Below are 71,688 nucleotides of genomic sequence, written 5' to 3'. Positions count from 1 at the left end.
GATTTCTCACTATGCAACCGTGTGAGAGAGCGCTTCTCACCACGGTGCTTCGCTCGCTCAGTCGCGCCAGATCGGTTCGATGTGGTTGATCGTTACAAGATTTTACACGATTTCTTAAGACCGGCGCTCGTCCCGTCCGATCGTGTTACCAGTTCGTAAAAAAAGAGTAAGAGCCAGCGCACGTGATCTGACAGCTCCGCTGAAGCGTGCTTCGATTCTGACGCTGCTTGGACTCTAGATACCTAAAACCATATTTACACGACATAGTTCAAAACTCGAATTCAAAACGCTCGTTAATCTAAATTGACGAGGCCGCCACATGTAATTCCCTACACCAGCCTTGATTACTGTTTTGTGCACAAACGCAATCGAAATGCATTGCACCGTTATTGGCGGTGTTTTAACATATGCCTTTTGCATTTTCGTTTGGGAATGTCCTAGCTGGGACCTTGGTACTTTGTCATCGGCGTCGTTTGCTGAAGAGTTGACTAGTAGTGCGTATTTGTTGGGCGACGCAATGGTATTCACGATACTGCTTGAAACAGGTTGGTTTATTACCTGCTTCTTGGTGGCTTTTTTCCTCTTAGGTGCTATTCTGCGTCGAGTCCCTTTTTTCTTTTTAGTGCCATTTCAGCCAGGCACCGGGCTAGTTCCTTGTTTCACTCACACGTATTATACTGTAGAAGTCGCGCATTCTCCACTGCCTCACTCGTAGGCTATCGTTCTCTCCTCGCGCACGCCTTCTCTCATATCCTACGTAACACTTCCCCAATTATTAGCCAACCAGTTAGAACATTCATTCGAAAATGATAAAAACTTTATGCTTGAAAATGCTTTGGAAAAGCAGCGATCTAAGGGCTGTAATTTGTGGCTGCTATGTGGGGGGATCGATAGCATTTGAATCCCATTTTCGCGGCAAAATAGCACTGCTTCTAGATTTAAATGCGAACTGTGGTTGTTCAAAATTAATAGCACTGGATCATTCTGTGATGCTTTGATAAACTTTTCGACTAAACTGCTTAATCCATTCCTTTAATATTCTTTTGGATAAACTGCTTAATCCATTCGAAAAACAATGCCCTGTTCATATAGCCACTGTCGGATACCACCATAATTGAATTTTTAGGAACACCGTCTTGAACTAGCATAGCTTGTTCAACTAACTAACATCCTTGCTATACATGGGACTGGAAGCAGTGCGATTTTGGTGACAGGAAGCAAAACGTTATCTGCTCTCGCCGTCTTGAAAGTTACGACTCGAACGACTCCATCCTTCCCGGAATGCGTAGCAATGATTTTCGCCAATATCCAAATTGCTGGTGTGGCATTATCTTCCCTAAGGAGGATGGAAGGAACTCTGGCTTGACGTCTTTCCGGTCTCTAGGCCTTCACGATCGAGATAGTGTCTTCGGTGATATCGTCGAGGAACGCGGCGAGGGTTTGTAGACTGCTAGAAGCTCCGCCACGGACCAGTCGCTCCCATTGCATGCGGTATTCCGCTGGTAGCTTCTCGATCAGCTCTGCGATCAGCATGGGATTCCGCAGGTGGTCCTCCATCCCTGTCGCCTGGACGTGAGCGCACAGTGTCTGAGCGAGCTACGCGATTACGCTACGAGCAGAATACGCGATTAAGCAGTCGAGGTTGCCCGAGCAAGGCGTTGGTGCTTTCCTTACCCGCTCCATCAGCACATCCAGCAGCAGCTCCGGCCTCCCAAAGCGTCTGCATTTATTATACTCGGCACTGACGGGGGGAGGAATAGGCGTGCTTCCAATGCCTCTCTAGCTGCTCCTTTAAGGCAACGCTAGAGTCGTATCAGATTGTCCCCCGGCTGGGTATCCACATGCTGTTGTGGTAAAGTGGAAGCTGCTTATGAATGTTGGCCACTCGGAAGGATCTCCGCTAAACACCGGCAGATCTCTCGGATGTGACTGCCAAGTCGCTTTTTCTTCCTTGGTCAGCGCCCATGTTGGTAATTGGTCGCCATATCCTGCGGGTAACTCATGCATACCCTACAAACCAGCCGAGACACTTTTTGCTTAAACGAAAGGCCCTATAACTCAATCGAGATTGAGTGACTCGCATGGGTTATGGGGCCTTTTTGACGCCCCTTCGGACTCCTTACAGGGCCTTTCTCGTATGGGTTACAGGGCCTTGCCCACATCTAGGCGCATTCATCGTTTTGAGCAACATTCATGCATGGAATCAAAAAAAAAGGAAGCTTCATTTTACCACTCTCTGCTCGCCCCCCCCCCTCGTGATGTATGTTTGCCTGAGTTGCGTGTATGTGGATGAAGGAGTGTGAATGATGGGGATTTGATGTGAAGGAGATGATATGATTTGGGAAGGGAAAGACGAACCCGCTACGCACTGAACTAAATGATTTATTGAAAATCACTTGATCACAAACGCTAGATCAATACGGCTAACCGTGACCGTGCGTTTTGACAAAAAATGCAGGTATTTTCTAATGTTCATAACATCACCGATGCGCCTTCGACGTGTTTGTAATGATGATCACTGATTTTAATTGAAAGCAAACTATATGCAGATCAAAAAGTTGTCACGAAAGGCAAATTAAAGCATATATGACACCGCGATTTGATTCGCCTTTTTTCGCATAGTTTTCGTGTTTTACAGGCACAATAATGCTTCTAATTTTCGTACGACTATGGCAGACCTTGCCGCAAATTGATTTGTTTTAAATTTTCCCTCAACTTTGGCCGTTTTTCCTGTTGCACTACTGCTAAGAAACAGACGCAGAATTTGCATTATTCTGTATATCAAGCCTCATGCTTCCGTAAACAAGTTTGCACGATGTACGCGAACAAATCATATACGTTTTGCTTGATTATTCAATTCAATATTTGACTACATTTCTGCCAGGAAACGAAGAGGACATGCAGTGGTAAAACGCAGCGCGATCTCCACCCACGACACGATCCATTTGCGATCCCTTCCTTGTGGTTCTGGTTGCAACGAATACCTCCATTTTCGGTGCTTATCACCTCCGCGTAGATCACATCCTTATGCTGGCGAACACGCCCTCTTCACTGCCAACCCCACCCCCTTCAATGTTGGAACATTCTGCGCAGTTTGTGTTGGCTTCGTACTGGCCACCGGATGCTGTTGCCAATTGTTCTGCTATTGTAATGCTGTTCCTTTCTGATTAGGCAATTGCGCTAGCAAAAGTATCCATTTGTTTTAGTCGGCTCCACTTTAACCCTTTCGTTTCTTGTGATCTCGAGAGGCTTGGCAGCGATCGCCCTCGCAAGGGACACGCGCGTCCTTCCTTGCTGGCGTGGGAGGAGATCGCGCTGCATTTTTATCATAGCTTAGCTCGGCCGATGATACCCTTTTCTTCCACGGTTTTCGTATCTGGATGTGTGTGCTTCATCGTAACACCTGCGGCACCTTTGTAGAGAAGGTGGGATGATCATTCTGCTTCGTTACAACCGTGGAAAACGGTACGGAAAAGCGATCATGATTCCCGTTTATTTTATGTTGAGAAAGACAGTACTGTCCTTCGACGTTTCGGGGCATTAATGTAGGTAAATGCACTCGCATAATCAAGCAAAAAGTGCATCATTTGTGCATGCACATCTTCCACACTTGTTTGACAAAGGGACGAGGATAAAAACGTGGGAAAATGTATGTTCTACCGGCTGTTCCCGTTGAATAGGAACAGCTGCGGTGCAACAGGAAAAACGGCCAAAGTTGAGAGAAAATTGGATCAAATTAATTTTTGAGACGTTGTACCATTATCGTACGACAATTAGATGCATTTATTTATTCGAAAAGAGCGAGAATTATGCGAAAAAAAATGCATCAAATCGCGGTGCCGAGTCCGGATTCGATCAAAGTCCGGCGCGCTCTCAGGCGGCGACGATGAACGCGGCTCAAAGTATTTCCGTCTCATCAGCCATCTCATTCGCGCTTCAACGCGAGATGCGCTCACAGCCGCTCGATTGAGTGCCCGTATATCGCTGTTTCATCGGAAGTCGCGCTCACTCCTACACACGGCATACGAAAAGGTGTCTCGGCTGGTTTGTAGGGTATCGACTCTCATTAGCCGGATCTCTCTTGCCATGTCGCCTTATACATTACCCCACTGCTAGCCGCATTGCCATGCTAGCAAAAACGGGCGGGGAAATGCACTCGTCGCCCGGACCTGGTTTGCGGCGATATCGTTCCTTGCTCTGACGTCTGCGAAAGTAGCGATGATGAGACTTGATGAGCTGGGGAAGATGCTGGCCGGCCCCGCGATGGTTTGCTAGACCGCGTCTAAGTAGTCGCTGGAACCGGTCGATGGAAATGGATCCACCGGTCGATGGACGAACACGTGTGTCGCCTTGGTCAGGTCCTTATGCTGGAATACTCGCTGCGTCCCATGCCGTGCGATGTTGGTACCTAGCACATGCTGCATAGCATTGCGAAGGCTGACTAGAAGCTCTAGTGGCGCTTTCTATTTCATCTGTACGTATTTCATCACTACTCTCATACATCTCTAGCTCAAAACGCCAGAGATCTTCTATAAACAGGCACACCCTTTGCGTAGACAGCAGTACCTGAGTGAGCGCCAGTCCGCTCGTTTTGGAGCCAGCATTTTTTCCAGTGTAGTTTAATAGATCGAATGAGTAGTTCTGTTGAAGCTGCTCCAGCAGCCACAGATACCACTTCCGGCTATCAACAATAAATGCAATTAGGAAGTCGCGCCATCTTTGTTGCTTATTCACGTTTTTGGACGTTGACATACTGTTGCGGTAGCGCTCCGCTCCGTGCGATGTTGGTACCTCGCACATGCTGCATAGCATTGCGAAGGCTGACTAGAAGCTCTAGTGGCGCTTTCTATTTCATCTGTACGTATTTCATCACTACTCTCATACATCTCTAGCTCAAAACGCCAGAGATCTTCTATAAACAGGCACACCCTTTGCGTAGACAGCAGTACCTGAGTGAGCGCCAGTCCGCTCGTTTTGGAGCCAGCATTTTTTCCAGTGTAGTTTAATAGATCGAATGAGTAGTTCTGTTGAAGCTGCTCCAGCAACCACAGATACCACTTCCGGCTATCAACAATAAATGCAATTAGGAAGTCGCGCCATCTTTGTTGCTTATTCACGTTTTTGGACGTTGACATACTGTTGCGGTAGCGCTCCGCTCCGTTCGATGTTGGTACCTCGCACATGCTGCATAGCATTGCGAAGGCTGACTAGAAGCTCTAGTGGCGCTTTCTATTTCATCTGTACGTATTTCATCACTACTCTCATACATCTCTAGCTCAAAACGCCAGAGATCTCCTACGAACAGGCACACCCTTTGCGTAGACAGCAGTACCTGAGTGAGCGCCAGTCCGCTCGTTTTGGAGCCAGCATTTTTTCCAGTGTAGTTTAATAGATCGAATGAGTAGTTCTGTTGAAGCTGCTCCAGCAACCACAGATACCACTTCCGGCTATCAACAATAAATGCAATTAGGAAGTCGCGCCATCTTTGTTGCTTATTCACGTTTTTGGACGTTGACATACTGTTGCGGTAGCGCTCCGCTCCGTGCGATGTTGGTACCTCGCACATGCTGCATAGCATTGCGAAGGCTGACTAGAAGCTCTGGCTCCGATGCTGCCAAGTGGGCAGGAGGCTCGCTGACGAAATTGGATGGGATGCGCAGAGTGGTACCTTAAACCAACTCTGCAGGGGCAGCTTGAAGATCGTCTTTGATGGCCGTACGCATTTCAAGCAGTATTAGTGGAAGCTTTTCTGCCCAATGGGGTGGTATCGTGGCAGAGGATTGCGGCTTTTAAAGTACGGTGCCATCTCTCGATGAGTTCATTTGCCGGGGGTGGTAAGAAGTGGTCCTTAGATGATTGACCCCCAGGAGCTTCATTAGCTCTGCAAACAGGTGAGACTCGAACTGGCGTCCTCTGTCGGTTGTAATACGGTGAGGCACGCCGAATCGCGCAATCCAATGAGTGACGAGGGCCTGCGCTACAACCGGTGCTGTGGTATCCGGGTGCGGGATTGCTTCTGGCCATCTCGTGACTCTGTCGATGATCGTCAAGAGGTTTCGTTGGTCGTTGTTGGCCGGTAGAGGACCTACGAGGTCAATGTTGAGGTCAGCGAACCATCCTTTGGTAGTAGGGTAGTGCTCTAGAGGTGACTTGAAGTGTCGACCTATCTTTGCCCGTTGACACCTCATGCAGCTGTGTGCGTACCGGATACTGTCTCGTCGAATGCATGGCCAGACGAATCGTTCTGCCATCAGTTTGTCCGTTGCAAGCGTCCCCGGGTGCTGCAAGTCATGTGTGGCCTTCCGGAAGCGTTCCCGAAAGACCGTGGTGATTTAAGGTCGAATTCTTCCATGCTGCTCGTCGCAGTAGACTTGTGCGCTGGTTCCCGGTAGGATGCACTTCTTCAGGCGCAGGCTCGTGGTGTTTTCGTTGTGAAGGATGTTCTGATGCTCGGGGTCCGTAAGCTGATCCTCTGCAAGCGGCTGGTAGTCGATATCCGTCGACCGCTCCACGGCGTTGATACGTGAAAGCAGGTGTGCTACCATGTCGTCCTGACCGGCTACGTGGCGTATATCGGTCGTGTACTGCCCAATGAAATCAAGCTGGCGTACTTGGCGTGGAGAAGCTTTTGCAGGGTTCTGCTGGAAGGCAAAGGTTATGGGCTTGTGATCCGTATACACGTGGTGCGATCGCCCTTCTAACCAATGCCTTGTAAGATCCTTGTAACGTGGTTAGACAGGTAATCTGCCAGTCTCGATTTATTTACAGGTCTTGCTGGTTGAACTGATAACAGAGGAGAAGGGACCCGAGTGCCTCCACTGGCGGCTTATAACCCTCGCCGCTCGCGAGGGCCGGTTCGGTTCCTACGCACACCAGCGTACGTGAGCCCAAGCGCGTCAGGGTTGCATCCTTTTTCTGCCTCGACAGCAGCAGTGAGATTATTTCAGCCGCTACAGCCTAAAGTGCTTGATCGCCAGGAAGATAGCAGTAAGCTCCCGATCATAGGTGCTATACTTTTGCTGCGCTTTGTCGAACTTATTTGAATAGAATCCGAGTGACTCCAACTTGCCGTCAATCACCTGGTGCAGGGCTGCACCGGCGGCAAGGACAGATGCATTATTGACTTTCGTACCGTTGTACGCACGTATGCTGCTTTATTTTCACAATTACTGAGCAACATTACACAACCAACTGAGTTACGCTACGTAAAGACGCTTGTCATTCGTGCTCCGAGTCAATCGTTTTGTTTCTTGTGTTTTTTGTCAGTGGAGTCTTGGTAAATCGTCCGTACGACTTGTCCAGGTTTAGAGGTGTCCACGTATCGTGATAAATTCAGTGTTCTGTCTGCCGATTCACGCACAAATCGGGTTTTAAAATCCGGCCGTTTCAGTCTTGGCGTCCCGTGTTCCATACTGTCCCAAGTTGGCGCACATTTTTGTTTACGTTATCGCATCACCACTACTTGTTGCGTAGTCTCCCAGTGCCACATCACTCGCTGTACTGCCAATACCACCAAGTTTGAGTTCCTGCCAGCGCATCCGGCCACTCTCACCGGCACAGTCACCAGCGACAGCGATAGTATTTGCTGTAACCACCAGTACTACCAGCAATACGATCGTGATGTCGGATAAAACCACCACTTCGACGGATTCCTGCTCGGCGTGCCGTGGACCACTCGACGAGGACGACTGTGCCTATTGCTGTGATGGTTTTTGCAACGATTCGTATCATGGGAAATGCCTGGGCTTATCGCTGACTAGCCGTAAGGAGCTGTTTCGCAACCCCCAGCTATTGTGGGTTTGCCCCAGCTGCTCGGTCATGATGGGGGACGGTGCGAGGAAGATTAAGAATGATATCTTGAGTGGATTGGAGCCGTTGATTGATCGGATGAAGAGCGAAATTCTTGGAGAGTTTGATCGTCGCTTCGCTCGCCTCCGTGAGCTATCTCGCTCATCGGTCACCATTCAAGGTCATCCTCCTGGCGCAGCACGTGAAGGTGAGACGTCCGTCACGTATGCCGAGGCCGCTAGCGAGCCCTCGTTACCGGTTCAACGCCAACAGGCCACATCGAATCCACGGAACGCACCGCTGGTGATCGGTACTGCGCCTAGAGGTTTTGTCAACACCGTCCCGGTTCGCCAGCCTAGATTTTGGCTCTTCTTCTCGAACTTGAAAACGGAGACCACCGATGAGCAAATCGCGCACATGGTGCACCAACATGGTGTCTTGGTGTTACCGATGTAATCGACAGGAGACTGCTAGCGCGGGACAGGGACATCACGTCGGTGCCGTTTCTGTCATTCAAGGTTGGCGTGCCGTCGATGTTGTAGGAGAGAGCAATGGACCCAGCGACTTGGCCGCTTGGTGTCAGCTTCCGGGAGTTTGAGAACAGACCTCGTCAGGCTAAATCAATTAGACTTACCTCTCTTGCGACTGAGCTCGTGATGTCCCCGAATGCTTTGTCTGGGCTGCCGACACCATCTCCGCCTCACTGTTCAGCGCGACGCGATGATCTCTCGTTCGACTCGCCAAACCAACTGCGGAAGAGACCACGAGCTGATAACGGTTCAGCAAAGGAGGACTGACTAGATGGTAGATCCCACGACGATAACGTTATCTCCGTATACTATCAAAATGTCCGTGGTATTCGTACGAAGCTCGACGACTTACGGTTGGCCATATCAGAGAAGGACTTTGACGTCATCGTTTTGACCGAAACCTGGCTTGATGCGGTCATACCGACTGGCCTCTTCATTTCCAATGCTTACAATGTGTTTCGCTACGACCGCAACTCACTCAATAGCGCCCGTGTGCGTGGTGGTGGTGTTCTTATTGCTATCGCATCGTCGTTTACTGCTCGCCAACTGCGCACACGCATCAATTCTCTTGAACAGGTGTCATGGGCTCACGGACCAGTTCGAGATCGTCGAGAAATACGCTAAAACGCTTGTCGCGTTGCCGTAACACTGGCGATTCTTTTTCTCCTCCTGTTCCGCTGAGCCTCCAAAATTCCCTCGAACTCTTGTAGCGATGCCTTAACATTCTCTCTCTAACCTATCTCTGGCCCTGCTCTCTTAAGCCTCCCGAGCTCTCTCTCGATTACCGACTCGGTCGTCGGCGGTGGACTGTACGTCCTTTTCTAACATGCATCGACCCATAGCGATAACTCCGCGTTGGGTACCGGATGGGCCAACATGGCTGCGTTAGCCAGTTGCTCTTTGCACTGGTTGAAGGCTTTGCATGACGCCTTGTTCCAGGCCACTGGTGAACGGTCATTCCGCTTGTTCCCCGGTATCAGCTCCAGTAATGGTGCTTGTGCCACTATTGCCCGCGGGGTGAAACGACGGTAGAAGTTCAGCATTGCAAGGAACCCCTTGAGTTCCCTAACCGTCGCTGGTGCCTCGTAGTTTCGCACAGCTTCCACTCGCTCCGGTAGGGGGCTGATACCACGCTCATTGACCAAATGCCAGAGAAACTGGATTTCGCGCCTTCCTTCGACGCAATGATGATGTCGTCGATATACACGAAGACGAAATCCAGGCCGCGCATGACTTCATCAATCAGACTTTGGAATGTCTGGGCGGCATTCCTAAGCCCAAACGTCATGAACATGAATTCGAACAGTCCGAAGGGCGTGATGACGGGAATGTCGTCCGGATTGATGGCTACCTGGTGGAAGGCCTTGCGTAGGTCCACCTTGGCGAAGACCTTCTTTCCCGCGAGGAAGGATGTAAAATCCTGCAGGAAGGGCACTGGGTACCGATCTGGTACTGACTGCGCGTTTAGTGCCCTGTAATCTCCACAGGGCCTCCAGGTCCGCCTTCGGAACCATTCGGAGCTAATTCGGAGCGGGCTAGCCCAGTTGGACCTTGACGGTCAGCAGATCCCCAAACGTTGGAGAAGCTCGAACTCTGCCTTGGCTGCGGCTAGCTTCGCGGGCGGCAGGCGTCGTGGCCTAGCGCTTACCGGTTGTCCGGTGGTGGTGATGAAATGCGTAGTTGTGACTTTGTACGCGAACTCGGGTGGCGCGGTTGCCGTAAGTGCCGGAAACTGGGCTAGCACTTCCGCACAATGGTCCTCGCGTGAAAACGCCCTGATGCAGCTAAACTCAGCTTCCTTTACAGTTTCGAGTGTGACAGGAAGTCGGCTTCTAGAATTGCGGTGGCTACGTCAGCAACGATGAATTTCCAGACGAACGACCGGCAAAGCCCTAGGTTGACTTCCAACACGGCCTCTCCATAGGCTGGAATCCGGGTACCGTTGGCGGCAATGAGGATGGCGTCTGTTGGAGTAATGTTGTTCACATACACGCCCCTCTTCCTCGGATATAGGGAAACTTCTGCGCCGCTGTCTATGAGGTATTCTGTGCCTGATGTACGATCCGTGATGCACAGTCGGGGTGCGGCATTGGAACGAGAGTGTTCTGTAGTCTCTAGAGTTCCAGGCCCCGACTGGCTAACCTAGCGCTCGGCGTTCGGCGTTGGGGCTGCTCGGGAGCACGGTGGTTGGCACCGTGCTGCAGTATTACCATGTTTAGTGTGGTACCAACACATACAGCTGCCTTTGGGTTCGGCGGCGGTTTGTGTCGGCTCGCTCTCCCGCGGAGGGGTACGGCTCACCTGACGAGGCTGGCTCCTTGATCGGGTTCGCGACCGGCCATGCTGTTGATTCCGGACAGTTCGCTTCAGCTCCCGCATGTCGGCCTGAAGCGCTTTGATGTCATTAGAGAACTGCCGGAGGAGCGTTGCAGTGGAACCTCCGTCACTACTGGCGTCGATGGCGATGGGTGCAGCCCTGGCTGATACTGTGCCGGCGAGGGGATTGAGGTGTACTTCGTTCACTGACGCGCCAGGTCGCCAACGTTGGGCCTCGACGACTGCGTCGGCTACTGCCAGTTTCTCCGAAAAATTGCCGCGGTTGGCGATTACGATGGGCTGGACTGCGGCTGGAAGGCGTGCAGCCCACAGCTCCAGCAGAAGGGTATCGTTCATAGATCCCTGAGCGACGTGCTTCATTTTTCCGAACAACTGGGATGGTTAGTTAAAGAGCCGACCCGGCAGAGTATCTTTTAAAAAAGGTCTTTATTTCACTCTAGCCAGGAACAGACTGAAGTTATAAAGGATTGTCAACGATCAGCCGAGTTGAAACGCTGCTCGTCGGCCGTCATCCGAGATCTGCATTCGTGCTGCATTCTCTGGAAACCGCTGATGTGGGAACGCCGAGACCGCCCGCGTCGTTGGAATGTGCTGACGCGCATCTCTGGTGACTTCTCGCGCTGCATTATCTCGTTCTTGATGCGCTGCATTATCTCGTTCTTGATGACTGTGTTAACTCTTCCCCTCTTGGTGACTTTGTCCTCAAAGTTCTCGAAGTGGTGTTGGCGTGCCCAAGTATGCCTCGAGTTCCCTTCTTCGGTCGTCAGTAAGTACTGGTGCCGTTGCTTGCATTGGAATTTCAGTGGCGGTATCCATTGTGATTGCAATGCTTCTACGGTGCCAGATTACGAGTGCAAAGATGATCACGATAATCATGGGCGTAACTGCAATTCCAAAGATCGTTAGATGCGGCCACTGGATCCCATTGTTTTGCAAATTAATCATATCTAACTCTTTTCTAGTCTCCAAATGTGCTTGGTGTAGATAATCCAAACTAACGTTAAGCAGTCCCCTATTTTGTTTTATGGCGATCCCATCTAACTGTAGGGTAATTGGCTTTACGGGGAGATGTTGTACTTCATTGGATATTATGGATTTGTTCACCAATAGCTGACAGTTTTCATAAGTGAAAAGAAATGATCCTGTCAGATTTCTATCTGTTATTCCGCAAGTGGAGGACAATTCGAAATTGCTCGCGGTGTTCATGAGGATATGATTATTGTCGATGTTCACAATTTCTTCAGCTATAGGGTTGCTGATGTAATCGCAATCTGCGGTTAGACCTTTGAGGAGATTTGGGGCACATGTAGAATTATCTCTCTTTACAGCGTCTTTCTTGTAGATAGTGATATCTAATGTCTTCACAATATAACATTCGGCGTCGTTTACTAAAAACATTCTTTCAGGCAGGTGCAGAATTGTATGGTTGCGCTGAACAATCGGGAACACTAGCGTTTTTGTAAAGTTGCAAGGGTCTACTTTTGGCATCTTGAATAGCAGGGCGAGTTCACGCGCGTTTGATGATATGGTGACAGTAGCGAAGGATAGAGCTTCAGCGATTGAGTTGGTTTTAATATGTTCCTGATCTAGATCATGCAACAATATTGCCAGCTCTTCTTGACTTAATATATTCTTGTTAAAAATGCCTAATTTGCTTAGTTCTACCGTATCGACTATACTCTCTAGATATTTAGCAAAATGATTAATATGCAGGTATACATTCACTGCACTTAATTCTATCGAATGCTTATTGGAGATATTTAAGGCTTCCGTGGTTTTATGCAAAGCCTCTTGAATTTTTTCATTAAGGTCAAAATTAAACTTTACCTGAATGTTGTTATTATTCACAAGTTCGTTTAGGGAACTGTTGATTAATCTTAGATCATTAGCGTCTGGATTTCCTGCTATGAATTTCCAAACTGTCCCTACTGTATCCCAACGTTTCGATCTTCTGTTCTGCAGGTAATTTATGGATCGATGGATTTCCTCTATTCGCTCACTTATGATAGCCGTGAACTGGTTGTTTGGTAATTCTGCGAAATCTTCTTCTATCTCTTGCATGGATTGTCTCCATCGTGAAATGTTGAAATGATGGATGTAATATTTAGTGCCGATCTGGATTCTTCCTATACCTTTGCTTACTGCTAAGATTGGCTGGTCAAGGTTATCTATCTTGATGGTTTGTGCGGCCACAACTGGCAGCAAAACAAGGAGCCTGTAACATAGAAAAATTAATTGTAATTAATTATTTGCCATTTGCATTTTCTCTTAAATTTGTTTTATGAATTTTTCTGTTACCGTAGTCAATGACATACGTGTCATGATCCTCTTTGATTTTTATTATGTTATACCTGCTTTTCCTTTTGCTGGTGGATTTGGTTTTTTCATACGGGTAGGTGTCTACATCATATTTTAAGTACTTCTGGGGTTCTACTTTATCATTTTTTTCTTTATATAATTCAAGTATTTTCTTATTGTTTTTCTCCTTGCTTTCTGATATCTCTGCAAAGGTCGCATTGAACTGAGCACATTGTCGTTTGATGGAATGGCGTGCGCAACTTGTGCCGATATTGGAATTGGCAATTCTTCAGACGCAGGCATCACTCCACCACCTTGTTGAAGTATGATATCACTTGGCAGTGAATCGAATATACTTCCGAATAGAGCGCGTAGCTCTATGGCTGCCTGAATACCCGCGTTTGCCATGTTTCGACGTGAATGTTATATTATGCAACTCGGTTTCTAAATTAATTTCATCGATTTCACTGCTTACTTGTTGTTGAGTAGTGTTAGTATCATTTAGCACTGAGATTCTGTAATCATGTGGATGAGTACGTTTCTCTGTGAGTATTTTCGTCTCTACGCACCAGTCCTTAAACGATTGATCATAGTTTAAGGAATCATAGTTTAACGACTCCGTATCGAATGGAACCGTGTAACTCTGTAGATGCTTTGGTAACGCTGAATTATAAAAGTGTTTCGAATAATTTGGAATTAAAGTCATTGATTAAAGCAAATGCAATAAGTTTTTGTCGTAACGACGACGTTTCGATATCTATTTGCTACGTTAATATATTGGTTTTCTTACCGGTCACTGTTGTACCTTGCGTTTACTTACAGAATATTCGTGGACATTACGGTGAGAACCATAATTTGCTGGAGGGGCGTTGTCCTGGTATCTCCGGTTGCCTGGGGACCCTGGGTGAAGATTTCGCTGTCGCTCCCGGTGTGGTGGCGGTGTTCCTTTTTTCAGCTTCTCCTCTGACGGTTGCTAATACTTAGGGGCTCGTCCACACGGCTGCAGTTAAGCGGTCACGAACAGTCTTTCACTGTATTTTCACTAGACGGCGTGAATCACTCTAACGTGTCACTTGCACTTACTAGATCACACACAGTAACTCTTCATTCGGTTAGGGGTCCCTATTCGGGCGCCAGTTAAAGAGCCGACCCGGCAGAGTATCTTTTAAAAAAGGTCTTTATTTCACTCTAGCCAGGAACAGACTGAAGTTATAAACGATTGTCAACGATCAGCCGAGTTGAAACGCTGCTCGTCGGCCGTCATCCGAGATCTGCATTCGTGCTGCATTCTCTGGAAACCGCTGATGTGGGAACGCCGAGACCGCCCGCGTCGTTGGAATGTGCTGACGCGCATCTCTGGTGACTTCTCGCGCTGCATTATCTCGTTCTTGATGCGCTGCATTATCTCGTTCTTGATGACTGTGTTAACTGGTTTCATGTCGCCTAGTTCCAGGCCTTTCATCATCCCCTGCATCCGGCTGCGCTGGCTCTCGTTGAAATGCGCCAGCAGCGTTGTCTTCGCGAATTCATACTGTCCGGTGGTAGGAATGTCGCGGAACTGATCCCTGACCTCGAGGAGGGTGCTCTGCGGGACTTGCGCCATGATATAATTGAAGCGCGTCGCATCGTGGGTTGCCGTGATGTTGTTGGCGGCAAACCAATATTCCATCGACATGAAGAACCTGTAGAGGTTGGCGGTGTCCATGGTCGGTGGGTGCAGGCATCGATGGAGCCCTGGCATCGATGGAGCCCTGGTTCCGCGATGGTAAGGGTTGGTCGTCGTGCGTGACTCCCAACCGCAGACCTTGTAGCTGAGCAGCTGGCGGCGCTGGTACAGCCGACGGTGTTGGCCTGTTTACGAGTTTTGACCTTGTCGGGTGGACTGTAGGTCATCATGTCGATGATGGTTGATTAAGGTCTCGCCCGCGTACACGTGTACGTACAGCCGCGCGCGATGCTGTGGAGGATATAATCGGAGGATTTAGCCGTGAAAATGTTCGTTCTGGCTGCACGCGCGACGATATTTCGGTGCGAAAAAAAACCCGTGGAAAACACGTGGTACGCGTAGCGGTTGCGCACGAAAAACTAGCGCTCTAGAATGTTCGAAGAGCGCGCACGCGGTAAGCGTTGTCACAAACACTTTTTTCTCTCCAGAGCACGTAAGCGCGTTGCTGGGATAGCGCGCGAAAAAACGGTTTTCACCGCGATGACGTCACACGGCTCTCTGGGGAGAGATGCGAGAGCGTGAGCGCGTTGCTCGAGTGACGCGCGAAAAACCGTTGGCGTGCGCCGATGAAGCCACTAACACACAGCCGTTTGGTGAGAATGTTCTCTCTCGCTTCAGAGCGGCGGGAGGTTACTTCGACTGCTCGCGAAAAACCGTTGGTCGCAGATGACGTCACGAGTCCGGCTTATCGTTCGCTCTCTCGCTCGCGTACGGTAATTCCCGGAACGTGAAAATTCCGGTGGCGTCGTTCGCCAAGCACGCGGATTGAACTGTTTACGAGGGGTTTTCTGGGAAACCGGACTTGGCGACCACTGCGTCCCAGAAAACAACGTTCCTGTTATGAAGGGGATTTACCTCGAGCGAGCGATTGCTCCACTTGTCTTCAGCCTGCGTAGGCCGGCACTGAGAGCTCTTGTACAACACCCGCAGCCCGATCACGTCGGGGTCACCAATTTGTGGGGACTTGTGCCCGCACGATTTAACTTTAACAAGAATCGGAACACGTGGTGTAGATTTGTTGGTTTTCGATTTGAGAGCGTTTATTTCAGCACTTCGTGTAAAAGTGACACGTCTGCTCGTGTCAGGAGTCACAAGAAAAGAGAGTGAGCCAGCGCGCGCTGTCAGCTAGGGTGACAGGCTATGTTCAGTTTAAAGCGCGCGGCTTGACTACTCGAATCTTCTATGTTTACATGCTCCCGAGTTGAGGTCGCTACATATCTATCTGCAGAGCTCGCACCACTCGCCTGTTACTAGCACCATCAGTTGGTCGGTCGGTACGCGCGGGCTTTCCTTCTGTGGGCGATATTGCGCACGTGCCTCCGTCTTAATCGCAAGCAAGTTCTCAAAATCGTAGCCTGCACACTTCCTTCATAAACGGATTCTTCAAACGCACTGCTGATGTTGCTAATTCCCTTCTTGTGATCCTTAAAGATCAAAATTTTAATCAATTTACCTGTTTCTAATCATAGTTATAACTCACCTCAAACAAACCGCCAGTCTCTCGCGGGGGCCAATGGGCTCCCTGAAATTTGTTGTCTGTCCCCTAATTTTATCCTTGAGAAGGCCCAGCAACGTCTCAAACTGCCCCCGGGTCATCCTGAAGTACGAATAAAATCGGTCTTCGTAGCAGTTTAGTTCCCGACACAGTCGGTGATATTCGCCAAATTGTTTCCTTTTGGCGTTGGTGGGATGAACCCAGATCCTTTTTGGGACCAAAAGAACTGTCGCAATTACACAGGCAGTAGTGTTGTCGATACGATTCATTATTTCTTTCTTTCTTTTAGCAAAACACCGCGAAACTGACGACTCAATTAAATTTTGCTATCGCGACTTTGATATTTTATTTTCGCCGAGATAGATTTTTGGTGATACCATCCACTTTTCTTTTGTTTTTAGTTTTCTCTTTCTTCTCCTTTCGCTGTTGTTTCGGCCTCCGGTCCCAAACCGAGTTGCTCAATCCGCCTTCACAGTCATCCAGATGGAGGCTACGCTCGTTCGCGAAGCGAGGGTACTCGAACACCACATGCTCAGCAGTCTCCGGCACGCCATGGCAGTTCGTGCAGTCCGGGGAGTCTATCAACCCCATCCTGCTCAGGTACGCCCGGAAGAATCCGTGCCCGGTCAGCACCTGAGTCAGGTGGAAGTCGACCTTGCCATGTTCCCGGTTGCACCAGCTGTGGACATCGGGGATAAGCGGGTGCGTCCAGCGGATGTAGCTGCTCGCACTTGGCTCCTCCTCTCGTCGATCCCACAGATCCTGCCACTCCGTGTATGTCACGATTCGCTCGTTTGCCCTGACCGAGCCAGCCTGGTCCGGAGGTTCATCGCGTCTGGCCCATCGAGGTTTATCGCGTCGGGGGGTTTCAACGCCACTGCCGCGCAGCATCGGAAGTCGGCGACACCGTTGCAGTTTGGTGTGAGGGCATCTCTGCCATCATTGATGGCCCGCTGTACCGCATCCATCGTCGAACGACCACGACGAAATCCAAACTGCCGGTCCGACAGCAATGGGCCTTTCGGACCATCCTCGAGGTACTCGTTGAGACGATCCAGGAGCAGACGCTCGAAAACCTTGGCGACTCCATTCAGCATGCATAGCGGCCGGTACGACGATGCCTTCCCTAGTGCCTTTCCCGGTTTCGCAACTAGAACAAGTCGCTGCTCTTTCCATTCCTCCGGGAAGATCCGCTGATCCATGCAGCTTTGCAGCAGTCTTTGGAACGTCGATCCGTGTTCCAGAAGTGCCGCTCGGACTGCCATGTTCGGTATGCCATCACAGCCTGGTGCTTTCTTCGGGCTCGTGCGGGCGGCGATGTGCTGTAGCTCCATCTGACTTATCGGGCGTAGCGTATTCTCTGCTGTCGGGTCCGGTTCAGGCCACTCCTTCGGAGGGTGACGTGGAAAGAGCTCGTCGACGTACCCTTCCAGGGCATCCGCGTCCACCTCCGGCGGCCTTCTGCCCCCTCGGAACCAGCCCAGGCGATCTTGAACGAATCCCCAAACGGATTCCCGTCTAGCGCCTGTGCCAGTGCCTCGAGACATCGCTTCTTGCTACGACGGATAGCATGAGTGAGCACCCGCTTGACTTCGCGTTTCTCGTGGCCCAGATAGGTGGGCTTTCTCCCGCTGTTCTGCAGTACCAGACCAAGATCCTCTAGCGCCGTTGATAGCATTCGACCTCTAAGGTTATCCTTTCTGCTGCTCCAAGTCTTTGACCACGCATTGAAGTCGCTTCCCACAACGACTCGGGGTGCGTCTCGCAGTGTAGCCCTAAGCAGGTCGAGCATCGTCTGGTATTGCCGCAGCGTCCACCTAGGAGGGGCGTAGCAGCTGGCGAACGTGATACCGGCCACGTCCGCAACAACCACTCCGGGAGCTCTGCATCTGATCCGCTGTACTGGATTGGCGCCCGATGCAACGATTGCACAGGTGCCATCGGTATCTCCTCCTTCCCAGCTACCATTTGATGGAATGCGGTGTGGGTGTGACACCAACAGCACCTCCGCTCTCGCCGTCCTTGCAGCCTGATTCAGGAGATCCTGGGCTGCGCTACATCCGTTGCAATTCATCTGCAGCACTATGAAGGGGGGGGGGGGCCGGGGTTTCACCGCACTCCTTGGCACCAATCCGGTGGCCTTTGCGGCAAATGATGCACTTGGTGGTAATCGTGCATTTAGTGCTTTCGTGTCCTTTTTGGCCGCAATTGAGGCACAACATCGTACGATCTGGCCCTTTGCACTCGTGTCTTGAATGTCCGCGCTCTAGACAGCGATAGCAGCGATTGAGGCTTGGAGGAATCGGCCGCATTTCCTTGACGGAGCATCGTTGGTGGTCTACTGCGATTTTATCCCTCTTCAACACCGGGACCAGACGTTTTGGTACCGTGAACCGCGTCGTTTGAAGCCCATTTGCCATCCGCTTCATGGTGGGGGGGGCGGATGTTGGCTTGCGTCCGTTCTTTGACCGCTTCCACCACATCTTCCGGTGTGGCCAGCATGTCGATGTCGTAGATCACCACCGTCGTCATCTCTGTCATGACGCTGGTGGTCTCGGCGGTTTCTCCGACAATCGCGCTTATTGCCGACTGCACCTCCAGTGGATTAGCCGTCGGCTTCAGCTCAACAAGCGCGTGCTTCTTCGCGTTCCACTTGATGCTTGAAACGACAGCATTCATACCCTCGTCCTTCCGGATAGCCGCAGCAATCTGCTCGCAGTTTTTACCGCCGGCCGGTACTACCCTTATGACGTTCTTGCGCGCTCGTCCACGCGTCGCTTTCGCCGCTTCATGTTGCTGCTGCTGTGTTCCCTGCTTGCGAGATCGTGTCCCCTCTCTTCTGGCGTGTTGCTTCTGCTGTGCAGCACCGCTTTCTGTTCCTTGGTGATCCGCCATGCTACGGTTTCTGCGCCGTTGGTTTCTGCGGGTAGAGCTTCCAAGTCGGTCCTCATCTGCCGGATCTTCCGCGTTACATTGCCCTCTTCAGCGGCGACAGACGCATTACTTTTTGTCAGCCAGCTGACAACCCTTCCTGTTATGCTGCCCTGGCTACATACGCTATCGTCACCCTCCGTGACTTGGTCATCCATCAGCTGGAACCTCTTCCTGACGAAGTCCTCCTTGATCTGCAACCGTTCCAGCCGAAATGCTTCCTCCTCTTCAAGCCTCTGCAAGTGTAGCGCTGCTCGCCTTCCGCGAGAGGACGAAGCTGTTGTTGCAGAACTCGGCCTGCGCCGTTCGCTGTCTGCTTTCACTCCACTCACTTTCTTTTCGTCCTCTGAAACTGGCACCTCATCCGATGTATCCCGTGCCAATATCCGAGAGGTAGTTTACCATCGGATCCAATTTTTCCCTTAGATAGGAACGGTTGTCAGCGCAAGTTTGGCTGATTTTCGGAATGAATACCAACCTTCCTTGCCCATGTCCCCACCTACTTTCGTCGGACCTGTTCATCGCAACTGATTGTGTTGAGCAACTTGCGTCAACATGCCTAACCATGGTCGAAATTGGTAGCTTCTCACTACTGGTCCCCTTCTTTTTAACCACGTAATTTCATACTTCCTTATCTTGAATCGTCTTGTGAGATATGTTTTCGTCGTTTAAGTTAGGCGCAGGTACCTCACAGTCCATATCCCGACTATCCACGGTGAGCGAGTCGTCAAAACAGATTTTATCCAGCAAAACAGACTCAATGGTCTGTCGCTTGTCACCGCTTTCGTTTGTCAACATTGTCCGCGTCACGCGTGCCATCCCGAAATGACTGTATGCCCGCTTCTAACTTTTCACACATAGTTGCCTCAACAATCATGAACCTTTCGTTCAACATATCTAACGTAATACAATCCCCATTGCAGTGGGATTTCTTTACCGGTTCTTTGGTGACGTTGCAACCATCGCACCTAAAAAATAAATTGGGGTTTTCTTTTTGCGTCCGACAAACCGAAACTTTGAGGGAAGTGCATCGTCGGTGGAAAACATCTGCACACTCTCCTTTGCAAAATACTAGCTCCTCACTCTCCACCACGACTTTTGAACATTTCGAGCAGATCATGGTAGTAAAACAAATCCGGGCTAAGGCTGTTCTCGTAAGGAACTCACCCGTGCCCTCGCACACCGAACGGCCAATAATGGCACTCGAATTAGCAGCAAATCATGCAATAAATACTCTTCAACCAAATCAACTACTTGACCATACCACTACACTCCTACAAAGCGGAACGTCAACAGCTTGAATTTCGAGTAAACAGAAACTACATGAATTTCATGCTACTATGTGAAACAGCACAAATACACTTATCAATTTTTGGAAGTGACGCTCCTACTCCCGCCAAATCTCGATCACATAAATCACGAAAACTTAACAGGCACATCCGCAATCACCCGACATCTACCCATCACCGCACCACAGTACACTTATGCACCACTGCACCAGCCACTGTGACGGCAATCAACACCCTTCGTCTGTGAAAACTACAAATTCACGGAGCGCAACACAACACAACTGCACTTGTCACCACTACTGTGCCAATTTTTTTTTTCGATCATACTCACTCATTTGACTCCTTCGCATGTCGAAATTTATCACTTCTCTATCACTATCACAGTCGCAATTAGTACGTCCGTGCGGCCCTCTTCGAATCTTTGATTGCCCTTTGACGCTTGCGTTGGGAAGAATCGCCGTGGATGTACGTTGCGGAAATATACCAGTCGCTCAAATATAACTCGAGGCATTCCGCGTCAATTCTTTCATCAACGAATACAAACGTTTCGCGGGGGTTTTTTTATTCAAGAATCACCAGCAGCTTTTGGCGCTTCATGTCGTGTCCCTGCACCTCACTGATCTTATGCTCGACGTTACCGCGGAATTCACCTTCCATGTCTGCGGAATATTCTAACAGTTCGGCGTTATTCATTTCGGTTATGTTGCTCTAACAGCCTAAGCCGCCGCCTTGCACGAGGTTACGGTTAATCAGTTTGCGAAACAGCCAAAACCGATAGATCACCACAACACGACCGAATCCCAGAGAGCGCCGAGGAGGAAAGGGCTCCTGATTAATTTGTCATTTGTATCGGTTTGCATTTTATTTTCCATTGCTTTGGGATTAAATCTGGTGAAATGAAGTTTTTATTAGCTCCGCTATTGATTAGTACCTTTGCAATTTTCTTGTTTTGTTTCGATGTATGGGAGACCATTAATATCATTTATCTCGGTGGGTTTACTTGTGTGGTTATCTGAAAATTTTACTTTAAAAAATCTTGTTCATGGGTGTCCTCGCACTCGTTATCTTCATCTGATGTGTATTCTTGTTCATTTTCTGAAGGTGTTGTTTCTTGGACCTCATGATTATAAAATTTAGATTGGCGGGACCGCATGGAAGCGTCCACTTCCATTGGAACGACTTTCTGTCTATCGGAAGTGTGTGGTTTGTTAAGGTTTCGGTTTACTTTGGGGTTTGATTTGGTTGATAATTTTGTTGTGTATTTTGATATGGTTTTCCAGTATTCTTGTTATATGAATATTTTGGATTGTGATTGTTACTGCCTGATCTAACACATTCTGTGTTAGTACGACGCTTCGTAGTTTCAGCATTTTGAAACTTGCACAAGAAAGCATAAGCACTTTCGAAATCTGTAGGCTTGAATGCTTGAGAGTGTCCAAAATATTGTTTGTTTTGACCATTTATGAAAGCTGCCAAAGCTTATTGCTCTAATTCCACATTGATTCCTTCCCATGTTCGAACAAATAGTTCGTTTTGTCTGCACAGGGTTTTCATGTTCTGAAGGATCTCTATCATTTTTCTGCAGTACAGGTGTATTTAGTCCTCCATTCGTGTGGACGGTCCACTGGACCACAATCGTGTTTGATACGTTGCTATGTCGGATTTGTCACCATGATTTGCTTTAAGGATTTCAGCATCCTCCTCTAGTTTAGTTGGATTGCCATTGGTACAAATAGTATCTCGAGCTTTTCCTTCTATTTTGTTACTAATCGCTCGTACATTGCCATTGTCTTTTGAGTGACTCTATGTCTGAAGAGAACATAAGGGTGTTTGTAGCTGTTGTTAGCCATGCATTTAGCTGTCTTTTGTTTCCATCATAAGTTGGAAGTTGTTTAATTGGATCAGGAATCCTAAAGATATCGGTTCCTGTTTATACGGGTGCTATGTTTTGCATCAGAAGGTTCGAATTTTCGATTTGTAGAACTTCAAGTTGGTGTTCCACGTTGAGAACCTTTTCATAGAACGCTTGGAAATTCATAGTTTGTTCGTCATGCGACATTTTCTTACCAGGGATTAGTTTCCTCGCTTTAAACTCAAGGTAGGGAGTGATTTCTGGAATGCTTTAACGTTTACTACGTTGATTATTTGTTGAGTCTACTCCAATGAAAAACTTTGTCACGGGTAGGACACGTATTTTTCACGCTACGGGTTGAGCAGCTTCTTTCGATTGTTCAGAGTTCGTACTGTTTGTAGAGTGAAGGTGAAGACTTCTCGAACTTGAAAGTTCACGGGAACCGTTTTTTTATCACAAGTCACACACGAATTGGTGGATGGTGAATACACACGTGGTGGTGGAAAATAAATTAGGTGGAATTTTATTTTATTCACTACTATCGGAACACTTCTTTCTCGCCTCTGGCGGCGCACTGTGACTTTCCTAGAGGTTTACACGCGGGTCTTCCAGCTGAAAAACGGCGTCACTGCACTTTTTTCGGTCGATGTACGGCGTCGTATGAGGGTGGTCCGGCAGCCTTTTTTATCTGAGATCCACCAGTAGATCGTAGTGCGCAAGGAAATCTGCTCATATGATGGCTGTCGTGACGTCTGCGATGATAAACATCCATACAAATGCTCGGCGTAGGCCCAAATCCACATTTATGGTCACCTGCTGGTTTGGGGATAGACGGGGAGAATCCGGGTCCTCTAGATGGTCATTGAGGCGGTCCAGGATAAGCCTTTCCAGGATTTTACCCGGACCATCAAGCAGTCCTAATGGCCGGAAGGATGATGACTCTCCGGGTGGCTTACCTGGCTTCGGCAGCAGCACCAGGCGTTGGATCTTCAACGGAGTGGGGAATATCCCATTGTCGAAACACTGCTGGTATACCTGCCGAAATATTTCTGGATACTCTTTGAGAGCTATTTTCAAAGCCGCGTTGCTTATACCATCTAAACCGTGCGCCTTTTTTATAGCGAGCTTTTTTGCTATTTCAATTTCATATTCGAACTTCTTCTGTTACTGAGCATCTTGTATCTTGTTCGCGTTCAGTGGCTGCTACCGCCGGCCACTGTAAGGGAGGATGATTCGGGAACAAATCATGGACCATGCGGTCTACTACTGGCTTATCCATTTCCGGGGGGACACGACTACCCCGCTAGCGACCCATCACTATCCGATATCCCGCCCCGTACACCTTGTTGTGTTGGCACTGCGCTACTGGCCAGCCTAACGGCGGGGCTGTTCCGTACCAACCTTCTTCGGATTCGGATGAATTGATGTAGGTCTAACTTCGAGGATGGTTCGGTTTGGACTGCTTTATTGATTCTACCATATGAGCCTGCGCATTGGAACGGACGCACATTTAGGGGTCAGGTGTAACTGCACGTGCAGTTAATCGACACCATGGGAACGCGATTTATTCCAGACTCGCACGGCTCGCGCATGGCCGTCACGCGCGCGGTTCAAATATCAGCGGAGGTCGAAGGATTGGTCGGCCACACCACACGAAACCCATTTTTACAAAAAAAAAATTGTTACCGTCAATTTGTCATTTTTTATGCAGAAAATGTCGCCTTATTTCATGCATAACCTTTCTTTGTCAGCTTCTCTTCTGCATTGATTCCTTTCAATTTTATTTCCGCCAGTAGTTCTTTTGCTCTTGAGACATTATATGTGGGTGCGCTGTCAATTTTTGTCTTTCCGCGGAGCTGGTTCTTTTTTACGTCTTTATTGGTCGGCTCGTTGAACGTAACTCCCTGCGCGCTCCGCTTTTCTTTTCGCGCGCTGCTCGCAACATTGCCTCTCTCACGCTATTATTTTCTCTTCGCGCATACGTTCTCTCAAATCCTACATATAATGCAATAAAAAGACACGCCAACCTGTTTGAACATGATTTTTTTCACGTTCTCTGAACTCCGTGCGTTAATACGTTTCAGAGAGCATACTCTCTTTTCTGTGTGGGAGACTTTCTGCTATTCTTCAAAGTCGCAGCAACATGCCGGCGCTTCTGGAGCTCTTCGTCGCACAATTCGGCGCCTCCAGGATTCAACTCTGCAATACGCAGCCATCGTCATCGACCGCTCCACTAATTACCTCTCGCTGTTAGTTAACGGGAAGACGATCAAAGGCTTTATTGACCGTTCTTAAAAACCGTGCTACATGGCGGAGGAAAACACCGACAGCGGACGCTACTCCAGTTTCACCATTTTACCCGAAGTCGCTAATCTTCATCTGGACATCGGGAGTCAATCAGCCGTCAGCGACCTTCGTTCGACCTTCGTGCTACCTGATTCGTAAAACGTGTGGGATATACGAAGCCCCACATATATCTGAATTTTCATACAAGAGTTCCATAAATCTTTTCATTACACCTACGTGTAATATATGTCTAGTATCACCTACTGTAATGTCCATTATCATATCGATATAATCAATGTCTCTTAATGGCGACTTTTCAAAGCCATAGTGATTTATGTAAATGTCTTCTCGAAATGGACTGTTGTTCCGTGACAAACCGATGCTATGCCGCTGCTGCACCTTTTTAACGTTTTTTAATAGTTCTCCAGGATCACAAGGCGAAACACAGCAGTGCAGACATGATGTGCGCAAAATTTGCCATCTTTTAAAAGCTCATCGGAATGGCCTGCATCGTCTCCAGATTTCAATCCACTGGATTTCTAAGTGGATAATTCGTGTTAAAAAGTTCACACGGTGTTCAGGGTGGCGATCGACTGCCTTGCTTTCCGGAAAGCTTTCTTGACCACCCGCTTATGATACCAAATGTACACACTGAGAGCCAGGTGTAGAGCTACTAGGGCGAGAATGCAGCTTAACTTAACGGAATGGTCCACGTAGTAACTCGAGTGTGATTCGAGCGTATTTACGATTGTCACATCGTGATCGCCACGGACTTCCGCTTCGGGTTTTGCACTCCCTTTTTGCATGTTGCGCCACGGTGCGTTAGCATGCGCAGAATTTCGATTCCTCACAAACGATTTTAACGAACTTTTTAATGATTTCTCACAAACGCGATAACGATAGTGTGATGTCTTCATAACTCATTGCAAATACATACTGCAAATACGCCTTTACGAGGTGTGAACACAAAGTATCGCGACTTTTGTGTTTTTTCAAAAAGTATGCATTTATTCATCAATTTCTATTTTGTCCCCTTCAAAGTAATCCCCACGAGATACTACACACTTTTGCCAACGCCTTTTCCAGTCTTCGAAGCACTTCGAATTAGTGGCTTTTTTGTTATGTTGTTCAGCTCCTTCTTCGATGCCGCCTTTATCTCGTCAATTGTTGCGTAACGTCGTCCTTTCATGGGCCTCTTCAATTTGGGGAACAAGAAAAAGTCACAGGGGGCCAGATCTGGGGAATACGGTGGCTGAGGAATCATTAATGTGTTGGTTTTGGCCAAAAACTCGCGCACAAGCAACGATGTGTGTGCGGGGGCGTTATCGTGGTGCAAAAGCCAATTTTTGTTCTTCCACAAAACCGGGCGTTTCTGGCGGATTGCTTCGCGCAAATTGCGCATAACTTGCAGGTAATATTCCTTATTTACCGTTCTACCCTGTGGCAAGAACTCATGATGCACCACGCCCTTGCAATCGAAGAAAACTGTCAGCAAAACTTTCACATTCGACCGAACTTGGCGCGCTTTTTTCGGTCTTGGTTCGTGCGGCAGCTTCCATTGAGATGATTGAGCTTTGGTTTCCACGTCATAACCATAAACCCACGATTCGGTGGGTGGGTGGGTGGGTGGGATAATTTGGTTTTTAACACAAAATTTGATGCACGTTCTTTGATCCATTTTTTTGCGTGGGTGAAAATCGAAGACGATCCAAAACACGTGCCAGCAAAGCAGCTGTCAAAAATTCAGTTAACATTCAAAATGGCCGAGGTTGTCAGCATTAGTGACAGACACTAGTACCTACAAAACGCCACCAAAAAATTGAAATTCGGATATACGTAACCCGCGAAAACACAAAAGTCGCGATACTTTGTGTTCACACCTCGTATACTTCGGTCCCAGCACGTCCGTGCTGCTCTATATTCATATCCAGTCTAACCGTTCAACCCGCAAACTCACACATCTTTAGCTTCACTCTACATATACATATACATATACACCACAGGGGGGTGAGTATGGATGCATTTGATATTGTTGCGGAGTTAAATGCGAATATGCTCCTTTGTTTGGTTGGGGATAGTAACCATTGTTCCCCGGGAAATGTCCCTCAATGTTTGGGTAATGCGGGTGGTAGTAACCCGGTCCCGATTTGTTACTCGGCCGGCTCGCTCACTCCTGTCCGCGAAGGACGACAGCCAGGCCGGACACGAATAACGGAAAGCAACCGTCGGCAGCCAACTCTTAGTTGCCCCTCTCGCTCGGGGGCCTATGGAGCGTGCCGGATTTCCGCGCTCTGGAACTATTTCGGATAATTAGCTCGGCTCTAGTCTCTCCTCTCTTTCGGGAGGCTATAAGCTCTGCCAAGGACTCGACTTAGTGGTTGTCTGCTTCAAAATCCCCCTTTATTCCTCGTTCCGGCCCCCTTTTATATACGGGCCGGACGAGGTCCTGTCCCCCCGAGACACACTTCCCATAACGCATTCGAAAACTATAATTCGATCATCCCGGCAATCGTTATCACTTTTTTATCACACGCCCGGAGGTAGGCCACCGCGTAACACACACCATATTCTCAGTGGCCGAACCTCCTGTGGTGGATGGCGAGAGAAGTCGGTCCCTAACAACGCTTGAATTTGACTTGGTAAATTTTCTATCACGTGGAATTTAGCTTTGAACGGAAATTGTTGATAATAAAGGGTACCGAGAATGGTGCCTACTGTCTTCGAGACTCCATTGATGCCGTGAATTTTGATGGAATTGTTGGTAGCTATCTTGATATGAGGCGGCACAAGTTTTTTGTCTATGATGGAGCAACTTGCTCCGGAATCAATTGAACATTTGAAGAAGCCAGTTTGGTGGCCAACTTTTCCACTTCACTTCCGAATTCGGCCACAGAACTGTTTTTCTGCCTCACTTGCTGCAGTTCTGTTTCCACTGCCCGCGGTGTTAACTTGATCGAGAACTTTTTCCGCAATTCAGACACAGCTGCTGCGATGGTTGTTGCACCATCGATGCTCCCCTGAGCGGTTCCCGTGAGGCGGGTTTTTAAGAATTTCAGCACAGCACTTTCTGGTACCTCTCGCGAATAGTCCTGTAGGAGCTCTATTGTTTCGACAAACGCCGATACTTTACTGGCTTCACCGTCAAACTTCTCCACTATCTTCAGTGCTAAACCAATTTCCAACGGTTTTGGCATGGCTTCGCTTTTATCACTAGACGGCTCGCTTTTTGAGTCTTTCTTTTCTGGGGCCATCGTTGGGCTTTTATCACTTGACTCTTTTATCACTCACATATCGCAAGGGATCACAATCAGAAAATTCCTGCGCTCCTGGTAGGATCGCCATGTAATGTTTGACACAAATAAAACACGTCTATCTTTGGCGAAGGTCACAAGCGGAGTCATTTATTCGTTTTTCGCTCAAGCGCGAGCGGCCCACCACCGTGAGCGGCTCTCTTGCTGCCTGCGCTGGCGTGAGCAACTTTCTCGCTGCGTGTGCTAGGCTGTGAATACAGTTTTCGTGGTGTGTTTGAAATAGACCTTTGAGTGCCTTTTCTGTTGTTTGCAGTTTATATAAACTTCCACTATTAGCTGTGGCTATAACTTCTTTGTTTTCTTCTTTACATTAAGTACGTTAGAGAGACATCCGCCTCTTACATAAAGTACGTTAGAGAGAAGAATGGATCTTGGTTTTCCCTCGCTGTCGGTGCATATTAGAGTTCCTGTTCAAATATCGTAAAAGTTTGGTGAATCATAGGTTTATTGAAATTTAAAGTTGGGAACGTTTTAACTCGCGTCTATCTGATCGTACTGCTTCTGTTCGACTCCCCTGGTGTTCTCTTTTTTCCCTCTCCGTGATTGAAGCTCTCTCTTATTGCTCATTTCCCTCTCTCCTAGATAGTGCTCTTAGATTCCTCACTCTCTTTCTCTCTGATATAATTAAAAACATAACTCGTCAACAGTGCCATTATCAGTTCCATTGATTTTGGTCTTTTGGCCGACCGCGAGTGTTACTGTGCCGGTGTTTGTTGCTGAGAATTGATTAAAAAAATCCTTATTACCGGTCATATGCCTTGTGGCACCACTGTCTACGTACCATGCGGATGCTTCTTCGTTATCTACTGTCCAGGCACGCTCTTCTTCGAACTCTTCTTTCTTATCGTTTTCTACTCGTTTGGCCTCATTTCGTTTTAGCAATCGGCAGTTTCTCTTTAGATGACCCGGTTTATTGCAGTTATGACACACGATTCTTGCCGATTTATTATTTCTGGGAAAAGCTTCACTCTTCATTGCATTCTCGCTATCGGTGTTTCCCGCCCTCTCGTTTCGCTTCTCCGCTTCGGCCAGCAATTTCGATTCAACAATTTCTCCACAATTCAAATGTTCCTAAATATTTGCGAGTTTTTGAATGGCATTTTATATGTTTTACCCCGTTATTTAACTATCATGACTAATAAAAGGAGTCTTATCAGCCACGATAGCCCCCACCGTTTGCCTAGTACGGCTTCGTAGCTAAACCAGGCATTTTATAAAGTAATCTTTCGTCTTTGCCACCTACAAGTGATTGGGTCTGGTTTGTGCCACTATTCTCTATTCCTATTTTTTATTCACTGTTTTCCTTTCAAGGGAAGGCACTCAAATTTCTTATGATTAGTTTGTAAAATTTATAGAGATGGAGAAGAATTTGCAAGTTCAGTAAATTTTGGTTCAGTATCAAAAAGCACTTCTCGATTGTGTAAAATTTGATTTAAGAATCCTACAAAAAATACATGAATAATACTGTTTGCTTGACATGAGACATGAGAGCTAAAAATCTAGAGCATTTACCTAGTAGTTCATAACGTAAAGATTCTTATCTAAACAAGAGTGAACCATGAAATAAGATAAGTAACTAAGAAATGTGGATTGTTCACAAAATGATCAGAATAGCAACCATTCGTCGACCTTTGAATGATCAATAACGAAAGAATGTTAATACAAAAGATCGGCTAGATAATTAGCCTGTTTCAATCAAATTGTTTAAAAATCGCAAAAATAGATCATACATTCTAGACGCTTACAACACTCTTTTAAGTTACGTACCTTAGATGAAAGCGATTTACTTTGAAATTTGAACAATCGTAATGAATATTATCGACCAGCAACGAACAAAGAAAAGAAATGTTAGTTGCATCAACAATAAGAACTAGAGAACAAAAGATTGGATTTGACCACACAACAAAAGATAGAATTATGTAGTGAAAACTGCATTGTAATGATAACTTATAAGTAAAGGCAACGTGAACTTCAACAACGACTTCACTGAGTACGAGATAAAATTCAGAAGAATCGTACAAATCGCCCTTGCATCACCAGCCTTGTTGGGGAGCATGACGCAACAACAGACGCCTTCAGAGAACGCTTCTTCGCACCCATGAAACATCGAGCGGAATGTCAACTACAAACGAGAAGATGCCGAGCACGATTAATCTAAATTCAAGGTATGTATATTGTTGCTCAAACATACGGCTCGTCCGTCTTTATATATGTTAAAAAAATATGCAGCAGAGGCCATTTCAAATGTATATTTGTTTGTAATTTTTTAAGAAATTTACACGTTTATTTTTATTTTTCTTTTCACAGAATTAATCAAAAAGAAACGGAGCCCAAATTCTTCGTCGCCTTCACGAAACCCCTCAATGATGGCAGAGTGTTTTCGACTAGCTTCGTCAATGGGAATCTGCTGTACGATGGAATTGTATATTCTATGAATAGTGTTAGGAAATATGTTGACTTATACTTCTTAGGATAATAGTGCAGGGAATTGAACGAAGAGCATTGGTAAGCTTATATCCTTAAACCATTGCTCAGCTTGATCACTTTAATGATCCACCAAAACCTTTGTGACAAGAAAACCATGCTGTGCTGCCATAACTTGCCACAAAACTCTTCGAGAGACTACAATTGAATTTTGAAACACCAGAACACAACGTTCTACAGAAACATCATCCTCAGGAGTTCTCCGACAACGTTCTACAGAAACATCATCATCTCCGACAATGTTATTCAGCATCGGACAACCTCGGATCTGACGCTTGGACAGCTCTGACACACCGATTTAGAGCACAAAAGTGCTTCAAAGTACAATGGATCTTTGACATCGTTGCTACCGTTCACCCACCGATACGAACTCCAATCATTCACCGAGCAACCGTACGATGAAGCTTAAGAAAACACAACATCACAACGAAGGCTCATGAAAGCTTATCCAAAGGAGAAAATAATTACCTACACATGTTCCTGTAACCGCCACTTAACGAGTGCAGATTAAAATTTGAACTGTGCAGTGCGCATCTGGTTTCGGATAGCGCTAATAGTAAAATCGATCAGGCAATCTCATAAATGAAAATCACTGATCAAAAGAATTCTGATCGAAATGGCAGCTACCGTGGAGAAATGGATGATCAGCATTACCGTCATAGTCTACAACAATTTAGCAAGGATACTACAACGATGAATAATTATCTCGTTGTTGCTGTTTGGGCAGCAAAAAAATATTTCGCTGCGTGTAATAATTATAGAACTTCAAATACCTCGCAATAGAGCATTTGCGCAACGCTATACAGCAAATATAATTGAACGAGATCGTCAACAACAGAAAAAGATACATCAACTTCAATGTGGAAAATCTAGATTCGTGCCGGCGCTTCTCTGGTTTTCGTGGCAATGGTTGGTGGTGGTAACATTGATGGTGATTAACGCTGGCGATGCGGTTTAGTATGGATATAGGGCAACCAAAAGCTAAGAAAAGTATGTAGGGAATAGGCATGAAATGTACAAGTTTTAGTTTGGCAGAAACAATAGGAGTTATGATATCTTCCTGAACGAAATAGAATGGTTTAAGTGGAGCTTCAGAATGAAAAAATGCAATGCCAGTTATCAAATGATTAGGTAAAATATGCGATTAGATTAGATAACTAAAATGAAGATGAATGAATAGGGCATGAGACAAGAACGTTAGAATTTAGGAGAAAGAAATACTTGGAAGTAGAAGGGGCTGATTAAATAGGAGATGACCAATCAACTAGATGCTGATTGTGGAATCGTAGTACAAAGTGAATGAGTTATGTTTTGTGTTTTGAATATGTTAGCATCTAAACAAACCTTTGATTAATGCTAAACTGCATGGTGTGCTCCAGTATTCTAAATTTTTTTGCGTTCATGTTCGTTTAGGTACTGTCAGGGTGTATAGTACTCCCGTCGTTCTGCTGATTTTTTTGTGATAATACAATGATGCATGTTCATTTAGGATTAGTTAGAGCAAGAGTGGATTGCATATTTCGATTATTATTGTAATTATTTGTAATTTTGATCATTTGAAACTAACGATGTACCATAGAAAACGAAATTGTTAAATAATTATTGTTGAAAATATCATATCATGGTGTCGAATGATTGGTCTTACTCCTCCGAAACTGTTGAATGGATTTTGATAAAAAGTAAGTATAGATTTGAAGGAGCGGTTGGATACATTTGAATAGAATCGGGGTAAGTATGCCATGGTGATAGCTCAGCACCAGGCAAATTTCTATTAATTGACAACTCGCATTTCTAGTTTATTGGTTCAACTTGATCGTCGAAGGACCGCATTTAGGATGGCCAGCTTTAATCATAGTTTTTCGAATGGTTGAGATAGCTTAGCCATGGTTACGATATTGGTCACGGTAGTTTACTTTGCGCATCTACTTATCACAATACCTGACGGTTCAGTGCAAGGGTAATTGATGCTTAAGAGGATCTTTATACCTAAAGTGATTCTGACTGATGCGAGAGAAAAATCATTCATCAAGAAACATGATCCACAAATATTGAATGTTCAATTTTGTTTCATGGTTTTAAACAAATGTTTTCTTTAAATACCTATGCAAATGTAAGACGTTCAGAATGTCTTCGTATGCCCCTGTCATGCACTGGCGAAATGCCTCAGTTCTATAATTAGATGACCTGTTTCCATCCCTCTACCTATGAAAGCATTTAGTGACTATGGTAACTGTTGTGTGGTTATTGTGGCAGTGATAAAATCGTTGTGTATTTAATCTTATCTTAATCATGTAACTCTTCAGTGTCACTGATATCGATGAACATCGACTGAATTGAAAATACCTCAGGTATATCATTTACTTCAAAATCATTAATTGGACCAAAAGAATAAATTGGAACGAATCTCTACCGAGTCTCGCATACTCAGACTGGTAGCTTTAAGTGTCGTCCTATCGAGTTTTGTACGCAAGACTGAATTGCAGTATGCTCGTTGAATGTTTCGCAACTTATTATTTAAGAAACGTGGCGGAAGTAAAAAATAGGCTCCATTCATGATGAGTAACTGTGCGACTTTAAAACTCTATTTTTATTGCTTCAATGTAAGAAAATAATTCGAACAAAAGCTGTCGTCTGCCGTCTCGTGCGCGACGGTCGTCTGGCTGTCTCATTTCCCTCGCTCGAGTCAGTAATCGTTCTCACTTTTCATCATTGCTGTAATTTTCCATTTTTTGTACGTTTATTAGAAACAAGCATAACATACATGATGACTGAATGTGTTTAAATTGGATTTATCCTAAGTTGATGACTCGATTCCAAACCAGAATATTGCACAGCAAGGCTCTAAACTAATTTCTTTACTGATGATCACCTGTTCGTAAACGCTACATCGAAATGCTTAACATACAAATGCTGGCTGGGCAACCAATTCCGACCCACCATCGATATTCGAACATCTTGCGTAGAATAATGCATTCGTATTGACACCGCCGAATGCTGATGCCGATTTTTCTGCTGCTATATAGGGGATGGGTGCTATAGGGGTTCCTTTCTGATTGCTTTATGCGTAAGCCATGAAATGCATTAATTGGCCATTACCACTCGCATGTGCCATTATCACTTTAACCCTTTCAGTCCTTGTGATCTCAAGATGACTGATATCCCGATGGTTTGTGACGATGGTTGCGATAACTTTGGTATATGATGACACTTAAAGTGCGTATACGATTAAAAAGAAAGATATATTCATCCCTTCCCCAGCTCTCGACCAGGCATGGGCCTCATGCGTCCTTCCTTGCGGGTATACGCCAAGATCATACTTCGTTTTTCTCGCAGTTTCGATCACTTTTTTCTGTATCCATTATATTCTTCGCTATTTCAATGCATTAAACCTCGTAGAAAGATGGGTCTGGCCAAATCTCTTTGCATTTAACTGTATTTAAATGGGCGTATATGATGTGTTCTAAGCACCTTTTCTACCTGCAAGTCACACATAATTACTTTCCCTATTTTCCATAAGTATTACGCAAAAGTGTTGAACTATATAGCCGGGGATACATGAAGCGTAAACTCTAGCATAAATTCAGAGTGTAATGCCAAAAAGATTATAGGTCCGCGAAGCTTTAAAGCAAGCGTAAACTCGGCACCAACATGAAGCTTAGCGTTATGAAGAGTTAAATGTTCTACAATCGCTAATATACAGCAACAACATCTTAAAATATATAAAAAGATGTTCAGAAATCAACTTATCTCGTCGATTTATGTTTTATGTGGTTAAAAACACATGTGATTTAATGTAATTGCATGATGTAAAGTTTATGCGATTATGTCTGCAACACGAAGCGTAAACTTTTTGGCATTACATTCGGAGTTTGCGCTAGAATTTACGCTTCGTCTATCCCTGGCTTATGAATAGGCAAAAAATAAACTGAAAACGTTCGAATCCTTTAAAAAACATGCAAATTATTTTGATTGATAAAACGTAAACAGTATTTGAAAGCGGATCAGTATGACGCATGAGTACTTGTGATTTATGCGCGATAACCTCTCTTACATTTATGTACATCCGCGACAAGAGCAGATAAATATACATTATCAACCCGATCTTATTTATCATCACGATATTGTAGCAATTGGACGTTCTTCTGTATGTTATCATTTACCCATTTTTAATGAAAGCTTTCAGCACCGGTATCATCTCGAAGGGATTTTATATGCTTAACCGCCTGTAATGAAGCAGTTGTGTTTTTTTGTGTTTTTGGACAATTATCATTATTACTATTATTAGAGATATTTTGAGTCTATCTTCTACCTTTCGTTTCTTTGTGATATTTAGCTAAGGCAGCGGGCTTAATGTCTCATTATCGTGATAATCGAACACATTCAGCTTTGTTTGATTTCCTATCGATGGGCATCATTATTATCTAGTGAACAACTTCCATAAAATCACAATCACCTAAAAATGAAACGAAACCAAAAACGTGGAACATTCTTTCGTACACACTTCATGTGTACTGTTATTTCTTAAATTTAAATAATTAAGAATACTGCTCGTCAGAAGAAATCCATGAACTTGTAATTAATCACGCTAAGTGTTTGCTGATCATAACTTAAACATAAAATCCGAGAATTTCCCATCGACATAGGTTCGTTCTAGGGTTCTAAAAGAACGGAAATTCCGGATCGAACATGATCGTTCGCGTTTTGGTTCTTAAAATCAACAATTTTCACTCAGACCGCGATTGGTCACTATGGCAATGGTATGAAGTAGTGTAGAATGTGGAATCGCAGCATCGAAAAATAGAATCTTATTTCACAAGGCGACAATTCTGGCGACGATCATCAAAACGCAACATCATAACACAACATGAAAAACCTCCTTCCTTCTCGAATTCAATTTATGAACTTGCATCATTATTTGGCGAGAAACTGAAAATAGGATATTCTGGAGTTTTATTTAAACCAAATTGTGTTATCGAGCATTCCATTCGTTTTAGTCGCATTGTCCTGCATTTCTACATAAAACACGAATTAGCAAGTTGCCTGGTCAAAGTCCTTTGTCGTTGTTTGTTCAAAACAACGAAAATCGCTCTGCATAAAGGTCCAAGGTCAATCCGCACCACGGGTACATTTGCAATCGCCGAAAAGGCTTTCTGTCGTGTGTTCTTGGGAATCATTGTCGATGCTCGGCCTCAGCATCGGTCTAATTTAAGAAATAAAACGTAAGCGTTCTTAAAGCGGAAGCAAATTGTGCTGCAAATATGTTACAGTTTTGTAATAGAAGTTGAATTCGCAAAGAAAATGCATGATTGAGGTTTTATAGCCGCGGCATTAAAATAAGCGCCAATTTTGGCGGTACGCGTTTCGTTGGGTTTCTCTCTCTCTCTCTCTCTCTCTCTCTCTCTCTCTCTCTCTCTCTCTCTCTCTCTCTCTCTCTTTTTCTCTCTCTTTCTCTCTCTCTCTCTCTCTCTCTCTATCTATCTCTCTCTTTCTCTCCGTCGCTTGAAAGACATTTCGCTGATGTCTATTTCTTGCTCTGCAGACGCCTGAAAATGACAGCAACACCGTCAAACGTTGCCTCTCGCTCGGCCTTTCGCTCAGCCTTTCGCTCGGCGAGCTTGTTATTCGTGAAGCGATCGTCCAGGAGGCTGGTTGTGCTGTGCGTCGATTGCCGAGGACAAGCGTTGTTTTTTCCGCAAACATAATTTAGTGCAGGGAGGTGCAGTGATTTCTTTAATCGTTAAAGATTTCGCTAATCACTGCACCTCAGTTTTCCTCGATTATATTTCCGAGAAATGAAAGATATTTACCGACCGGAGTGCGCAGTGTTTTCATAAGCTCTAGCCACGAGATGGTTCTGTGAACGCGTGTGTGTGACATTCCATTTCGGTGTGATGAAAAAGTGTTGGCGAAGAGGACGGGCAAAATGGACGAGAAAGAGTTCGGTGGCCTTGGGCTTTGTTCTGGAGAATATTGTGTGTGCCTAATTAGTTCGCAAATATCGGCGCAGTTATAAAATGGTGGTGTAGAAGAAAAAGTTAGTGAAGTGTGCGTGTTTGTTATCCGGTAAAACCACCGGTTGATAGTGCGTGGAATGTTTCATTGTGGTGTGGAATTTTGTGCCGTTGGTTTTGTGAAATTCGAGGAAATATGTATGGTTCAGTGAAAAATATTGCTGGAGACATAGTTCGATCGAGCATGCAGGTCAGTTTCTCGGAATTTGCCGGCGTCGCTGGTATGGTATGCAGAAAAAAATTAGGCAGTTTAACAACGTGCAAATTATGTTTGGAATTTTTATCCAGCCTGTTCCACCAACAGCCGGCAAAGTGCTGCCGGAGAATAGAATCCGGGGGTTCTCTCTCTTTCGAAGATTCCAATATTTACGGCCATAAATGGTAAAATTTTTTCGCCAGTTCGTCATGATGACGTGGTATGTTGTACATTTGTAACGGTTCGTAAAGTACGCTTTAATAAATATTGTTCTTTTGTTTCAGCGTTGGCCGGTGGGACATGAAATATTTACAACCTGATCTACATCTGCTGGAGGTACTGTGATGGATGAAATATTTCACTTTTGGTTTTTATTGCATGCTATTTTTTTTGTTCATCAGGAATCAACGAAACGAATGCCTGAACATTGCGGACGAAGTACTTACAGCGAACTTTCCGTGATGTCTATTAATCCACAACCGTAAGCCCTAAAGTAAGAAAAGCAACACATTTCCTTGCAGACAGGCCGAGGCGCCTGATCATTTACGGTGGTCTAATCTATCTGTACTATTTGGTGGTCGTAATGAAGACCTTGACGAAGTCAAGTAAAGAGACCGGCTGAACGAGGTTTGAACCTAGTGCCTTTCTCCGGTTCTTGTTTGGCTCATACCGCAGCTTTCTTAACTCGTGAGCACCTGCTCAGCACCATTTCACATTCTATTCCTTTTTACGAGTTCACCCTGGCAACGATGCGCTCTAGTTCCTTTGTGTATTTGATTCGCTTATCCTATGACGGTCGATGTTCGATGTTAGCTCGAAGTGTCGACCAATAACTTCGCTGTAGTAGAGACGTATTCAATTATTGGCAATAATTGTTTAAGGTTTATATTTCTCTGATAACTGGTGAGGAGCTGATAAAGATCTACGATCGATTTTATGTGTTACACTGCCGGCCCGCTCAACGATGGCTGTCCGCAAAGGGAGGACAGCCTGGCCGTGCACCGAGTAACAGGGAAGGAGGAATTTCCCCCTTTTTTTTAGACCCCCCTTTTATACTCGGGGCTGGACGATGTCCTGCCCAGGCAGGATCGATGGTACATTTTAGCATTGCTTGGTAGGTCGCTCAAGTCCGTTAGAAATAGAACCTTGTTTACAAGATGATTTTGTTGTTAGTCACGAAGTTGGCAATTGCTTTTAGGTATTTTACATCCTTTTTCTTTCAGCTCCTTGGACATTTATATAAAGTGATATTGTGTTTTAGTGTTTCCACTCTGTACATATCGCAAAGGAACATTTTTTGTCCCCTTCTTCAGGTATGCCGCAGGTTTTACAGATTTCATTGGTTACTATTTTCATTTTGGCCAGCCAATATCTGCTCTTGATCTTGATCTTTTATCATTTTAAGGCCATCTTATATCGCCACATTTCTTCAAAATTCTTCTTTTTTCTTCGCTGTATTCATTGCACCACCGATTCGGCTCCTCTATCATTTGTTTTTAGCTCGTTGATGCGGTGCATTCTTTATGATTTCGCATATGCCCATTCCCTTGTCTCTCCTGGCTGCTGTATCGCTATACCAATACTGCATGCAGAGTCTATTAAACTGCCATCCGTGTAAATCTGCGGGTGTCCTTTGGCTGCTTTTCTTATGGGTTCGCAGACGACCTGCTTCGCCACTTGCGGGATGAAATCTTTTTTGCTGCCACGTAGGTGTTCATGTATGGATTTCGATGTCATCTCTTTTGAATTCATGTATCATATTGAGGATCCTTTTGATAATGCCGTTCATTTCCATTACCGTCCATTCTTGCCTCGAATACTTCCTGTTAGTACTTGTTCTTAAAATTTCATTTAGCTGTTGTCTGTTGGCAACGGAATTAGCAATCGATTTAACCGCATCCTTCGTTATAACATATTTCCTCCTTATCCGTGATGGCACCTCGGCTGCCATCGTCATAAGGGTGTTGCGAGGTCTTTGTGCATCCTTTGTAAGGATTGGTCTTTGTGCATCCGGTCATCTTCCTAAGCGATTGGTGGAGGGATATAATAAAGATATTAGTTTTGTTCTATTAAGAACCAGGCCCCCGTACATATTTCTCTTCAGGGTTGCGATTGCAGATCGCCCTGGAGCTTTTGGAGTTTAAGCGTTTGGTCAATTATATTAACAAGATACGTGTGTTCTTTCACCCTTTCTATGACTTGTGCATTCAGGTTAATGTCGATATTTGCTTCCCTTAGGAATGTCATGATCTTAGTTTTTTCCCTGTTAACCCAGTTCCTTTGAGGTATTTGGTGAATGATTCCTGCGATCTTTACAATTCTGCCTGTATGTATTCGCTTATGCCGGCGGCCACTACGGCAAAATCATTTGTATACTGAATTAACCTTGTTCTTCCTCCGTAGTTGACTTTGTGCAGTTCATTGGGATATAGAGGTTGAAACGCGGTGGGTACAGCACATCCCCTTTTTTTGCGTTTTCTCTACTCTATCCGTTTGCCATCTTCTATTTGTTGGGAGCGAGTACGGTTCCGACACTAGGTATATAGTTATGGTTGGTGGATAACCATGTAGTTTTTAAAAAACAATTTTATTCAAACACTTAGTTAGTAGTTAGTAAATTTGAACGGAACGGAGAGCACGAGCTGAAGCTGAACTGGATGCGATGAAAGTCGGATGAAGACTGATCTGGTTGATCCGGATAGGTGATGACGTTCTGGGCGTTGGTGCTGGCGTACATGTACTTTCCTATGAGTCATCATCGTTCATGTACTTTCCCGTGAGTCATCCTTGGCTGGATCATAATCCCGGGCGACGATCGTTGCGGGTGTTTATGTTATCGTCGCTCGTGGCTTCTCTCGTTGTTTACATTAAGCGGCAGTTGTTGCAAGATCGTTCTGATTGTTACGACGATCTTGGTGGTCGCGCTAATGGTTAACTTGAGTGAAATGGGTGGTAGTGTTATGTGAATGTTTGTCACAGGTGTGATGAAGAATATTCGTCACATAACTTCCCCCCCCTTAGATTGAGCCGTCTCGGGTCAACTGAGGTTTTACTGTGATGGTAACTCTTTTTCTTAGATTGTGGATTTTTAATAAAGAGCACCATGCGGTGAGTAAAATTAGAATGATTATTATGAACAGACTTGTTGCGTGTTGTACGATCAAGGTAGTATTGGTTTTTTCTAATTTGGTGATTTTTTCTCTGTTGTCAATATGAAGTTTTGTCATATTTTGAAAGGCGTCGAAGTGCATTCCGTTTGTTTCTATGACAATGGAATTAAGTGGTATGACTTTCGGTTGCTCTTCGAATTCCATTTGTTTGTTTCCATACTGGGTTTTATCAACGGAAATTGTGCAGTTTTTGAAATATACGAAGAATGTACCGGTGAGATTTCTTTTGCCGTATCCACAGGTGTTTCCGAAAGTTGTTAATTGAGCATTTTTAATAAGTACTCCATAGTTTTCGATAATTGTAACTTCCATATAGTTATCGTGTTGTGTGAATACACATTTACTATGGTTGGCACGGAACAGTTGATGCTCGCATTGGTTGTTGGTAACATTTTGTAGGTTGATCTGTTTTAGAATGTATTCGCCTTCAATCAGGTTGAACTTGTCTATTAAATAAGATTCGTGTTTGTTTATAACAGCGTATTTAGATTGTACATGTATCACTGATTGATTGATCGGAATCGGTTCAATTCTCAACATAGAGTAACTGCCGGATCGAAGTTTTGGAATTTTTATCAGCAAGTGTATCTGATGATTGTGGTGGATTGCTATTGGTTCCAAATACTCGTAAGCTTGATCGTAACTTTTTATCTTAAGTCCTTCTTCCAAAAGTATGTTCATTATAAAGTTCATTTCTGTTGGAAAAAGCAATGCCTTTGATAGTATCCCAAGTTTTGCTAGTTGCACAGACTCGAAGATAACGTTAAGTTGTTCTCTAATGTTATCAAGGCTGAAAATGACATTGTGCAAATGAATTTTCTGTTGAATTTCACCTAGATCATTAGATTTGAAGTTGGATAAACGGATGAAATCATGGATTTCCTGTGCTTGTGTTCTTGCTGCATCCGTTATGTTGTTCAGACGTTGCTCGAATTCGCTGTTGATTGTGATTTGCGCATTATTCTCCGTTATTAGTTTATTAGTGGATAGACGCAATACATCAATTTTGTTCGATAGGTCTACATAATCGTTATGATCTAAGTTTCCTGTTATTGTTTTAATAACAGTTCCTAAGATGTCAATAGCTCTTTTAGGTTTTGAAGCTATTGGTTTGAAATTTCTGACCATGGAATAGGTTTGCTCATATTTTTGTTTCAGAATATTTGTGATGTCTGATATTTGCTTGGAATCTGCTAATGTTTGTTGTTTGTTTGAATTGGCTTTGATAGTTTTAAATTTTTCATCTAACTCATATATGATATTTTTATATTGCTGTACTATTGATTCGTACTTGCCAATATCAAATCTGTGTATAACAAGATGATAGTCTTCAATAATTCGGGCTGTTCCTATTTGAATCGCAAACATTCCAGGGTTGTTCGTTAAATCTTGAATGTCCAAGAAGGAGCTTTCGATTTGGTTGCATAAGATGATTAATAGAACAATCGATGTTTTCTTCATCTTTGTCTCTATAATAAGAAAAATAAACGAAAAGATATTTGTAAATTATTTCTGTCTTTTACGCTTGATTTTTGTTTTATGAATTTTTCTGTTGTTACTGTCAATTATCTGAATATCTTTGTTCTCTTTGACTTTGGCTTCTTTGTATCTTTCTTGGTGTTTCAAATTATTCCTGTTTTTGATAAAGACAGTTTCGTTTGAGTCAAAAGGTTCAGGTTCTTCCCTATTTCTATTGATTTTCTCAATGTCTTTTACTTTTGAATCGTGCATTTTCTTTGCAAATTCTGTAAACATTTTTTCTTTTAATCTTATTCTTTCATTCAAATCTTGTGGTAGGGGCTCATTTTGTCTGAATCCATAGAAAAGTTCCCTAGGGGTAATTTGTGTTTGAGAATGAATCGAGTCATTATAAATTGATAATGCTATATCCATTCTTGCGTTATCTGAAAGATTTTTTGTACTTTCTTTATTTGATAGGATATTAAGTATCTCTCTGAGTGTTCTATGTATTATTTCAATATTTCCATTCGATGAAGATTGACCAATACTTGTAAAATGGTAGTTAATGAGATTTTCTTCGAGAAAAGATCTTATTGTAGAAGACGTAAAAGCTGGTTCATTGTCTGTTACAATTAGTGTAGGTTTACCTATTTGTGACAAGAACTTTGATATTGCATTTAATACATGAATACTATTTCTTGTTCTTATTGGAAACGCGGCTGCTAATCTTGAGAATTTATCGCAAAACGTTAGATAATGTTTCTCGCTGATTATAAATATATCCATATGGACAATTTCTAGAGGTTTCGACGGTGTTTCAGTAATTAGAAATTTTAATTTATACGGATGTCGTTCGTATTTTGATTTTTGACATAGTTTACATAGGTTGATGAATTTTGTAACTTTTGATTTCATCTTCGGGAAAAAATATTTTAACGAGATGTGTTTCTGTGTTTCTATAATTCCTCTGTGATTTGAGTTGTGTTAAGTTTGAATTATTTGGTCTTGTTCATCTTCTTCAGGAATATCAATTAACATTTTTTCTGTCCAGAAGATTTTAAGAGCTTTTGCACGTGAAAAGTAATTTTTGTAAATGATTTGTAGAGGTCTTAGTATTTCTTTGCTACAATATAATCCATTTACGTGATTTGGAGATGTTTCTTCTTTAAGAATATTAATTAATACAGCAGGACTGAATACAAGTCTTTTTATAGTTGTCCTGTGATAATTTGGAAAAATAGTTTCGAATTGACGACTGTGTTCGTTTGATTTTATTAAAACGAGTTGATGTCTAAAATCATTAAGAGGTTTTATTGTACTTTTAATAAAATCATTATCATCAGTATCTGCACTATGTTGTGTCATATTATCATCAGTTGAATTATTGTTGATTTCAAGAATTTCGGATGTTTGAGAGTTAGTGGTTAATTGTTGATCAGTAGGCATGCGTGATAGTGCATCAGCATTGTTATTCAGTATGCCTTTTTTATAGGTTATATCGAATTCAAATTCTTCGAGTGTAAGTTTCCAATTAAGTAACTTTCTGTTGAGATCGTTCTTTTGTCTTAACCAAATGAGTGGTTTGTGATCAGTTCTGATTTCAAATTTTCTTCCATATAGGTAAGGTCTGAAATGTTTTGTTGCCCAAATGATGGCTAAAAGTTCTTTTTCTGTTGCAGAGTATCTGCATTCTGTTTCATTCAATGTTCTTGAATGTTGAAATGTTGTTACCATCTGTAAATTTTTGAGAAAGAACTGCTCCTAAAGCAAAGTCACTTGCGTCTGTTTCTAAGATAAACTTTTTATCAAAGTCAGGGTATCTAAGAATAGGATCTGTTGTAAGTAGTATCTTGCATTCTTCAAAGCATGTTATAAATTCCTCATTGTGTATTATTTTGGAATCTTTTTTCAAGCATTTTGTAAGTGGTTTAGTTAATTTTGCAAAATCTTTAATGAATTTTCGATAATATCCGAGAATTCCAAGGAATCCTTTTATTTGCTTTGTAGTTTTTGGAATTGGCCAGTTAATGATCTTTTCGATTTTATTAGGGTTTGGTTTAATTCCATTTTCAGTTACAATGTGTCCAAGAAATTCACATTCGCGTTGGAGAAATTCACATTTATCCAATTGAATTTTTAAATTTGCTTTTGTTAATCTCTTTAATACTTTATCAAGATTTTCCAAATGTTGTTGTAATGAACTGCCAAAAATGATTATATCATCTAAATAAACTAAGCAACATGAACCAATTAGTTCATTTAAGATACTGTTCATAGCTCTTTGGAATGTAGCTGGGGCATTTTTGAGTCCAAAAGGCATTCTAATAAATTCAAAATGTCCTTTATTAGTATTAAAAGCTGTTTTTTGTCTATCTTTTTCATCAACTTCTATTTGATGAAATCCTGATTTCAAATCAAGAGTGGTGAAGTACATACTTCTTCCAAGTCTATCAAGAATTTCTTCAATATTTGGTATAGGAAATTTATCATCAATTGTTTTTTCGTTTAGTTTTCGATAATCAATGACAACACGCCATTTTTTAATTCTGCTTGCGTCACTTTTCTTTGGTACAACCCAGATAGGTGATGTCCATGGTGAAATGGAATGTTGGATCTTTCGATCTTTGGATCGACCATCTTTTAGCATTTGATCTATCTGTTTGTCTACTTCTGCTTTATGTATTTGCGGATATCGATAGGTTTTAGTGTGTATTGGAATGTCATCCGTTGTGTTAATTGTATGTTTTATGTTAGTTGTACAAGACAGTTTTTCGTTAGTCTTTTGGATAACGGTGGAATATTTTTTCAATACTGACAAGAGTTTTGATTTTTCATGCTCATTTAAATGATTCATGCGTATTATGTTTTCGATGTCATGCATGTTGCAATTTAATTCTGATTTACATGTTGTATGATTGTACTCAATAAAATCAGACATAGGTTATGTTTTGGTAGGGTAATCCCAATAAAATGAGAATTCTTCTCCAAAATTTTCAATAATAACTTTAGCATATCCATTCTTTGAGTTGTAAATTCCAGAATGTATGACAGCTGTATGGATTGGTTTATCATTTGCCAAAAGTACGTCTCCATTATTTTGAGAAACAGGCATATTAATTGTTGTTATTGAATGTGTATTAACGGTGATTTTGTCAGATTCGCCTAGTTTACGAATTTTCATATTTACTGTTTTGTTTTTAATTATTAGTTTACATCTGTCAAAATCCATTTTGGCTTTTATTTTTGACAAAGTTTCATAACCAAGAATTCCATCAAAATAATTATGAAATTAAAATAAATAAAATGGTACGATTTCTGATTCAATCAGTTTTATTCTGAAAATCATGTCCGCAGAATGTGTTCCTGATTTGTTAGTTATTTTAATCGGTTTGCATTCTATTTTCCATTCATCTGGAATTAAATCTGGTGAAATAAAATTTTTGTTGGCTCCACTATCAATTAGTATTTTTCCAATTTTATTGTTAGGTAAGTTTATTTCAATATAAGGTAGACCATTGATAGCATTTACCTCGGTGAGTCTTTTAAAGTAACCATCTGAAAATTTGATTCAGGTTCTGAAATTGTTTCACATTCATCATTTTCATCAGATGAGTAATCTTTTTCATTGTATGATGGTGTTGTATCTTTAACCTCATGACTGTAAAAATTAGGTTGGCGGGACCACCAAATTAGGTTGGCGGGAAGCGTCCACTTCCATTGGAACAACTTTCTGTCTATCAGAAGTTTTTGGTTTGTTAAAGTTTGGGTTTACTTTGGGTGTTTGATTTGGTTGAAAGTTTTGTTGTGTATTTTGATTTGGTTTTCCGATATTCTTGTTATAAGAATATTTTGGATTGTGATTGCTATTGCCCGATTTAACAAATTCTGTGTTAGTACGGTGCTTTGTAGTTTCAGCATTTTGAAACTTACATAAGAAAGCATATGCACTTTCCAAATCTTTAGGTTTGGATGCTTGTGCGTGTCCAAAGTATTGTTTGTTTAGACCGTTTATGAAAGCTGCTAAAGCTTCTTGCTCCAAGTAAACACTTATTCCTTCCCATGTGCGAACAAATAATTCGTTCTGTCTACACAGGGTTTTCATGTTTTGAAGGATTTCTTTCACTTTCCTGTAATAAAGGTGAATTGAGTCCTCCATTCGTATGGACCACAATTGTGTTTGGTACGTTGCTATGTCGGATTTGTCACCATACACAGCTTTAAGGATTTCAGCAACATCCTCTAGCTTTGTCGGATTGCCATTGGCACAGATAGTATCTCGAGCTTTTCCTTCTATTTTGTTAATGATTATTTGCTCATACATCGCCATTGCTTCCTGAGTTACTCTGTTTCTGAACAGATTGAGAGTGTTAGTAGCTGTTGTTAGCCATGCATTCAATTGTTTTTTATTTCCATCGTAAGTTGGAAGTTGTTTAATCGGATCAGGAATCCTAAAAATATCGGTTCCTGCTTGTACGGGTGCTATGTTTTGCATCCGAAGGTTAGAGTTTTCAATTTGTAGTAATTCCACTTGGTGTTCAAGGTTTACAACCTTCTCATAGAACGCCTGGAAATCTACGGTTTGATTGTCATGCGCCATTTTCTTACCGGGGATTAGTTTCCTCGCTTTTACTTTAATGTAAGGGGTGAATTTTGGCATGCGATGACGGATTACTTTTTATTGTTTGTTGAGTCTTCTCCAATGGAAAAATATGTCACGGGACGGGCACGTATTTTCCACGCTACGGGTTGAGCACTTTCTTTCGATTATTCAGCGTTCGTACTGTTTTTGAGAGTAAAGGTCACTTCTTGAACTTGAAAGTTCACGTGAATCGGTAAATTTTATCACAAGTCACACACGAATTGGTGGATGGTGAATACACACGTGATGGTGAAAAGACACCGGATAAAGTCACAAAAAAAAAATCCGCGAAACGATTGCACGTTAGCGTCAGTGGTGATGCACAGAAAGTTTACGGAAATTGATTTTTATCACAAATCACACACAAGTTGGTGGATGATGCGTACACTCGGGATGGTGAAAACATCGGATAAAAACACAAGAGTCCGTGATTTACCGTTATCGATCGATTCGATTGCACCACTTTCACTTTTACGGAGATTTATGTTAACCGAAGCCGCGAAGCGAACTGCCGACTGCGCCAGTTATGGTTGGTGGATAACCATATAGTTTTTAAAAAAACAATTTTATTCAAACACTTAGTTAGTAGTTAGTAAATTTGAACGGAACGGAGAGCACGAGCTGAAGCTGAACTGGATGCGATGAAAGTCGGATGAAGACTGATCTGGTTGATCCGGATAGGTGATGACGTTCTGGGCGTTGGTGCTGGCGTACATGTACTTTCCTATGAGTCATCATCGTTCATGTACTTTCCCGTGAGTCATCCTTGGCTGGATCCTAATCCCGGGCGACGATCGTTGCGGATGTTTATGTTATCGTCGCTCGTGGCTTCTCTCGTTGTTTACATTAAGCGGCAGTTGTTGCAAGATCGTTCTGATTGTTACGACGATCTTGGTGGTCGCGCTAATGGTTAACTTGAGTGAAATGGGTGGTAGTGTTATGTGAATGTTTGTCACAGGTGTGATGAAGAATATTCGTCACATAACTCTATATCATTGTTACCACCTGGATGGTACGCTGTAATTAACGTATAGGAGGTTTTTTCAGTAATAATCCTAATTCCTATTGCTTCTAAGACTCTTAAGCGAGGGACACTTACTAACTTATGATTAATGCCCTTCCTTACCAATAATAGAACTCCTCCTTTTGCCTGTGTTACTCTATCTAATCTGTATGTTACATACTGCGGAATCGAAAACGTTTGTTCCGGCTTTAGGAATGTTTCGGTTATTGCCATGCAGTCTACGTTATGAATCTCTAAGAAATAGGATAGTTCTGAATTTTTATTTAGAATGCTATTTGCATTCCAGTATGCAATACTTGTATGTTTATCAGAATCCATTACGGATGACAAAAAGTGCTGACAAGTTTAAACACAACCTCTATTTGGTCCTGTTTGGATTTACATTTTTTTAGTTGTATAAAAGTTTCTTTTATAATTTCTGCAAATTCAGCAGTGTTAAAAAAATCTTCTTCTTGTGAGGGTTTATTTTTGAGTTGTGGGCACGAAGTACTCGGAGCGAAATTTGGAAGGGATGGGAGGGAAGGGAAATCGTTTGTTTTGAAGGTTACCTCCCTGGTAACTGTCGGTTTTCGATTTTGGCTCTTTTCCTTTGCTTCCAGCCGTTTTGGACAGCGCGAGTAGTTGCCTGTGTGCGTGTTATTGCCGTTTGCGCATTTTAATTTGTGCGTTGGCACCACACCGTCGGCACAATCAGCAGCTATCGGGCACTTTAATGATGTGTGTAATCCCGCGCACTTTACACATTTTGTCAGTCGGTTGCAGTTTGCTGCGCCGTGCCCAAACAGAAGGCAGTTTTTGCACTGCATTGGCCCTGCAGTTGCCGAAAAATAACGCCAGCGAACCACTTGATGATTTACAGCTGTAATCTTTTTCAGTGACATCATCGTCACTGACCCTTTTTTAAAATGTACAAGATACGTCGCCCGTTGTCCGTTTGAATATTTTTGGTTCACCAACTTTTTAACCTCCAACGGTTCCAGTTGTTCGTATTTAAGCGCCTCTTTGACGTCGTCGACACTCATGTCCATCAATCCACTAAGCACGATTTTTGTGGTTTTCTCTTCTTCCAGCTGGTAAGAGTGAAACTCCTCGTTTAACTTCTTTAGATGATCAAACACTTTTTTGTAGTCGTCTACATTGAAGCACCGTATCACAATACCTTTTCTCGTGGCAGTGGTCGTGTACTTAACCACTCCGCTGCAATAATGTATTTGTGGATTTTGCCCACATCCTGACTGTCCACCGTGATCGGTGGTGGTGGCTTGAACTCGTCAGTTTTGCACCTGTTTTTTCGGTGGTAGCCGCCGATTGTATCTTTTTGAGGTGAGCACTGCTGCTTCTGTTTTTTTTTTTTGTATAATTCTGACCATTTTTATTCCACTTACAATAATATATACAATAACGGTCATCGCTCTAGTCCCCCCTCCTATGCTGCTTCCGCAGCACCTTACGGCTTCTAGAGGCCCCTGAGGACCTTTAGAGGGGGGACGTGGGCCTCTGAGGAGGCCCTATCCTACAAGTAGGCCTTGCCTACTATCCACTCCTGCGTATCTTCGTTCCCCTCCCTGCCTTTCCTGTATCTAAAAGCAGCCTAGCTGCTGCTTCTCTGGCTCCTCCTCTTATCGCTTAAGGCGCGCCCGTGTCGCCTTGCGGTGCTGCTGCAGATCGCAGGACCGCTGCCGCTCTAGGGCACGTACCACCCTATTTTGCTGTTGTTGCTGCAGCTGACCTACGCCTGCCCTGCCAGCCGTTCTAGCACTTAGCCAAACCACTGCCCTCCGTCCTCTATGGCGCGATCGCGTACCTATCCCACCACCAAGCCGCTGTCGTAGACGCAGTCGCACCCCGCCCACTGCTTCGTCCCTTGTTGCCACGTTGAGGGTTCGTCGCGGCTGTGACTGGGGCGTCCGCTGCCTTTGTTGCCGACGTTGGGCAAGCTGCTGATGAGCGGCTTCCCGCTCCGCTGCTCTCACCTCTGCAACTTCAGCAGCGGTGCTAGCACACGTTCCTGCAGCACGGTGATGATAAGCCGACACGCCTGGCTTATCTCGGCCCATCGCTGTGGACTGCGCAGCAGCTCCTCTCCCAGGTTACTGGCCGTGACTGGGTGACGGCCACCGTGGCCGAGCAACGTCCTACGGGTGTCAGCAAACCGCGGGCAATCGAACAGCACATGTTCGACTGTTTCAGCTACATTCACTCGACGCTCGACCAGACAGTGGGGGCAATCAGGAGACGCGGCAAGTCCTTTGACGTTCAGATACTCTCGAAAGACACCGTGTCCCGAGAGTACCTGGGCCAGATAGAAGTCCACCGAGCCATGTCCCCGTGTCACCCATGGTTCCACTTCCGGGAGGATGCTGTGTGTCCAGCGGATGTAGCGACTGGCTCCCTGAGCTGCTGCGGATGCACTCCACCTACGCTGCCACAGGAGCATCGTCAGCGCACGTTCCTGTCTCCTGTCCGCCGCTGCTGCTCCTGCTCCCGCTTCTCGCCTCCGGTAGCACCGTACATCCTCTTGCAGCAGCAGGTCGATAGGCACCATCCTGGCCAGCAGACTTGCAACTTGGACGGATACGGAGCAGTACGTGCTTGCCACACCGCGTGCTGCCAACCCTTGCGCCCGCGCAAGCAATCGGCAGTTGCTGTCAACAGCCAAGGCTGCTTCCGCCCATGCCGGGGCGGCATACCTTAGCCCAGAGAGTGCCGCTGTGGCAATCAGCCTTCGCTTGTCACTGCTAGGACCACCATGACGCTTCATAATCACGCCCCTCAGAGCTCTGGTCACCCGAGTCGCTTTGTCGACAGCGTACTCCACGTGGCTCTTCCAGCTGAGGTGATCGTTAATTACTACGCCCAGGTATTTCAGCGTCGTACCAGTCCTCACTGCGCTCGCACCGACGTTGAGCGTTGTGTGCTGGTTGCCCTTCTTCGCCCGGCTGATGACGATGACCTCCGTCTTCGCTGGGGCAAGCTTCAGCGACTGCTGCTCCATCCAGCTCTGGATGCGCTGCACCTCTTCCTGCACACTCTTGGCTGCGAGGTGGGGCTTCTTGGCGGCCGCCAGCACCACCAAGTCGTCCGCGAAGGCGAGTTTCTGGGTTGGTCCCGGTTGCGTTGCAGCCAGCACATCGTCATACGCAACGTTCCACAGGGTGGGACCAAGCACCGATCCCTGTGGCACGCCAGCTGTCATCGCGCGGGTAACCAAGCCTTCGTCCGTCTGGTAGGCCAGCTTCCTACCACGGAAATAGTTACCTATTACTCGCATCAGTCCGATGGGCACGTTTCTTCGCTGCAAGGCTCCTCCCACGGCTGTCCAACTGACCGTGTTGAATGCATTCTCCACGTCCAGTGCCGCAACCATGCCGAACCGCTCAGCTCGCCTGTTGTAGTGCCCACGCTGAATCGCCTCCGCACCATGGGCCACCACCCGCTGTATCGCCTGCACTGTGGATCTCCCGCGCCGGAAACCAAACTGCATCGGGGAAAGATGCGGCCCCGCAGGATCCATTTCCAGGTGTTCTTGCAGACGATTCAACACTATGCGCTCGAACACCTTGCCAAGCGTGTTGAGCATACACAGCGGCCTATATGACGACGACAGGCCGGGTGGCTTTCCAGGCTTTGGTAGGAGCACCAGCCGTTGCTCCTTCCACTGGTCCGGGAAGGAGCCTTCGTCAAGCAGTCGCTGAAACAGCTGCCGGAACACTTCTGGATACCGCTTCATCGCCGATTTGACTGGCTGATTTGGTATACCGTCCGGTCCCGGGGACTTGTGCTGCTGCATCTTGCTGGCAATGGCTATCACCTCTCGGCACGTGACCATTCCGAAGGGCCCAACGTCATGCCCAGTCCCTTCTTCCGGCCACTCCATGGGAAGATGCCGCGGAAAGAGCTGCTCCACGATCGCCTCTACCAAGGTTGGCTCTATCCTCTGCCGCTTTGGTGTTCCACTGACTCTTCGCATTACCATTTGGTAAGCGTTGCCCCAGGGATTGTCTTCCACAGAGTCGGCTAACTCCTGCGCCTTCCTTCGTTTACTGGCAGCAATGGCATCTCTTAGCAGCCTCTTTCTGTACCGGTAGACTGCCCTCCTCCGCCTTCGAGTGACCGTTGAGGCAGGTCTCTGCAGCCTGCAGAAGGCTCACTGGCATGCTCTCCGCTTCACAGCAATTTCAGTGGTCCACCAGTACACAGGTGACTTCGGCGCTGCCCTCTTACTTCGACGCGGCATCGTCTCGTCGCAAGCGCGTACCAGTTTCCTGGTAACCTCCATGACGTTTGCCGGAACCTCTGCAAACCGCTGGATCTCCAACGACCGAAGAAATGTGGGCTCGTCGTACAGTGCAGTTTTCCACTGGCGCCCACGTGGCGACGGTTTCGATGCACTACTCACTGGCACTACAACAGGCGTCACTGGCGAGCGGCGCTCCTCTATCTCGAACCATATAGCGGCATGGTCCGCTAGATCACCGCGCTGCTCTATCCACCAGCTCTGCGTGGCCACGAGTCCGGAAGTGGCAAAGGTTACATCCACAATTGAGCTCGGTGCTGCACCGGTTCCCAGGAACGTGTGGACACTTCCCCGATTTAGCAGCTCCAGACCCAGCTGTTCCGCCATGTTCCGCAGCTCCTCTCCTCGCCAGTCCGTCCTAGGACAGCCCCACTCCTGCGCATGGGCGTTGAAATCTCCTGCTACAACCACCCTGCTTCGTCCAGCTGCCACAAGAGTGATCCCTTCAAGCAGCTTAGCGTACTGCTCATCCGTGAACCGCGGCGGAGCATAACAACTGATGATAACGATGCCACTCATTTCCACCGCTACCATGCCATCGATGCCTCTCGAGAGAACACGCTGGATAGCCCTATCTCCGCCAGCGAAAATAGCAGCCAAGCAACCTGGGTCTGTAACCCATCGCGCGTCATCATCCGGCACACGTTTCCTGTTCGGGTCCGATAGAATCGCCACTTGCACATCTTTTTCGCGGGTTAGCTGCACCATCATATCCTGAGCGAGCCGGGCATTTCCTACGTTCACTTGCAGTGCCTTTAGATGGAAGAGGCATGCTTGCATTGTTTGGCCCCTATGCGATGAGGGCCGCCACATATCGCGCACTTAACGTTGGCATCACACTTCAGACTCTTGTGGCCTTTCTCGCCACAGCGACTGCAAAGCTCTGAGCGATCCTCCCCTGCGCAGTCTTTTGCGGAGTGCCCGCGCTCCAGACAACGATAGCATCGCTGTAGCTCCTTCGGCAGCGGGTCAAGCACTTTGGCAACACAAATGCTGCGACCAATTGTAATCTTCTCGCGCACCAACTCTGACACCTTGCTGCGTGGGATTCTGAATTGCGCCCTCATTAGTCCGTTAAAGGCAGAGCGAGTCATTGTGGGAGAAAGTATCTTTTCCTTGATCCGCTCTTCTACAACTTTACCAACTAGCTCAGCATCAGCCAACATATCAATATGCGCTATGCAAATTGTAGCCATCTCTCTCATAACTACCACTTTTCCCGCAGTTGCTCCAGCTGCACTGGCGATTATCGTTTTAGCATCTTCAGTTTTCACTGAGCGCTTGATTGTAGCCACGAGATGTTCTTTGGCATTCATGGTAACCGCTGAGATAACGGCATTTGCCTCATCACTTTTGCGTACGGCCGCGCATACATCCAGATATGATGTCCCAGCGACTGGCACGATGCACACAGCATCCATACGTGGCCTGCGTTTCCGCGCTGCCTTTTCTCCGTCCACCGGTTGTTGATGCTGCGAATGCATCTGCTGCGAATGCATCTGTTGCTGTTCATTCTGTTCTTTCTGTAGACGTTTGGCCTGAGCGATGTCTCGGCGCCCCAAAGCGCCACACGAAGGATCTGCGTAGGCCGAGGCTAATCTCGATGATGGTTTCGCCGTATGCAGGTATCCTTGTACCGTTGACAGCAATGAGTATCGCATCGGTGGGCGTGACGTTCCTGACTTTCCGGCTTCTCGGGTACAGTGAGAGCTCGACGCCGCTGTCTATCAGGAACTCGACTCCTGTAGACGGGTCTAGGATGCACAGTCGGGGTGCGGCATCGGAACGAGATATGATGGACGGCTCTCCAGTTCCTTGCCCCGACTGGCAAACCTAACGCTGTGACGGATACACGGTGGTAGATCGGGTGCACGGTGAACGGCAGCGGGTGGCGGCGTCGCCATAGGTGACATGGTACCAGCAGATCGACGGTGCTGATGGGGTGATCCTGCCACTCCTTGGCTCCGTCTTGACCCTCGGTGGTGGTACACTCGCCTCGACTGCGACTTGGAGCGCGATCGACTTCGGCTGCGCGGCTGATGGGCTACCGCTTGTTTCAACTCCTTCACCTCAGCCATTAGCTTCCGCAGGTCGGTGGCGAACTGCTTTAACAGCTCTTCCTGGCGGAAGTCTGCACTGGCGACCACCGGCTTGGTCACAGGAACATTGTGGGGAGTTTCGCGCTGCTGCTCTGGCCTTACTTCGTTGACTTCTGAGGCCGGACGCCATCGTTGTGCCTCGACAATGGCATCCGCAACGGCGAGCTTCTCCGATAATGGCCCCTGGTTGGCAATGACAATTGACTGGACGCTGGCCGGTAGACGGCTGGCCCACAGGTCAATTAACAGCTGCTCATTCATTGACCCCTGTGACGTTCTGTTCATTTCTCCATACAGCTGAGATGGACGCTGATCACCCAGGACAAGGCCTGACAACACCCGATTCATTCGGCAACGTTGACTCTCGCTGAAGTGATGCAGTAGCGTCGACCTAGCGTACTCATATTGGCCGTTAACTGGCACGTTTTGAAACTGGTCACGAAGCTCGATCAGGGTGCGCTGTGGCACTTGTGCCATCACGAAATTATATCGCACCTCATCGCTGGCGGCGGGGATTCCATTGGCCGCAAACCAGTACTCAATGGCCAGGAAAAAACCATCCTGGTTATCTGTATCCATCTGTGGTGGCGGAAACCGAGGCGCGTGCACAGCACTGTGAGCTGGAATTACAGGTGGCCTCGTTTCCATCACTGCTGGTTGCGACGGAGGCTGCGACGCTGCTATCGGCGGGTTCTGGCTCGCGGTGGAATTTGCCTGAGCCCGCGTCTTTGCTTTCGTCTTCGGCGTGGTCATAATGAAGACTGCCGTCGGTCGTATTCACACACTACTTCGTTATTTGCACTCCCGCACTTACGCCTTGGGTCGACGATTACCTGTCCGAATCGGCACAGACGGTAACGGATGAAAATTGTCCGCAAAAAATAACACAAAAAAAATTTTGATGCGCGATTTTTGACCACGAGTTGGCGAACTCCGCCCAGTGTGCGGACCGGAGTCGGTTGGAAAGTTTTCTTGCGCAGGAATGCGTTCGAAGCGCGCACGTGGGATAATCGCTCCCTAGCGCGGGAAATGCGATGGCTGAGTGGTGGCGGATTACTTACTTTACTTGCTTATTTGCTGTCACCAGGAGATGTATCTTGCCCTGATTATAGAACCGTCCCCGATAGTGGGGAGGCTAATCAGTCGCCCGGGTATGCCAATTGGTGTCCGGAAGAGTAGTGCCACGAATCGTGTACTCTTCGGATCAAAAGGCTGAGCGGTGGCCAAGGAGCGTCTACCTGAAATGGATAAGGCGAAGTAAAACACGAACTTCACAGGTTAACATTCAAAATACAACTCAACTCGTTTATTAAAATCTATCCGTATTTATACTCTTAATCCTAGTTCTAAGGGCTGTGGGAACGACACATTCCAACCTTTTTCCCACACTCTCGTTCTGTAAATTTCGGAATTTGACCTGTCTGGGCTGATGCAATTCTTCTGAGACTTTCCGTGGAAAAGCTGATGCAATCCACGGAAAGTTTTGGGCAAGCGCGGAATTTTGTTGGCGGTTCTAACGTACTTTATCAGCCGATGATTAGCGTGGGAGCCTTGCGTTTGGATCGATCCCACGGGTCGTATGTCATCTCCTAAGGACCAATTCCTTCGTGGCACGTCTGGCTCGATCCGCGAAAAGCGATCCGCGATCCGCGATCGACGCAATTCCTCATATGGCTGCACGCGTATCTTATCGGCCGGTTCTTAAGTTGGTTTCACACCGAGAGCGTTTTTCAACACGCCAGAGTTGGCGTTTTTTGACGCAAAAGCTTAAACTCACTGATCAGACTGGGCGCGATGCGCAGTAGGCTACAGTAGTAGTAGTAGTAGAAGAGTTTTATTATGACCGAAAGCTGCGTAGTTACTACGAGCTTCTAATTTCAACGTTGTTGTATAATATCATACTTATAATTAAGGGTACAGGAGCGTCCTTTTCCACTTAGAGATTATGCATTTAGTACCGTAGGCGGCTAATAGTTTCAGTTGCGTTTGCAGTTTTTAAGCTTAGCTACAGGAAAAAATTCCAAAACCTGTAGTTTTTTTCCCCTTTTAAACTAAATTATACCAATACTTAAATATACCCTTTACCAGCCTTATAACCTATAGATTACTTATCTAAGAAGTTTAGGCGTTTTGCCAGTATGGAATTTCTTGCGCACCCTAGCCAGTACCGTTTGTTAATTTCGGCGGCGTGATCTGCGAGACGGTTTATTTTGGCCCTATTGTGAATATCGTTTGTGCTGTGCCATGGGGGAAGGTTGAGAATGATTTTTAGAAATTTGTTTTGGACTATTTGTAGTTTGTCTTTGTGGGTTTTTGCGCAAGTGCACCAAATGGGTGACGCGTAAGTGAGAGTGGGGCGGATGACTGATTTATATAACAGTATTTTGTTTTTTAGGTTTAGTTTCGATTTCCTGTTTAAGAAGCTGTATAGGATTTTTAAATATTTATCGCATTTAATCGCTGTGTTTTCAATATGTTTTTTGAATGTGAGTCGGCAATCTAAATAAGTTCCTAGGTACTTTACGGATTTGCTCCAAGGTATTTCAACGTTTTTTACTTTAAGGTGTTTGCTTGGGAGATGTCTTTTGCTAGTGTTCCTAGTAAAAAATATTGCTTCCGATTTTTCGGCGTTTATGTTCATTTTCCATTTGTTGCAATAAGCTTCATATCTTTTTATGCTGTTGTTTAGGTTATTAATAATTGGTCCGGGGTTCTTGCTGGAGTAGCTTAAGGCTATGTCGTCAGCAAATAGGTATTGGCTGCCTTTTTTAATCTTTGGGATATCCGAAATGTATATGTTGAATAGGAGTGGGGAGAGGGTGCTTCCTTGGGGAACTCCTGCAGCTGGGATGTAGGTTTGGGATTTGCATTTGCCGATGTGTACTGAGTTTGGTCTGTCTTTGATGAATGAAGACACGATTTTTGTTAGGTAACTAGGAAATTTTTGTTGGTGTAATTTGTATATTAGCCCATCGTGCCAGACTGAATCGAATGCCTTCTCAGTGTCCAGAGTTATTAGACCTGTGGATTTTTTGCTGTTCATGGTTTTGGCTACGTTGTTTTTAAGTCTATTGAGCTGGTGCACTGTAGACAACGATTTTTGAAAACTGAATTGAGAATGTTGGATTGTGTTGTATGCTGAGGCGTGTTCGGAGATTCGGTTGGCTATTGTTTTTTCAAAAACTTTACCTATGCAACTTAGAAGGCTGATGGGTCGGTAGTTGTTTGGTTTAGTGTGGTCTTTTCCCGGTTTTGGAATAGCTATTACTTTGGTTTCTTTCCATTTGTCGGGGAAGTATCCGGATTGTAGGCAGTAATTGAAGATGTGGCTTATCAGAATTAGTGCTTTGTTCGGAAGGTTTTTAAGCATTCTATTGTTAATGTTGTCAAGGCCCATAGATTTCTTGGGTTTGAGGTTTTTAATGATTTTTTTAATTTCTTTCGGCTTTACGAGCTCAACTGATGCCAACGTTGTGGTGCACTGGTTGTTCTGTGTTTCTTGAGCTATTTTTTAACTTTGTTTTCCACTGTGCTGGTAGTGTTGAAAGTGTTCAGATGTACTTTTTCGAAAACTGTGCGGAGAGCTGCACATTTTTCATCAGGAGCGAGCAGAGTTTTGTTGTCTATGATCAAGGCCGGCACGTGGTTTGTTTGATTTTTAAGCAATTTGACGAGTTTCCACATTTTATTGTTGTTGACATTTTATTGTTGTCACATTTTATTGGAGTTTCCGATCGCGGTTAAAGTTTTGTTCCAGTTTTCATTTCTTAGGGTGTTCGATTCGTATCGGATTTTTTCTTGGAGGAACGTGACTGTTTTCTTTGCTAGGGGGTCCCTACGATGTCTTTGGCTGATTTTGCGGAACAAATTTTTTATTTTTATGAGTTGTTTCAGATGATCAGGAATTTTGGTGTTGTACTGGCCGGGAATAATTTGTGGAACTGCTTCTTTGTGCGCTTTTTGGATTGTGGCAGAAGTAAGGTTAATTAGTTCGTCTATTTGTTTAGAGCTAGTTATTAAACTGTGATGTATGTTATTTAGCTCTATTTCGTTATTTATGGCTTTTCTAAATAGTTTCCAGTTTGCTGCACTGTAGTCGAATATTTTAGTTATGGTGGATCCTATTGGTTCTGTGAGTTTGATTTGGAATAGTACTGGAGAGTGGTCGGAGGAAAGCTCTGAGCTGGTGACCGGGGTGGTTGCTGCTAGGTGGCTGTTGGTTATGGTGAGGTCTATTATAGACGGGGAGAACTTAGCGGAGGTAGGATTGTACGTTGGGCTGTTTGGATGTTGTATAAGAAAGGTTCCTTTTTGATTTAGATCAAAGAGGGCTTTCCCAGCCCAGTTTGCTGTTTTACAGTGCCACATCCTGTGACGAGCATTAAGTAGTCTTGATTGATATTTGCCAGTTTTGTTATGTCGTTTATGAAGGCTGATCTATTTTTGTTTCCGCCCGAGTGGTAAGCAGAAATGATTTCAATTGGGCCTCTATTTGTGTTAATAGATATGCCTACTGCTTCAATTGTTTGTAGGTGGATGTCTTTTGTTAGCTTGTACTGAATGTTTTTTCTTACTATGAGGGCCACACCGCCTTTTGGGTCGCCTGCTCTGTCTTTTCTATGTATGTGGTAGCCGGGAATTGAGAATTTAGTTTAGCCGGGAGGAGGAAGTTTTTTAATTGGTCGGATTTATGGTTTCGGTTGCTGTGTTGGACGGGCAGGGCATTGCTTAAAAGTAGCCGGATGGTTGCCTTTGCAGTTTGCGCATATTAGAAGGCGCGCGGGGATAATGCCATCTACTTTGGCTGGGCTGTCGTTTAGGGGACAATCCTTTGATGGGTGTGGTTCTGCACACTTTACACATTTTTGTATCGAGTGGCAATTGTTACCACCATGGCCGTATTTTTGGCAGTTTTTACACTGCATTGGGCTACTGTTTTTGGAGTAGTAGCTCCAGTAAACTCGACAGTGCAGCAGGAACTTTGTTTCACGCAGCGTTTTTAAGCTAATTGACCCTTTGGGGAAGTGTAGAAGTAATGTTACTTGATCGTCATAACGTTTATGTTTGACTGTTATCTCCTTAATAGCTGTGGGGAAGATACTAAGTGATTTTAGTTCATCTTCTAGATCGGCGGATATGCTTCTGCATAGCCCTTGAAGTACCACTTTGGTGGTTTTTTCGTCTTCTGGTTGGAAGGTATAATAGTTTGTTTTAAGTGATGAAAGTTTGTCCATCACCGCTTTGTAATCTCTTTTGGTATTTGTGCATACCGCTATACCGTTTTTTGTAAAACTGGTGGTGTAGGCCACTACACCGGCACTAATCACTTTTTTGTGCACGTCCCCGAGTGCGTTGCTGTCCACGATTATTGGTGGCGGCTTTGATTCGTTTCTGATTACCGTTACATTCCGAACGGTCGTCGGGTCTTGGTCGTTTGCGTCTGCAAGTATCGCAAATTGGTTGACCGATGCGATGGTGTTTGTGCTAACGTTGGCAGGATTGCTCCCTACCTGAAAAGAGCTGGCTCGCAGCCTTTTTGGAGTCAATGTTCCCAGTACTTTTTTCCTCTTTGGTGCCATTTCGAGCCAGACACAGGGCTAGTTTCTCCTTTCTTCCTCACTACGTAGATTGTTTGGTCACTCGATAATCGAATAGATACGTGTTACTACCTTGACGGCCGATAACAGACTGCAGTACGCTACAAGTAATTCTTTTTTGTATAGTTTTTGTATTGCGGGTCCCTAACATCGTAGATTTCAGGATAGCTGCGCACTGTGTCGATTAACTTTTCGATAAACGAAGGGTTTGCCATTTTATCTTATTGTAGATTGAGCTTCTCAAAGGTGCGCGTCTCAAGCGGATTTGTTTACCAACAAAACGACTGTAGCCGGCTGTCAGTTGGAAAAAACGCGACAATTCTGTGGATTTCCACAGATTCAAAATCGAAAACGCTAACTTTAAGCTCCATCGAAAGCTCCTAAAAAAGCTGCGATATTTTCGTGTGAACACTTGCTTATATTTTCATATGATACAAACGCGTTTTGACAGATTGCGTCAAAAAACGCTCGTAAAACGCTGAGAAAACGCTCTCGATGTGAAACCACCTTTAGCGTGGGAGCCCAACATTCTGGTCGATCCCACGGGTCGGATGTCACCTTAGCTGTCGCGAAGGCAACGCCATGTTTTTTCATGACATTGTCCGCATGATGCTGGGGGCGGGTTTCTTGGTGTTTACCATCGCGGCGTCATATTTCTATGATGGCGCGGTGTTGTTTTTGGGCTTCACTCAGTGCAGAAAGCTTGGCGGCCGCCATCGTTTGCGACTGCTGCTAGCGAGTGCTCTTGTGTTGTCTTCTTGCGATCACTCGTCCTCTCTTTTCTTCCTTCGTCGGGGAGCCTGCGCTGTCCTCTACTGGCGCTGTGCTAACTTTGCATATGGCCCAGGGGTTTTGCCGATCGCGTGTTGCTGTCATGCAGTCAGTGTTCTCGTCCGCACAGGGGGTTGGTGTCTGCTGCCTTTTTGCCCGGGTTCTTGCAGGCGTTTACCGCGTCTACTTGCGGGGCTCCGGGGATACATCCTCCTAGGTCAATAAATTTAACGAAAAGAAGCGCTCCCTCTTGTAGCGACTACAGGCTTTGGCTCGAGAGGTGGGAGAAGGTGGGTCTGGTCGCTACATCCCCCCCCCCCCCCCCCCACTTACAGGTCCTTGTGGATCGTCTTGAAGAGACGATCTTCAAGCTGGTACGCACTTAAGGCTATTAGGTGGGATTTTCTAAACTATGCATTATAGACACCTTTCTGTGTCTAATCTAAGCTATTCCTAAACTCTGGATAAACGCCGCCTTCTGTTAGGGCGTCTTAGCACTATATTTACTGAAGGCTTTTGGACTCTGTCCCTTGGATAGGCCTCGGTTGGTTTCCTCTTCGTTACAGCGCCTCCAGACGGAGTGTTCAGTGTCTCAAGAATTTGCTCTATTCTCCGTTTCTACATGAGCAAAGGAATTTTCGATTCATCGTCTGGACGCGCTGTTAGGATCACTTTTCCCTGACTGTTCTCAAGGATAGATCGCACTCGAGGCTCCGCTGGCGCGCAGCTTTTTCGATCTCGGTTGCTTATGTAAGCTTCCTCTTTTCCGGTACCTAGTTAGCCGGTACCTAGGTAGGCTTAGCTTACGGCAAGGCTCATTTGGCTTTAAAATACATTGTACTTGGCAACCTGATCCTACCGAGTGGAGGGCTCCGTGGGAACTGGGGACTAACCCCGCTTGCCTGGAACTTGATACAAAAATTCACTCTTTCCTCCTTTTCCCGGTGACCCCCCCCCTGATCTTAAGTCTTCCTTCCCCTCCATCGGAATCCGCTCCGACCCTTCTTTCCTTTCAAAGAGTCCCGCCCACTTGGTCTCTCTCTTCCTACCGTTTTCTTTCCTCTGGAGGGATTCCGAAGTTTTTTCTTTCTTTCCTGGGGTGGAACCTATTTCTTTCGTTTGAGTGGAACCTTTTTCTTTCGTTTTAGTGGAACCTTTTTCTTTCGTTTGATCAATAACGGGACTCTCCGAGGTATATAGTTATGGGTCGTAGAGAACGGAGTAACTTTTAAAAAAACTTTTATTTCACTTTATTTGTTAGTTGTTAGTTATTGTAGGGAGATGTACGAAGTTTCGACTGAACACGGTGAAAGGCGGATGAAGACTGATCTGGATCGGTGATGACATCTTGGGCGTTGGCACTGGCGTACAAGATTGTTCATGTACTTTCCCGTTAGTCATCTTTGCCTGGATTGGAATTCCGGGCGACGATCATTGTGGATGTTTATGTTATCGTCACGTTCGTCTCGTTGTTTATATTATGCGTCGACGAGGTGCTCCAAGATCGCTTTGATTGTTTATATTATGCGACGATCTTGGTGGTCGCGCTAATGGGAGACCTTGAGTGAAATGGGTGATGTGAGTGTGACGATGCGACGGCGAGGTGCTGTGAATGTTCGTCACATAACTATATATGTTTTAATACTGGAAATTTATTAGGTTATTATTGCCAATTTACCCAGTTTCTTTCCATTTCTTCCTCAAACTGCCGAGCCTGGTTCTCCAGCCATTTAGCAACGTCCTGCTTATACTGCTCCTCTTCCAGCCACGCATCTATCTCCCTTTCTTCCTGGAGTCGGGCCCGGCGGATGGTCCACTCGCTGACCGGCTCGGAGCCGTCGTCTGGGAGATCCGCGAAGGTGGACGCCCAAGTGTTGGGCGTCATCCTCCCGGCCTACCAGAAAAAAGTTTCCCAGGAGGCCTCGCCCGCGACGTTAAATCGGCGGGCCTGCCGATCGTCGATCCATGTGATCGCCTGCGAGCTTACTCTGCCGGCGAGAACTGCAACCCGGCGTACCGCTTGCTGGGCGAGGATAATCGCTTTTTCGAAGAGGCTGCGAAGACCCATGTCGTCGGAGACACTGGTGATTTGCTCTGGTTGACACTGGTTCGATGGCTGACGCTGGATCGATGGCACTTGCTCTGGCTGGCACTGGTTCGATGGCTGACGCTGGATCGATGGCACTTGCTGTGTGTGGGAGAAGGTGGGTCTGGTCGCTACACCCTCTTTATTCGACCCCCTTACGTCGCATTACATTATATCCATCTTAAGTCTAATCTTCTATGAGCCTGTTAGCCCTCTTAATTCTTCTTGTGCTCTTCCTGGGTGAAAACATTGCACCTCTATCTTCTTTCTTTGTTCTCACCTCCTTACTTCTTATTTTTGCCTCCTTTGCTTTTCTCTCTATGAACTTCTTTAACATTCTTATATTGCGCACTCGCATACTGAGATTGAGACGGACGCCGGCAATGAACCGACGGCCGCTCCCCCTGGCCCTCGCCGCAGCAAGGGGATGGGTTGTCCTTGAGGAACCAGCCCAAGGAGGAAGCTTCCAGAAGCCTCTAGTGAAGCTTGTGGTGGAGGCGGGGGTAGGACGCGGATCCTTCCCCGAGCAAACGTTTTACAGACAACACAGAACACAAAAAGGAAACGCGTATTGCTCGTTTTTTGGGAGAAGATCGACGCCAAGTTTATTACTAATTCCGTCGGTCCAAGCCATCCTGCCGCTGCAGGGAGCGCTTGCGATTTATAAGCTTTTGGTTTCCTACGCTATGGGCCCCTTGAGCCAAGGTATCGTGCTGATCGTTCAAGCGCCCGTGCGCTTGATCGCGAGAGTGTGTGCGCGTGGTTATCTCGATCGTTCGATACCGATTTCTCGCTTTCGCGCGCGTTTGCTTATCCTTCTTCCATCCACAACCGCTTGCTGTGGGTCAAGCGCCCGTGCGCTTGGCTTGCGAAAGTGTGTGCGCGTTATCGAGCGACAGCGTCCGTACGCTGCGCTCGAGATAAAGTCCCGTTATTTTCGGTGTTTTTGCTTTGCGCTCGCTCGCTTTGAGCTGGTACGGTGACTCTGGCGACGACACCATTCAAATCCTCCAACTGTTCTTGGGTACACAATTCTTAGTAAACTTTTCTCTCACTTTCCGATCTCAGCGCTTGTTTGTTTAAAATCGTTCCATTTTACGATGATGCTTGCGACGGAGATGCTTGGATCGCGCACGTAAAGATGACGACAACGGAGTGAAACAAAAAGGTGATGATTTATGCCAGAATCAGTTCACTCTTCGCAGTCAAAAGGTTCTTTTCTGAGAGATTATGCTGGTGACGATGATGCACTTGTTATTATGCACTTTACGCAACACCAAAGCACGGACGGCACGGCCTTGGTCTAGTCGTAATTTTCCAGCACACGTACATGACCCACACACGTAAAGACACACGCACTCTCAAGCTCTCGCTAAAACTTCTTTTTTGAATGCACTTGCTGTTATTGCGTTTCACTGACCATCGTGCACATTCCTTCTTTTTCACTGTTCATCCACTCTATCTTCTCACCACACGATCTTCACGTTGATGCACAATGTCTTAGCTTATCATACCGATAAGGGTCTTTTGGTAGATTTTCATCACAGAGATGTTCTATAACCGTTGTTGTTCTATCGAACTGTTCTACCGAATAAGAATTCGTGTGCACTGCTGCGATGATATTGCGGCAGTTGTCACGGTCGCCATATAATGCTCCTTTGCATTATCGAATATCGAAGGTATCGAAGAAACCACCCAAGAAAATTGACGATCCGTCCCGGGTTGTGTTCTGGCGGCGAATGCCGTTTATTTCGTTTTTGCGTTTTCTTTTATTCACCTCCACGTCCATCATTTCACAAATATTCAATTATATCGCGTACCCAGCGCGTACTGACCCGGCGTGCATGCTCGTGCATGCTTGCGCGTTAGCGGGGTCAGTCGCCTTGCTGCTCGTTTCGCTCTTAGCCCTAATTAATTATTATTACTTCTAGGAATTCGCATATAGGCCGTAAGAGATGATTTGTTTTGGGGAATGGTGTGCTTGTGCGGAATACGCACGAGCATACCACACTCCGGTGGAAGGAAGCTCACTGCTGCTCTCAGTGCGGTTGTACTCCGCCTGGTAGCACGGCTTCAACCGGTCGATGGAAACCTTTCCGAAGACTACCAGTGAGTAGAATCCCGCGTTACGATCCCTGACGAGATACGGTCATCGTATGGTGGCGATAGTGACGGCCGTCAGAGTCGTTCAGATACATGTGTGTCCCCTCAGTCAGGTCCTTGTGTTGGAATGCACGCTGCGTCCCAGGCCATGCGGTGTTGGTACCTCACACGTGCGTTGCGGAGGTTGACTAGGAGTTTGCTACATTCGGATAAACTCGCATACAGACTGCACAGCGTGCTCCCGCATACTCAGAAGAGAGCGGAGTGAGTTCAGCACGATAATGCCATAGGATACACTCATGCTTGTGTAAATCTACACAAGTTTTATCGGCCTCTAAACCACATCCAAGTATTAACTTGCCTTCATTCAATCTCATAGGACGATGCTCACCGCATCCTAAGGAAAATGAGACAATGCCACACTCCCCAACCCTCATTGAGGCGCTGCTCAACAAGAACGGCGTTAGTGAGCTCGTCATTTGGGTCCTTACTTTGAATGTTATCTCCGGAATGTGATTCGAAAAATCACGTGGAACGTTAAATTCTTGGGATAATAGAGCCGGGAAATCATCCATCTCCTCGAATTGGTACGGTGCAAACTTAGATTTGCAAGAGAGAGAAAATTTCTTGCCTATGCATTCAAACACATGACGTGGAAGTAGAGCTTGATTGCATAGACTTAGATCAGCTTCAATGAGTAATACAGTAACGAAATAGCGGGTAAGACGCTCATGGACATGTAATGTGTGGGTAAATATTAACACATGCTGATGTGTGTTAAATTTGATAAGCGCTCGACAATTAGTTATCGCAGTACATGGAACTTCAGTGAATATTAAGTGATGCTGAAGAAACTGAACCTTGCGTACTAAGTTGAGCTTCAACATGGCGTTGTGGTTTACGATTGGTAGACCAAATTCCACCTTTGCAACAGTGACTTCACTCTTCCGACGAACATACTCACGGCCTTGTGAAGTGCTATTAGGGTAGTTTGGTCTTCCAACGCCAATTAATGGTGGGGATGACGGAGTATTATGGTTAACAGAACGAACATGAAATCCGGGCGAGCAATGCATTAGTACATGCGTATGCAACTCGCGGTAGCTGTAATAAGTAGGTGAGGGAATTGTATTCCCACAATGCGTTGCACAGTCATAATTATACGACTTGTGCATCGTAGCATCATGGGTCGATACGATGCGATACTGCTTAAATGTAATGGTATCAACACGGCAGATTCCGAGGCGTTGTAACATCTCGAACTCCGCCTTGGCGGCAGCAAGTTTTGCAGGTGGCAGGCGTCGTGGACGGGCGCTGACTGGCTGGCCGGTAGTCGTAATGTAGTGCATCGTTGCCGTGTTGTAAACCGCCTCGGGTGGAGCGGTTGTCGTTAAGCCGGGAAACGCGGTCAGAATGTCGGCATATGGTTCCCCTCGCGAGAAAGCCATCACGCTACTGATCTCGGCGTTCCGGATCGTCCCGATGATGTGAAGTGACGTCTTCCGATCCACTAGTCGTTGTCCTTTTAAATCTACCAACAGATCGTAATGTGCGATGAAATCCGCCCCGATGATGGCCGTAGCGACGTCGGCGACTATAAAGCGCCAAACAAAGGATCTGCGTAGGCCGAGGCTAACCTCGATGATGGTTTCGCCGTATGCAGGTATCCTTGTACCGTTGGCTGCGATAAGTATTGCATCGGTGGGCGTGACGTTCCTGACTTTCCGGCTTCTCGTGTACAGTGAGAGCTCGACGCCGCTGTCTATCAGGAACTCGACTCCTTTAGACGGGTCTAGGATGCACAGTCGGGGTGCGGCATCGGAACGAGATATGATGGACGGCTCTCCAGTTCCTTGCCCCGACTGGCAAACCTAACGCTGTGACGGATACACGGTGGTAGATCGGGTGCACGGTGAACGGCAGCGGGTGGCGGCGTCGCCATAGGTGACATGGTACCAGCAGATCGACGGTGCTGATGGGGTGATCCTGCCACTCCTTGGCTCCGTCTTGACCCTCGGTGGTGGTACACTCGCCTCGACTGCGACTTGGAGCGCGATCGACTTCGGCTGCGCGGCTGATGGGCTACCGCTTGTTTCAACTCCTTCACCTCAGCCATTAGCTTCCGCAGGTCGGTGGCGAACTGCTTTAACAGCTCTTCCTGGCGGAAGTCTGCACTGGCGACCACCGGCTTGGTCACAGGAACATTGTGGGGAGTTTCGCGCTGCTGCTCTGGCCTTACTTCGTTGACTTCTGAGGCCGGACGCCATCGTTGTGCCTCGACAATGGCATCCGCAACGGCGAGCTTCTCCGATAATGGCCCCTGGTTGGCAATGACCATTGACTGGACGCTGGCCGGTAGACTGCTGGCCCACAGGTCAATTAACAGCTGCTCGTTCATTGATCCTTGCGATGTCCTGCTCATTTCTCCATACAGCTGAGATGGACGCTGATCACCCAGGACAAGGCCTGACAACACCCGATTCATTCGGCAACGTTGACTCTCGCTGAAGTGATGCAGTAGCGTCGACTTAGCGTACTCATATTGGCCGTTAACTGGCACGTTTTGAAACTGGTCACGAAGCTCGATCAGGGTGCGCTATGACACTTGTGCCATCACGAAATTATATCGCACCTCATCGCTGGCGGCGGGGATTCCATTGGCCGCAAACCAGTACTCAATGGCCAGGAAAAAACCATCCTGGTTATCTGTATCCATCTGTGGTGGCGGAAACCGAGGCGCGTGCACAGCACTGTGAGCTGGAATTACAGGTGGCCTCGTTTCCATCACTGCTGGTTGCGACGGAGGCTGCGACGCTGCTATCGGCGGGTTCTGGCTCGCGGTGGAATTTGCCTGAGCCCGCGTCTTTGCTTTCGTCTTCGGCGTGGTCATAATGAAGACTGCCGTCGGTCGTATTCACACACTACTTCGTTATTTGCACTCCCGCACTTACGCCTTGGGTCGACGATTACCTGTCCGAATCGGCACAGACGGTAACGGATGGAAATTGTCCGCAAAAAAATAACACAAAAAAAATTTGATGCGCGTTTTTTGACCACGAGTTGGCGAACTCCGCCCAGTGTGCGGACCGGAGTCGGATGGAAAGTTTTCTTGCGCAGGAATGCGTTCGAAGCGCGCACGTGGGATAATCGCTTCCTAGCGCGGGAAACAGGGTTCTGGATAGCGTCACTTGCTCTCTCACTCGCTCGTTCGGGAGAGCGGCTCGGTACGCACGCGAAAAACCGTTGACGGCCGCAGTGCACGCACAGAGCGCGAAAAACGGTTGCCAATTTCTACACTCACACTGCTGCGCTGTATATTTCCGCTCTCGCGGGAGCGCACGCTTGAGCCGGGCGGTGACCGCGAAGTTGACGAGGCGCGAGAGCGGTTTCTCTGTCCGTCGCCGCGCTCTTCGCTAACGGTCGCGCACGGTCACTAACACCACACTGACACTTCCACAAGAGCCGTTTCGCGTCGAATTCCGGGAACCGGAAAAAACGCATGCCGCGTCGGCGTGGATGGAGTTTCAGAAACGCGAATTCGTACGCGTTTTCAATCACCGGCTTATCACTGTTTCACTTCTCACTAATGCACTGCTCGTTTTTCTTCACCTTTTTTGCCGGGCCGTGGGGGGTTTCAAGGAGGGCCGACGCGTGGCGTCGATGCCAACCAAGAAACGGTCGTTTCAGAATGTTTCTTGGCGTTCCCCAGCCTCTCGGCTCACTATCACTAGCCGGCGTTCGGCGTGAAAAAACACTCACTACTCCAGCACTAGTACGTGCCAGCCTCGTTGGCCATCGCACTTTTTTTACACCTCGTTGCCCGACCGATCACGTCGGGGTCACCAATTTGTGGGCGCTGCGCGATGCCACTTGAGCGGATGTTTTTCCCACGGTTTTACTTAGCGACCGGTAGAGCAAAGGCGACACTTGAGGAATTTTGAGAGCGTTACTTTATTTAGTCTCGACGACCAACGTCTGGACCCGTCGAAAGTTTGCGAAGAAAGAGCGCGGTCGAGCGCGCGCGAGGTGACAGTTGTGTTACTGCTGTAATATTTTGAATTTTTAAAAAAGACGTTGAACATAAAGCCGGTGTCGGGGTCGCCACAAGAGCGTTTATTTCAGCACTTTTACACGAACACGTCTGCTCGTGTCAGGAGTCACAAGAAAAGAGAGTGAGCCAGCGCGCGCTGTCAGCTAGGGTGACAGGCTATGTTCAGTTTAAAGCGCGCGGCTTGACTACTCGAATCTTCAATGTTTACATGCTCGCGAGTTGAGGTCGCTACAGGAATGTTGCACACTGAATTCTCGTCCAGTATGAGCGGCAGCTTGAAGGTGATGTGCGCAGTTTTCCCTCCGGTGAGAAGCAGCGCAGCAATGCTACTGGAGGCTACGGCGAGGGCTATCTTCGATTGACGTCGGGTATGGGCTAGGATGGTCTCCACCAGGAACGATTGCCCCGTACCGCCGGGTTCGTCGAGTAAGTAAAGTTGACACCTTTCTTCCTCGGGTGCACGGTCGTCTGCTTGCTCCGAGTTAGTACATCGATCGACAGCTTGTGTAAGCTGGTCATAAACAGCACGCTGGTCAGCATTTAGCAGATCCACGTTATCCAACATGCTGTCTAGAGTGTGGATGTCGTAAGAGCGTTCTGCTTGCTGAGGCGTTTTCATCCGCTCGATCGGACTGCAGGATCTCGGATGGCAGGTCCGCAAACTGTGCCAGCTGCGGCATATTGGGAAACATTTCAAGTGTCTTCGGGGGGTGTCGTCCCTCGCAGATACTGGTCAATCGCCCTCAATGCCCAGAAGTGCTCGGCAGCACGCAGCAGACGATTCTCCTCCGACACCTCCACCGTATAACTTTCTCGATGCTGCCGATGGAAGTCCTCACAAAGCGGTGGTCAGCGTATGATTCCCAAAGCCGCAACGGGTTGGTTGGCTTACCCTCCGACAGGATCAGCGCAAACAAATGGCGCAGCTGCGATGGCATCTGGAACGTAACGGCTTCTTGAAGGGTTCGTTCCCTCATGGGACTCGTCGTTCAGCAACCCAGCCAATGTGGCAGCATGCTGGTAGGTGGCACACAGAACACCATCAACAATCCGTAGGTCCTCGTGCGATGTTGGGCCTCGACGATAGCACAGCAGCAATCGGAGGCAGCATCGTTCCATGTGGGAAATCGGGCAGTAGACCATGCGGCCAACCACGATTTCGTTCTGCCGAATACGCCGGATCCACTGAGCTCCGGGACCATCGTGCCATGGTTGTCGTTGCGTCGGGGACGGTTTGATGTATCGATAGTACGCTGGAACGTCCTGGTACGTGAGGGTACGTGCGAACGTGTCACTGGCAGCTAACTGGAAGAACCGAGTCAACATGCTGTCAACATGTAACTGAACGACGGTCACCGTTTTGGCATGCATCTCGAACCCAAAGATCGTTCAAACAGCCTGCGATGCCGAAATATACCGAGCATCGACGTACCGCTGGATTTCATCGACCGTTTAGTGCGTCAAAAAAGCGACCCTATCGTGACCTTTGTACACGTACTTGTACAAGTACTTCACGCTGCTGACGGTCGCACATACCTCCACGTCCTCCAGCAGCTTCCATCCTTCATGCAGGGAGATGAGGGATTCGCCTGATCGCATGGTCCGTGCATCATGCACTTGCTGACGGTGGCGTGAAGCTGTTCGTTTGCCGGATCCGGAATTTCGGCAGACACCAGCCGATCGTAAGGAAGGATGAGCAGACAGTGTGCGTGCGGCAGACCACGTTTCTGGTACTCGATGACGTGAATGCGGGCAACTTCCAGGCCAAGCACTCCTGCTGAGAGGTCCTCCAGCATCGACTTCAGCTTCAACCGGAAGACACGTGCGGTTAGATCCGGGCGATCCGCGGCTGTCTGTCCTGGTAGCAAGGCCTGGGTAATCTCTGCCCACTTCGCATTACACGTCATCGTCATGAACAGATCCGGCTTCCCGATCGCTCGTACGATGGCCATCGCGTCTTGGTACTGGGCGCGCATGTACCGGTCGCCACCGGGGAACGAATGAGCGAGGATGACACGCGTACCCGTTCGAGAAAGTGCTCTTGGATCTTGAAGCTGCACGTCGCCTGGCCCCGCCAAATCCATCAGTCCGGCACGTAGCTGAGCTTGATGGTCTCGCTGGAACTTCAGGCGCTGCTCCTCGATCTTGCAGCACTGGTCGACACAGTACTGCTGCATCAGCCGTCCTGCTGAATGCAACAACGACGTTTAACCCTGACGAAAACTCAGATGATACGCAGCATATTCACGGACGGAGACTTGCCGCGTCGCTCGTCCGTTGCCGTCCCGAGTTTCCGCACCATCTTCAGGGTCGTTCTCGTTGTGCTCAGTGGATCGTACTTGTCGGGGAGCATTAAGGCCGTCACGCCTGTCCCGTTTTGCAATCGCATACGTCCACCCAGTCTCGCCGTGCGGATGCAGGAGTGGATACTGCAACGCATCGAACAGCTGATGCGATTCGAACACTCGAAGCAGGCCCAGAGTTGCTCGATTCTGCAGCACGATGTCGCGGGACTGGTTCTGTTCCGTGCAGACGAAAATGCCGCCAATTTCATCTGCGGTGGGCCGATTGTAGCGGCGCTGGTCGAGTCCTTGAATGCGGCCGTGAATTCGTAGCTCAACGTTCTCTTCGGTGGTCATGCGCTCGAACGCATGGCGAAACGTTGCGGCAAGTGGCTTGGCTGCTCCAGTATCCGTTGGAGTGTAGCGACAACATCCCGATCAAGACCGGCGCTGAATGCCACTCGCGAGTTCTGATTTGCCTTGGCTCCGCAGTTCCATGGGGTCCTCTCTTCTATTATTTTTGTAGAGAATAGTATTTTTTCTTTTTCTCTCCTTTTTTTTGTGGTTTTTTGGTTTTATTTTTTTCTTATCTTTTCTTACGTTCTTTACTGAGGTTATAGCCGATGTTACGTTTTGGTTTTTTTTGGGGGAGCAATTTCTGTAGTTTAGCGACGAGCTCCTGGATTTTGTTGATATCAATCTTGGTCCGCATGCCCCATTGTCTTGCGTTACTGCGCATGGACACTACCAAGCTGCCATCTTCGGTGGGGTCAAGGTGTCGTCGGTGATGCAGCCGCTGGGGATGGAGAATTCGCTGACACTGCGGTTGGTCGGGCTGGCAGCGGATGTCCGGGCCGGGCGTCAAGGAGCGAACGTCGGCAGGCTGCGGTGATTAGCAGCGGTCGCTCTTCCTTCTGGCCACGGGAGCTGCGGGGATCGGGGTCGGAGTCTTCCTTCTAGTTTGTTCCAGTTTTGGCACCAGATGCTGATTGAGTTTCTCTAGATTTTGGGGCTCTTGTTACACTAAAATCAGTCCCATTTGACCTGCGGCCATAATGAGACAGATTTGCTGGAGTCAAATGTCCGGCGCATCCTAATGCACCAGAGCCGGTCAGATGTTGCCTCACTTCCTCCTGTGCACGATTTTCGCGCCTATTTCCCTTAGCATGCTCTCTCTCGCTTTAACATTTTGGGGCCGATAGTGCTCTAACGCATCCTAATCGATCAGGTGCTACTCCTCCCTCTCCTGCACATGACTGCGTGCGTGCCAATTCTCTTGCCTGGCCCGCTCTAACACATATTGTTTGTTTGTTTTCATATTTAATGCCGTTGACGGATGCTGTGCAATTTTTGATGCCTATGACAAATGTACCACTGATATTTCTGTTACCGAATTCACAGGTGTTTTCCAGGGTTGCAGTTGTTTGAGCATTCTTTATTAGTACTCCGTGATTGTCAATGCTTTTGATTCCCATATTGTAATGAATGGTGTTACGCCGCTGCGAAATTCAGTATTTTGAAGTCTTCATTCCAAACGTCTCGCCTCGCCTGTCAGTTTGTTTGATATCGTTTAT

General features: G+C 46.3%; 2 protein-coding genes across 3 annotated transcripts; both read right to left on the bottom strand.

Annotated features, from left to right (window-relative positions):
• Positions 1 to 39,105: 39,105 nt before the first annotated feature.
• On the bottom strand, positions 39,106 to 46,793 carry LOC126576964 (uncharacterized). Of its 2 annotated transcripts, none has more exons than XM_050238293.1 (2): positions 45,771 to 46,793; positions 39,106 to 41,173 (listed from the first exon to the last, which is right to left on the bottom strand). In XM_050238293.1, the coding sequence occupies exons 1-2, from the start codon at positions 45,820 to 45,822 to the stop codon at positions 39,552 to 39,554; spliced, it is 1,674 nt and encodes a 557-aa protein (XP_050094250.1). In that variant the 5' UTR covers positions 45,823 to 46,793; the 3' UTR covers positions 39,106 to 39,551. The 2 variants fall into 2 exon arrangements, with proteins under 2 accessions (XP_050094250.1, XP_050094251.1); XM_050238294.1 differs by having other exon boundaries at positions 45,838 to 46,793.
• Positions 46,794 to 66,377: 19,584 nt separating this feature from the next.
• On the bottom strand, positions 66,378 to 70,185 carry LOC126576571 (uncharacterized). Its single transcript, XM_050237878.1, has 5 exons — positions 70,095 to 70,185; positions 69,369 to 70,017; positions 68,725 to 69,159; positions 68,041 to 68,503; positions 66,378 to 66,497 (listed from the first exon to the last, which is right to left on the bottom strand). Exons 1-5 carry the CDS (start codon positions 70,183 to 70,185, stop codon positions 66,378 to 66,380), a joined length of 1,758 nt encoding a protein of 585 aa, XP_050093835.1.
• Between the last annotated feature and the right edge of the window lie 1,503 nt (positions 70,186 to 71,688).

The sequence above is a fragment of the Anopheles aquasalis genome, chromosome 3 (assembly GCF_943734665.1).
Source record: "Anopheles aquasalis chromosome 3, idAnoAquaMG_Q_19, whole genome shotgun sequence".
In the NCBI taxonomy this organism is placed as follows: domain Eukaryota; kingdom Metazoa; phylum Arthropoda; class Insecta; order Diptera; family Culicidae; genus Anopheles; species Anopheles aquasalis.
This window is presented reverse-complemented; position numbering and strand designations above follow the sequence as displayed.

What these genes read in the sequence shown, in the direction of transcription:
- LOC126576964 (XM_050238293.1), bottom strand. Translation starts at nt 45,822, where the DNA reads ATGCCAAAATTCACCCCTTACATTAAAGTAAAAGCGAGGAAACTAATC. An exon ending in AGCGAGGAAACTAATCCCCG is followed by an intron (nt 41,174 to 45,770) that starts GTAAGAAAATGG and finishes TTCTTATTATAG; the next exon opens with AGACAAAGATGAAGAAAACA.
- LOC126576571 (XM_050237878.1), bottom strand. Translation starts at nt 70,185, where the DNA reads ATGCTCCCCGACAAGTACGATCCACTGAGCACAACGAGAACGACCCTG. An exon ending in GGCAACGGACGAGCGACGCG is followed by an intron (nt 70,018 to 70,094) that starts GCAAGTCTCCGT and finishes TGCATTCAGCAG; the next exon opens with GACGGCTGATGCAGCAGTAC. An exon ending in AGCTGCTGGAGGACGTGGAG is followed by an intron (nt 69,160 to 69,368) that starts GTATGTGCGACC and finishes ACATGTTGACAG; the next exon opens with CATGTTGACTCGGTTCTTCC.